The following is a 72089-nucleotide window of genomic DNA, read 5'->3' as shown; positions in this document are numbered from 1 at the left end:
TGGCAAAACACACATCTTTATAGCTGCGATTCGGCCTGACAAGGTAAGTTTCAATCTTGACCAAATATCCAAGTCTTTTTTAATTTCCAACCAACATTTTTCATAATTATCTTTAAAAAGGTTTAAATTTTTTGTGGACAAAGATACCCCCAGGTATTTCACTTTTTTAACCACACTTAGCTCTGTCTCTTTCTGGTACCCCTCTATCTCTGTAGGTGTCAGATTTTTGACCAAAACCTTAGTTTTTTGTTTGTTTAGCTTAAATCCCGCCACCCGACCAAACTCCAAGATAAGTTCCAGAACTCTTTTTGTACTAGATTCTGGCTCCTGTACAGTCAAGACTAAGTCATCTGCGAAAGCTTTCAATTTGTATTGTTTCGCTCCGACCACTATACCTTGCACCAACTGGTCCTCCCTGATCATATTCAGCAGTACCTCCAGAACAGAAATAAATAGCAGAGGGGATAGAGGGCACCCCTGTCGTGTCCCTTTTTCAATTTGGAGTTCCTCCGATACCACATTGTTCACTATCAGCTTAGCTTTTTGCTCTGAATAAATTGCTTCTAGTCCATTTTCAAACCCCCGTCCCACTCCCATCCCTTTCAAGTTTTTCTTCATAAACATCCAAGAAATGTTGTCAAATGCTTTCTCCGCATCAATGAAGATTAAGGCTGCCCTTGTGTTTCTAATTCGCAACAGCTCCAATATATCAATAATGTTCCTAGTGTTGTCAGACATGTGTCTACCAGGGAGAAAGCCTGCTTGGTCCTTGTGAATTACTTCATTTAATACCTTTTTAAGTCTATTCGCTAAAATGTCTGCAAATATTTTGTAATCCACATTCAGGAGTGAGATGGGACGGTAATTCTTAAGCTGGGTCTTTTCCCTTTCTGATTTGGGTATCAATGTGATGAATGCTTCTTTCCACGTTTCCGGTGCCCTCCTCCCCTCCATAATCTGGTTACAAACCTCCAACAACGGTTGTATCAAGAAGTCCTTCAAAGTCTTATAATATTTGGAGGTGAGTCCATCCGGGCCTGGAGATTTGCCAAGTTGCATATTTTGAATGGCACCTTCAATTTCCTGTTGAGTTATTTTGCTGTTGAGAATTGATCTTTTGTCTTGACTTATTTTGGATAGTCCGTTTGTCCTCAAAAATTGGTCTATTTCCGATTCTTTCTGAGGCCCCTGTGCATAAAGCTCTTTGAAATATCTGTGGAAGCACTTTCTTATTTCTTCTGGTTTCTGAACTATTTTTCCTTGAATCTCCAAGTTTGTAACCGTGTTTAACTTTTGTCTTTTTTTCAACTGCCAAGCTAACAACTTTCCACATTTGTTTGCTGATTCAAACGATCTCTGCTTCATTTGTTTAATTTTCCATTCAATCTCTTGATTGATCAATTTCGAATATTGTGCTTGATGGAATTTGATCTCTCTTAGCACCTCTTTTGACTTTGGTTTGGTTCTCAGCTTTTTCTCTCCTTCACTTATTTTCTCTAGAATTTTTTCCTTTTTTCCATTCCAAAATTTTCTCTTTATTGTATTCTGTTGTATCAGAAACCCTCTCATTACAGCTTTACTTGCGTCCCAGATTGTTCTTTTCTCCACCGTGGTGTTCAAATTTATTTCAAAATAGTCCTTTAGGGTTTTTTGGGCCTTCTTAACAATCTCTTGATCTCTCAACAAGGTGTCATTCATTCTCCATCTGAAGGATCCAGTTGGGATAAGTCTCAATTCCATTTTCAAGGCGTTATGGTCGGAGCAGGTTTTTGGGCAGATTTCCACTTTTCTTGTTTTCGGTGCCATCCCTCTAGATATCCAAATTTGGTCGATTCGTGTCCATGACAGATGGGCCTCAGAAAAGAAAGTTCCTTCTTTACCCAAGGGGTTCTTTGTCCTCCAAATGTCAATCAAGTCCATATTGTCTGTCATTTCAAAAAAGGTTTTAGGAAGTCTGCCGTCTGTTGTTAAGTTTTGATTTTGGGATTTGTCCATATTTGTTGACACCACCCCATTCATATCTCCCATCACAATAATGTTAGAATAGTCCAGATAGTCCATCATTGTCTCATGCAGCTTCTTGTAGAATTCTGATTTTCCATCATTTGGCGCATAAATTCCTAATATCAAAATCTTCTCTCCTTGTGTTTGAATTTCAATTGCGAGAGTTCTTCCATGATCATCTTTAAATAGAAATTTTGGTGACAGGTTCTCCTTTGCATAAATTACAACACCTCTTTTTTTAACTTTGTCAGATGAAATAAATTCTTGGCCAAGTCTTTTATTGATTAATACTTTCCTATGGAGCCTAGTCACATGTGTTTCTTGGAGACATATTACGTCCAATTGTTCTTTTTTTAGGATATGAAATATCCTCCTTCTTTTTTCCGGAGAATTCCCGCCATTTATATTCCAACTAAGTAGCTGCAGAGACATCCTGTTCTAATTAAGATGTTCTTAGGGTGAGGTGCCTTCCTTTTGCTCAGATCCCGAGGGTGCAGGCGTTAGCCCGCCTCTAGGCAGTATTGGTGTTGGTAAGGTTGGAAGCCAATCTGTTCCTTTTTGGAGATCTTCTCCGTGGTCGTGAAGGAACTTTTGGTTATCTTCAGGTGTTCTAATTTTGACCTTCCTTTCTTTGTAGGTGAAGGATAATCCTTGTGGAAACTCCCACCTATAGGGAATTGCGTTATGTCTCAGCAATTTTGCTAGTTCTGTATAGGTGGCTCTAAGGTCCAACAACTGTCTCGGAATATCTCTGTAAATTTCCACCCTTTTATCTTGAATTTCGATTGCTTTTTTGAAGTGAAGACCTAGGATCTTATCTCTCTCTTCCTTTGATCTTAAAATTATCAAGCAGTCCCTGGATCTGTCTTTCCTTACCAATCTTCCCAGTCTATATGCTGAGACAATCCTGAAATCTGTGTCCTCCTTTAAACCCCAGAACTTCGTGAATTCCTGCGTCAAGTATCCAATCAGGTCTCCTTGCTCGAGTTCCGGGATGCCTCTCAATTTGATGTTGCTCTCGCGATTTTTCAGTTCCACCATTGACAGATAAATTTGTTGTTCACCCACCTGTTTGTGCAGGGGCTTGACTTCTCCTTTAATTTCTTCAACTTCTTTTTGTAAAGCTCCCACTTTCTGAATTGCTTCTCCAGCTAATTCCCGATTTTCCGCTGTTGCTCCTTGCAAATTCTCTATAGCTTGCGTGTGCTGGGAAACTTGTTCAGTCAATTTTTGAATCGAAGAGGTCGCTTTATCTATTTTCAAAGACTGGTCGTCCACTTTCTGATTTAAGCTTGATAGTTGCTCCAATATTTGTTTTAATAATGTATCTGACCCACCTGCTGCCATATCTTCTTCAGTGGACTTCTCGGTTATTTCCCCTTCCCTCTGAGACACCAGTACAGCTGGAACCGACGATCGGCGTCCTTGGGTCAGTGTTGTTTGTACAAATTGTGTTGGTTTTCTTTCTTTTTCCTTTTCCTTAGCCTCTTTAGATTCCTTAGCTTTAGATGCTCTTGTTCTCCCTGCACCACTCATTACACATCTGTCAGTGTTCAAGGTCAGATTGTCTATTGTTCCATGGGAGAGACAAATTCAGAAGTAAACAACCAGTGAAGTGAAATTCAAAACAAGAGTCAGTTCCCAGGATTTTATAATCCGAAAGCCCTGTAGGGGGAGTGCCACCAGGTTTCAAAGACAAAGAAGGAAGCAATCCGCCATTAAAGTTCCAAATTATTTCAAATCAGTAAATCCAATAGTCCAACAGTCCCTTCAAAAACTCAAAGTTTCCCAAAGCACCTTTTATAGTTCAACAAAGTTTCACAAGAGGTGCTTGCAACAGTATCCCATCCAATCTTTTCTGCTCAAATGTAACAGTTACATTCCAGCAAAGTTTTTACAACTGTTTCCGCAGTTTGACACAGTCTCCCTCTCTGGCAGCCCGACGATCTGGCTCCTTAAAAATACAGCCCAAAGGAGAAAAAAGATAGGAGGAAAATCCCCATTTACTAGTTCTTTTAGTCAATGTCCATTTCCACCTTCAGTTTAAAAAAAACAAGCAGATCTGATAGCACGAAAAAGTTAAAGCTTCCCACCGTCCCGTTTCAAGCGCTTTCCGCTTTTTCAAGCTTTGCTTTGATCTTGTCAGCAATGTCGGAAGACGGACTTCCCTTTTCTCGTCTCCCGCTTTCAGCCGAATTTACGAAATTCTTTGCCAAATTTTAAACCCCTTTACTCACGGGTATGTTACTTGCAGTTTGGTGTTGATTTTAGGAAGAAGGATCAGCGCTCATCTGTAACAGCCGCGCGGCTTCACTTCCGCGGAAAGAGCGATGAACTCACAGCACCGCTACCCCTCCTTCACTCCGGGTCTCCTTACGGGGTCCCTTCTGTGTTTTCAGAGCAGCTTCTGGTGCCCGCCGAGTCCCACGGCCACGGGCTCACTCTACCCGTGGTTTATCTTGATGGGTCGTCGCTATGCCGCAGCGAACGACCCTTTTCCGCGGAGCCCCTCTTCAGAGAACGAAGAGGACCGCCATTACAGTTTCGCGCCGCCCCCGGAAGTCCCCAGAATTATCACACTTTGCACTAGGTAAACCATGCTGATGTTAGCTCTACTGACTGAAGAGAAACAGAGAGAGACAGAGAGAAATTGGCCAAAGGATATTATCACACTATTTGATCTTGACAACGTCAACTTTAGTGAACAGGAACCTAGCCTTATATTTTGTTTTTTGGGGGATACTCTCCACTGAAATAATTTTATTGTGTTTTCACTTCAAACTCATATATTCACAGAGTGATATATTTCTGCTCCCAAGTCAAGGTGCTGGTTTTGACCTATAAAGTTTTAAACACTTCAGGACCTCAGGACCTCAAAGACCACCTCTCTCTATATGAGAGCACTGTGCAGCACTGCGGATGGGTATGTGGTGATACAGTTGCTGTGGATGTGGAGATGTCTGCTTCTGTAGGGACAGTGCATCTTGTTTGTGTGTTCCTGTGCTCTCTACTTGGTGCTGAAAAGGCATAAGTGTAAAGCCAGCACATTTATGTATAGTACACACCACTTGCCACTGTAGCAGGGATCTAGAACTGCACAGTCCATTCGCCTCCTTTTGAAACCTAGGTAAAGGTAAAGGGACCCCTGACCATGAGGTCCAGTCGTGACCGACTCTGGGGTTGCGGCACTTATCTCACTTTATTGGCCAAGGGAGCCGGTGTACAGCTTCCGGGTCATGTGGCCAGCATGACTAAGCCGCTTCTGGCGAACCAGACCAGCGCATGGAAACACCATTTACTTTCCCGCTGGAGTGGTACCTATTTATCTACTTGCACTTTGACATGCTTTCGAACTGCTAGGTGGGCAGGTGCAGGGACCGAGCAACGGGAGCTCACCCAGTCGCGGGCATTCATACCGCCAACCTTCTGATCAGCAAGTCCTAGGCTCTGTGGTTTAACCCACAGCTCCACCTAGTAGACTTTAAATTTATTAAGTGTGGCTGGATAATACTTTTAGTTTTTCCTCTATTGACTTGGATTGTTGCTGTTTTTTATTGTAAATCTTCAAAAAGATACTACCAATTGGTAGATGAAGACTTTGTCTATGTTTCTGCACTTAGGCAGGAAAAACCAGATATACAAATATAAGGTGGGGGACACCTGGCTTACTTGCAGTACATATGAAAAGGATCTAGGGTCTTGCTGGACCACAAGTTTAACATGAGTCAACAGTGTGATGCTGCAGCAGCAAAATAAGCTAATGCTAGTCTGTGCTATATCAACAGAAGGACAGTGTCCAGATCAAGGGGTGTATTGTACCATTCTATTCTGCCTTGGTCAGACCATGCCTGGAGTACTGTGTCCAATTATGGATGCCACAATTTAGGAAGGATGATGACAAGCTGGAACATGTGCAGCGGAGGGCAATCAAGATGATCGAAGGTCTGGAAATCAAGCCCTTTGAAAGAACAATTGAAGGAGCTGTGTATGTTTAGCCTGGAAAAGAGGAGACTGAGAGGCCATCTTGAAATATCTCAAGGGCTGTCACATGGAAGATGGAGCAAGTTTGTTTTCCCCTGCTCTGGAGGTTAGGACTTGAACCAATGGCTTCAAGTTACAAGAAAAAAGATCAGGAAGAACTTTCTGACCGTAAGAGCTGTTCAACAGTGGAACAGACTCCAATGAGAGGTGGTGGACTCTCCTTCCTTGGAGGTCTATAAGCAGAGGATGGGTGGCCATCTTTCATGGATACTTTAGTTGAGTTTCCTGCATTACAGGGTTTGGACTAGATGACCCTTGGGTTCCCTTCCAACTCTAAAATTCTATGATTCTATGATTCTATTGTACCAGATTGAAAGGGGGTGTTAAAGAAAAACATGTCAAATAGATTAAAAATAGCATAGTAATTGGCACATTTACATTTTGTATATGATTTTATCTAGCCTCGAAATAAGTGTTGCTTAGGCATATTGTTCCTATTTATGATTGTAGGCTGAGGAAGCTGCAGCTTAGCATATTAATTTGGATGGGCTGTTTTGGACCCAGTTTATCCTTATTATTCGATCCCTGAAATGCATCTTCTCTGCTATCAACACCACTTCATTTCCCCCTCCCGACTTCTCCATATTTCATACATTTCCTAATGCGCTTGCATTTCCCTTCTTTGTACTCTCCTCACCTGCCTCCCACATGTCTGATCTTGTATGTCCCCCTGGGCTGCTGTTTCCCACCATGTTCAATTAACACTTTTCAAATAAGAGGCTTTTTGTGTGTGTGTGCAATAATTGATAGGAGGAATCTCAGCAGCCAAAACGAGAGCAAGTGTGAACACAGCAGCCTCCAAATGCTTTCCCTGGCAGAAACAAATTTGAAAGGCCAGAGAGAGAGAGACAGACAGAGAGAGAGAGAGAGAGAGAGAGAGAGAGAGAGAGAACAACCTCACATAACCATTCCTACTAGTATGTCTTTCATGACATCTTTAGCCATAATGCTGGTGATCTAGTTTGTTTCCCAGAATTTTCTGCAGCTTAGTCAACAAGTCCTCACTCTGCAGCAGGAATAGGTAATGCAACTTGCAACCCAGGAGGTCCAGACATCCTCTCCCGTCCCTCCCTAGCCCCTGTTGACTGCCTAGTCCCAAGGACACCCCTTTCCCATAGTATGCAAGTCAGTGATGGGCAAGAACTCTGATTCAGTTCACAGTTTTAAAGGGGAATTTACATAACGCACTTTCTCAAACAATATATGAACTGGAACTCAACCACACTGCCAAGTTCTTACTTTACTGAATGTTGCGATGAAGGTCTCTAAGCCAAATAAAGAATGCAAAGAGGCATGAACTGAGTGTGCAGACAAATGTATATCTTAGTGAAAAGAGCATACAGTATAAATATGGCTTTGAGTCACAAGAAAGGAGAATTTGACTAGACATCAGGAAGAACTTTCTGACAGTAAGAGCTGTGCGACAATGAAACAGACTCTCATGAGAGGTGGTGGACTTTCCTTCATGAAAGGTTTTTGAGCAGAGGTTGGGTGTCCATCTGTCATGGATGCTTTAGCTGAGATTCTTTCATTGCAGGGGGTTGGACTTTATGACTCTCAAGGTCCTTTCCAACTCAACAATTCTATCATCCTATTGGGAGAAATATAGTTTGCAAAACATGTATATCAGTGTAAATTGCATTCACATTTGTATATTAGGGGAAATTTGTTCTGATGAATTTTCATGTGAACATTCTTAAAAAAACGCACACAAACAGATGAGAAAATGGAAGAATGGAATAATGAGAAATGGAGATCAGTCACAAATGACAGATCTGCCAGGCTCAGTTGTGTTTTCCTGCACCAGCGTAGAAACAACAACAAAAAAGCTCTTTAATCATGTTGTCCCCAAGTTTGGGAGATCCTCTTCAAGTGAAGCACCTAAGGGCTAGAAAATCCAAAAGAGATTGAATAAGATTGTAGCGAAATCATATTTTTATATGGTAAAGTTTATTATAAGGATTTGATATCATTTCAAGCAAGTGATGTATTAACTGTGAACTAAACTGACTTGTGCTCCTGCAGGGAGTTAGAGGGATACATTGCAGACTAAGAAGCAGCAAAGTATCAGTTAAACTCTGTGATTGTAGCCTACTGCCAACATGGGATTGGCTAAGCTTGGGGAGGTTTATCGCTTTCTATTTAGAATCAAAAGGGTTGTTGCTTTTTAATTGGTCAGCTCATGGACCAATGAGCTGACTTAATAGCTCATAATTATAGACCAATAAGAGTGTGGAATTTCATTCAAATCATGGTGATTGGGCATAAATTAATGGCTGGGTCCAGTGCTGGTCAGAAGAGAGTAGCAGAAGAGAGCTCGAGTGGAACATTGAGAGACTAAGGAAGAAGCTCCAGAGATGTTTAGGAGCTGAAGAAAGCCAAGAGCACCGGAGGAGGTTGAAGGGAAGCTGAAGATCCATCTCAGGAGCTGATATCACCTGGGGCAAAGAGCTAAAGGGGTTCTGCTAAGCAGAGAGCAAGGTTGTGTTGCAATTTTCAAGGAAGAGCAAATGACAGGTAGCTGTTATGAACCTCAGCCAACAGTCATTGCTGGACCAAGCTGATGGATCCTAGAAGTTTGAAGGCCTCTAGAGTGAAGGAAGTTAGGCTCAAGGACAACTGATGCCTTATTTGATTTATCAGCTTTCAGAATTCTCCCAAGTATTTGATTTGCTTTATAATTTATAGTTTGAATTTCCCTCAGGGCTGATTCAGCCACACTGTAATAGCTGTGAAAGGGGCACTCAGAAGTTAGCACTGAACCTAAATGCCTCTCCCATGGAACATATATATATGGGATTTTGCACTTCTTCTAATATTGAAATGTGATTCTTGGGTAAAAACAACAGCAGCAGCAGCAACAACAAAATAAGATAAGAAGTGGCATGGAGTATCCATCCCTATCCCAGCAGCTGCAGTGTTGCTCTTACTCTGATTGACTTTATGATTCTGCTGTGTGATCTTGGAGAAGGAGAGCTGGGAGTGATGGTTGCTTCATCATCCCAGATTCTCCTCCAATCCTGCTCAAAATAGCTTGCATGAGGAATTCCAGCACAGCCCTGTCAATGATGAAAGTGTTGTTCCTTGGTGGTGATTCATGGGGATGAGGTGGCGGAAAAATGACAGGTGGCACTTGTTTTAATGGATGACTCATATGACGCATAGTGTTCCGTCCATCTCTTACAATAGGCCATCTCACCTTTTCTAAAGATATATCTTGTGTATAGATTTCTGTCGCTGCAACGGCTCTGCAATGCAGCCTATTGCTCCTTGCTGACCAGGACTGTGCCAAACTGATGCAGTCTGAAGTGGTGTGGTCAAGGTTAAAGGAAGGATTTGTCTTAGAGATAAATGTTGTCATTAAATATTCCCCTAAGCCTTTTCAGTCACCTTCACAATTCTTTGAACCTGTGAAATAGGTTTTTTTCTTAGGGGTGGGGTTGGATTTCACAGATACAAGCAATGATTGGCCCAGAGTACCAGGCATCTGCTTGTGGTGAGATCACAGGATGAGGTCAAAGGATGTTCCATGTCTTGGGATATTAGTGGAATTGAGTTCAGCATCCTGACACTTTTCTTACATTATCTCTCACCTTCCACTACTAGAGATAAATGTATGGCATTTAACAGCCATTTGAACTGAGTGATATAGCGACTTTTCTTTTTCGTGGGAAATGGTGTCACACCCTGGGAGAGAGAGAGAGAGAATATTTACAAAATAGATGCTAATCTCCAAGGGCAGAGAAAGTTTATGAGGGGCTACTGCAGAAGCTATCAAATACCCATTGTTTAAATATTGTAACTGGGCTATTCCTAACACAAATCAGTTGTATTTAAAACACTTTTGAAAAGTGTGTCTTCTACAGATATCACAGGGAGCGATCCAAACCCAAGTTCTTGCAGGATGAGTATGGTAGGATCTAGCAGATCTCTGCCTCAGCTGGCCAATTCCCAGTGCAGACAGACTATGGTGTGAGCCCTCTATCCTGCTTCAGCTGACTGAATACACACATCACTCTTAGCCACTTTGCAACCATGAGGAAAGCTGATGTTTTGGTGGATCCTGGGCATACTGCTGTTGGTGATCCTTGTGCAGGTGTCCTCAGTTGTGCATGAGGCCACAGTTTAAGAGACTGTAGGCAAGCTGGCTGCTGGCTGCCCACAGGTAAAAGGTAAAGGACCCCTGGATGGTTAAGTCCAGTCAAAGACGACTATGGGGTTGTGGCACTCATCTCTCTTTCAGGCCAAGGGAGCCGGCGTTTGTCCACAGACAGCTTCCTGGGTCATGCAGCCAGCATGACTAAACTGCTTCCGGCACAACGGAACACCATGACAGAAACCAAAGCACACAGAACTGCTGTTTACCTTCCTGCAGCAGTGGTACCTATTTATCTACTTGCACTGGCGTGCTTTCGAACTGCTAGGTTGGCAGGAGATGGGACAGAGCAATGGGAGCTCATTCCGTCATGGGGATTTCAACTGCCGACCTTTTTAATATGCCATGCTTACCCCCCAACAATTGGAGTCTATAACGAAATGACACTGCCAGAAAGTTCAGGTGCACAAGACAGTTAGTCTCACCAGTCTTGTAGTGTGGCTTACAATGCTGGGTCCACCCTGGTGTTGTAAGCATCCTGGGAGTGTTAGTGTTTCATACTTGGACCTGGGAAACAGGCTTCAAATCCCTTGTCAGCCATAAAGCTCACTAGGTGACTGGCCTGACCTACATCACAGGGTTTGTGTCAGGATAAAAGCAGGAAGAGGACAACCACATATCTGGGAGGCAAGGTGGTATATAAATGTAAGATTAATGGTACAACAGTGCTGTTGGTCTAGATAAAAAGGTAAAGGGACCCCTGACCATAAGGTCCAGTCGTGACCGACTCTGGGGTTGCGGCGCTCATCTCGCTTTATTGGCTGAGGGAGCCGGCGTACATCTTCCAGGTCATGTGGCCAGCATGACTAAGCCGCTTCTGGTGAACCAGAGCAGTGCACGGAAACACCGTTTACTTTCCCGCTGGAGCGGTACCTATTTATTTACTTGCACTTTGACGTGCTTTCGAACTGCTAGGTTGGCAGGAGCAGGGACCGAGCAATGGGAGCTCACCCTGTTGTGGGGATTTGAACCGCCGACCTTCTGATCAGTAAGTCCTAGGCTCTGTGGTTTAACCCACAGCGCCATCCATGTCCCGGTTGGTCTAGATACGCATTGCCAAAAAAAGAGAGGAAAGTGGATAACAATTTGCATCAAAGTTACATATGGCAATTTCGATATATAGACACAAACTTAGAAATCCAAACTTAAAAATGGAAAGCATAATGCTGGTGGTCAACAAAAGAGGTTTAAAGACTCTCTCAAGGAAAATCTAAAAGAAAAAGTAGTATAAACACTGACAACTGGGAAATACTGGCCTGCGAGTGCTCCAATTGGAGAATAGCCTTTACCAAAAGTGTCATGGGCTTTGAAGACACTCAAACACAGGACAAAATGGAGAAATGTGCTAAGAGGAAGGCACACTTGGCAAACCCTCACCGTGATCAACTCCCACCCGGAAACCTATGTCCCCACTAACCTATGTCCCCACTGTGGAAGTACATGTGGATCCAGAATTGGCCTCCACAGTCACTTACGGACTCATTGTTAAAACCGTGTTTATGGAAGACAATCTTACTCGGCTACAAGTGATTGTCAAATAAGAAGATGTTTTAAATGGAAATGCAACACACCTCACCATAATGAGGTAAGCAACTTGTAAAATCATTACTGGGCAGCTTCAAGGCCCCTGTTCTCCCCTTACATTTAAACCAGACTTGGACTGGAAAACTCACAAATAGAGGACACCTTCAAATAGAGGATGGTCCTCTGACAGCCCTTTGACACAGAAGATTGCTCTCTGCAAAGTAGGGCATGTGACCACCACCTACAGTGCTGGCAAGGTCAGGAGTGGGTGCAGAGCTCTGCTCAGTTGCATGCCAACACTGTGCCATTTTGCTTGCTCAATTCCTGCCAGTTTTCCCCATGGGCAGTAGGAAGAACTGAAGTGGCAGACATGTTCCTCTCAGAGGCAACAGCAATAGTGTTGGCTACAGGCTTGCACAGTTCAGTCTTTGGCTAAAAAGAGAGAAATTAATTCCTACATGTGCCTGTCCATAGTACATAAATTTATTCTCCAATCAATGCCAGGCAATGTCTCATTAATGCTACTGGAAGTTTCATGAATAAATCCTTCATTTATCAATGATGGAAGAGATTTTTCATTATTGAACAGGATGTATCCAAGTATCATACAACCACATTAAAAAAACAAAAAACGGGAGGAATTTTTGTTTATTTCTTGTTTCGCTTTCCGTGAATCATAATGAATGTTCAGGTACACTAAATCACTCAGAAAGGTCACCAAGATTGATGAACATGTTTGACAAATGTTGGCATATTCTCTGTCGTCTTTCTCAATGACAAAGCAAATCCTTTCCTCACATGCTCATGCTTGCAAATTCCCTGGCATTCCTTTCAAATTACTCTAAAACTGATAATCTTGGGGGTGAAAACTAAGAAAAATGTGGATTTAACACTGAAGTCTCCAAGGGTCATCTCCAGCAAAATGACAAGCACAAATTCATTAATATCGACAACAGCTTAGGTAATCTGTTATAGATGCTGAACAGATGCAAATCGGTCACTTCACTCACTTTTGAATCTTTCAGGAGGCGTGCTTGATTTCCAAAGGCGATGCTTTGCAAAGCACAAACAGAAAATTACAGTGCTGGGTACCACATAAGCAATTTCCTGCATTAAATGAAATTTGCCATGGTGTTATTCGTATGCTGAATACCAAGATATGTTTACTGTCACTAGTGAATATTTGGAACTGAATATTCAGGCTTACCTCCAAGATGTTGTGGACAGTTTGCATGGAACTAGCTGTCCAGGTTATCCTCACGTACACCCTGTGAGATGGTTAAGGCTGAGGCAGAATGGTGGCAAGGTCAGAGTTGTGTGGCTACAGTGGCAGGAGAGACAGATTAACATCAACCTCACCACTGCCATGCCACAACACTCTGCTAGTAAGTGGTTAGTAGTGTTAGGAGGGCATATTCAAGAACTACTCCGCCATGTTGACTGCTCCTGCCTCCAAGGTGCGAAATCCTGTATTCCTATCTAATTCTAGAATTTATTCCTAAATTTGTATCACTAAACATAGCATATGCAAATCTGTGCCCTCTTCTGTAGTCTCCCCCCCCCCCATGTGTGTGTGACATTTCCTTTTGGGGGGCAATGTCGTCACTTTATGTCACCCACAGTTGCAAATACAGCTCAACAGTTATGTACTGTGCTTTCCTTGTCACACCAAAAAACAAGAGATTTAGTGGGTCGCATGGTGTGTAGCCCTGACTTGTAGGGGCTAATCAAATAATATATGTTGCATTCAGGGCAACATACTGTATAACTTCACACTAATAATAATAATAATAATAATAATAATAATAATAATAATAAGAAGAAGAAGAAGAAGAAGAAGAAGAAGAAGAAGAAGAAGAAGAAGTTATACCCTGCCCATCTGGCTGGGTTTCCCCAGCCACTCTGGGCGGCTTCCAACAGAATATTAAAATACAAAAATCTATTAAACATTAAAAGCTTCCCGAAACAGGGCTGCCTTCAGATGTCTTCTAAAAGTCTGGTAGTTGTTGTTCTCTTTGACATCTGGTGGGAGGGTGTTCCACAGGGAGGGCGCCACTACCGAGAAGGCCCTCTGCCTGGTTCCCTGTAACTTGGCTTCTCGCAGTGAGAGAACCGCCAGAAGGCCCTCGGTGCTGGACCTCAGTGTCCGGGTAGAACGATGGAGGTGGAGACGCTCCTTCAGGTATACTGGACCGAGGCCATTTAGGGCTTTAAAGGTCAGCACCAACACTTTGAATTGTGCTCGGAAACGTACTGGGAGCCAATGTAGGTCTTTCAAGACCGGTGTTATATGGTCTCGGCGGCCGCTCCCAGTCACCAGTCTGGCTGCTGCATTCTGGATTAGTTGTAGTTTCCGGGTCACCTTCAAAGGTAGCCCCACGTAGAGCGCATTGCAGTAGTCCAAGCGGGAGATAACCAGAGCATGCACCACTCTGGGGAGGCAGTCCGCAGGCAGATAGGGTCTCAGCCTACGTACCAGATGGAGCTGGTACACAGCTGCCCTGGACACGGATTTAACCTGTGCCTCCATGGACAGCTGTGAGTCCAAAATGACTCCCAGACTGCGCACCTGGACCGAGGCCGTTTAGGGCTTTAAAGGTCAGCACCAACACTTTGAATTGTGCTCAGAAACGTACTGGGAGCCAGTGTAGGTCTTTCAAGACTGGTGTTATGTGGTCTCGGCAGCCGCTTTTCTGCAAGTACATAGTAGTAGTAGTAGTAGTAGTAGTAGTAGTAGTAGTAGTAGTAATACTGCTGCTGCTGCTACTTCTAATAATAATTTATTCCTTATATTTCTTATACCCACCAGCCAATACTAAGCAAAGTTCAAATCACTCTGGGTGCATTAATGCATGTTAGGAAAAATAAGGAGTTTGTCTAGCATGTCATGTTGGGACAATTCATTTCTCTCCCTTTCTATAAAACTGAGATGCCTACAGAAGTGAGCAACAAGGGGGGGGGGTAGGAAAACTTATGAATTTCTCTGTCTTATTTTCATATATCAGTACCTACGTTTCCACTAAAGCTGTGAAAAATAGGTTTCTATTTCAAATGAAGGAGATTGCATTGTAAAATGGAAGGCATGGTGCTTTGAGAGCTCACAGGACGTTGGCATTGTTATGAAAATTGAGGCCGCTGTGCCCAGCATCTGTGAAGTTTTCCCTGTAAGTGCTGCATGCAGAAGAGATATAAATCATTTTAAATAAAACTTAAATCTTTCGGAACCTACTCCATTTACAGTTTATCTGCATCTGTAGACCAACAGAGGAATTATATTCATGTTTGTTCAGCCCTACGATGTTCAGTGAGGTTTGTTCCCGAGGAAGTGCATACAGGATTGCAGCCTAAGTTAATGCATCTCATTTACCAGCTAGTTTATGATTTCAGGACTCAATGGTCATTTTGGGACAGCCTTGTGGAAGTGAAGTCACATGAGGGTGCAGACTGAGAGAATGCATGCCAGGACATTTCTTAACATATAAGGTCTGGAAACCATGAATTCTCCTCCAGTGAAGCCTCCCCCAAATGCTTTGAATTCTGCTTGGGTCCAGTTTAAATTTGGAATCATAGAATCATAGAATTGTAGAGTTGGAAGGGACCCCAAGGGTCATCTAGTCTAACCCCCTGCAATGCAGGAAACTCAGCTAAAGCATCCTTGACAGGTGGCCATCCAACCTCTGCTTAAAAGTCTCCAAGGAAGGAGAGTCCACCACCTTCCAGGGGAGACCGTTCCACTGTTGAACATCAGCTTTTCCTGATGTTCAGTCAGAATCTCCTTTCATGGAGCTTGAAGCCATTGGTTCGCGTCCTACCTTCCAGAGCAGGAGAAAATATCCTTACTCCATCAAGATATTTGAAGATGGCTATCATATCTCCTATCAGTCTCCTCTTTTCCAGGCTAAACATATGCAGCTCCTTCAACCATTCCTCATAAGACTTGGTTTCCAGACCCTTGATCATCTTGACCCTCCTCTGCACACATTCCAGCTTGTCAACAGCCTTCTTAAATTGTGGCGCCCAGAACTGGACACAGTATTCCAGGTATGGTCTGACCAAGGCAGAATAGAATGGTACAATTACTCCCCTTGATCGGGACCAGGCATCCCCAAACTCGGCCCTCCAGCTTTTTTGGGACTACAACTCCCACCATCCCTAGCTAACAGGTCAGGGATGATGGGAATTGTAGTCCCAAAACAGCTGGAGGGCCAAGTTTGGGGATGCCTGATCTGGACACTATACTTCTGTTGATTTAACAAATTGCAGATTTAGGTGCTCTATACTCTGTGATATAGGATGTGCCATCCGGTTTTAAGTGAAACCTGTCTCCATATGTAACCCATATGGCACCTCTCCAGACTGCAGTTTCTCCAGCACTACTGAAGATGCTGGGAATTAAACCGATAATGTTCTGCATGCAAAGTATGTTGCCGTTGAGCCATAGCCCTTTCCTAAGGGGGAAGGAGAAAGCTTGGGGCAAGGGGGATGATACTGAAACAGCAGCAGAGAGGAGATGCAAGAGGTATAAATAGCAGTGAAAAAATGATAGGGTTAGTTCTTCTTCAGCTCCGCCCTCCAGCAAATATTTAGAATATTTTGTATTGTGCACCTTGGATCCCAATATCTTTCCTGTCTTGGATATTTGAAAAAGCTCTAAATTATTCCTGTTTTATGCATCATCAAGTGACACATCAGCATTCCATGTATTACTCATGAGTGCTGAATTGGAGGGGGAGATGTGCAACACCTTTACTGACAAGTTAAAATGGGGTCGTTTCCTAATTATATACATATTATATAACAGAAATGTACAGAACGGTAAATGTGAATACGGAATATTCTTCCATTTTTCACAGAGCACTTAAAGGGAAATCAGAGGACATTTTTGTAACCCTACACTGGAAGAGCAAGTGAATGTACTGCATGAAAAATACTGTTGATATTTGCTTTTGACTTAACCACCCTTTTCTCTGTAATATCCTGCTGCCACATGGATATTGCCTTCTGTTATATGCAAAAGGGTACACAATCCCTTGTGATATTAAAATAAAGGATTTGAGATAGCAAAGGGTAGAGATCTCAGTGTTTAAAGTAGCGGACTAACAATGTGATCTTATGAATTGGCTTTAGCTACAATGGCAGCTTTGTCCTATGGTCTGAAATGCCTGTATCTAAATTCTGACACGGGTGGCGCTGTGGGTTAAACCACAGAGCCTAGGACTTGCTGATCAGAAGGTTGGTGGTTCGAATCCCCGCGACGGGGTGAGCTCCCGTTGCTCGGTCCCTGCTCCTGCCAACCTAGCAGTTTGATAGCACATCAATGTGCAAGTAGATAAACAGGTACCGCTCCAGCAGGAAGGTAAACCGCATTTCCGTGTGCTGCTCTGGTTCACCAGAAGCGGCTTAGTCATGCTGGGCACATGACCTGGAAGCTGTACGCCGGCTCCCTCGGCCAATAAAGCAAGATGAGCGCCGCAACCCCAGAGTTGGTCATGACTGGACCTAATGGTCAGGGGTCCCTTTACCCTTTACCTTTACAATGGCAGCTTTGTCCTATGGTCTGAAATGGCTGTATCTAAATTCTGAACCATTTCCTACCAACTGGACAACTTCAGCTGCCTCTGCCTCTCTCCCCATTCTTACCTTCACATTTGGCTGATGTACTTTGGTGCTAGACTCAATATCGTAAAAATTCCGTACAGTGCTAGACTTGGGGGTTAAAGAGGGAACCTGGACTCCACCCCCTGGCAGAAACTGCATCTGCTGCAGCAAGGGTAGGAGACAGTCAGTTCCTCTGAAGCAGGCATGAGGAATCTGTGGCTCTCCAGTCATTGTTGGACTCCCAGCTCCCATCAGCCCCAGAGTTTAACAACAACTGAAGGGGCACAAATTTCCTCTACTACAGCATCAATGACTGACCCACAATGCACTGCTTCCTAAGGCTTCCAAAGCACTTCCAACACTGACCAGGTGACCACGTAACTGTTACATGCTCTATGACACAGCATGTGGGAATGGAAGGATTTCACACATACACCTACACACACAGCCATGTGTGTGGATAGGTAGCCTTTTTATTTATTTAGCTATTAAATTTTTATACCACCCTTCATCCGTAGATCACAGGGCAGTTCACAGCATTAAAGCACAATATAAAAACACATACTACCTAATAAAAACAAGAACAAACCAAACCAATTAAAGCCAAGCCCACCCTACCCCCGTACATGGTCTAGCAAATGCAAGGATGAAGAGTGTCTAAAAAGAAGAGAAGAATGTGTGAGCTCATTACTGCACATGTTAACCCTCCCTACTGGCTGGATGATATTTGCATAGGTAGGAAACCAGTTACTACTGCAGATATTAATATTGTGCAGTTTGAAGCAATTGGATGCATAAAAACGAACTCCTTATGGAATAAAAGAACCCATAAATATTATTGAAAGCTTTACTAAGCAGAACTTCTTCAAAACAGGTGCAAAAACAATCAATGATATATCCAAATAGTTCCACCAGACATATACTTGTCAAAGCATAGGTTCATGTTCTTAGAAATATTATATAACTCCAAACAGATTTAGATTCAAAGATCTCTCTCTCCTGACAGCCTCCATCAGCCTGAGGCTGTTTCTCTCTCACTGCGCCTGGGAACAAAAGACCAAAGCAACTTCCTTCAAAATGGTGATTTGCAATTGAATACCTTAACCATGTGACCTAAGGTTAAAGACTTGAAAGAGCTGAGAACATCAACTGTTAATCATTAATCCATCTAGAAGCTTAAAGAGCTCTCTTCTAGATTTAGTATACCACACTGGCATTTTCCAATGTTAAACTCTTCAGCAGGATATATACATTATCAATTTCAGTGTGCAATTAAACAATTAACAGTTAATGGCCTCACAGAGATGGTTCCCTCATACACATCTTTGGGGGATGGCATAGGGAGAAGCCACCTCCTAACCTGCTCTCATAGATAAATTAGATTGTGCCTTGAAGAAGACCCGGAACTATGGTTTTCATACTTTCTGTCTTCAGGGAAACAAGTTCCTATTGACCTATGTCGCATGGTAACTCAGCACATTGGGAAAAGGTGATCCTAAGGCTGTCCTAAGGCTGACAATCAGTTCATGTGGGTCACTGTTGAACCTCATTGATGCCCTGGATGAACTAAGAGGGTGATGTAGAGCACACCCAACATTCTTCCATGGCTCACATTGCAGGGAACATACATTGCAGGGAACATACGAGAAGGTTTATCAACAGAAGCTTGTCTGCTTCTACTGACCACCTCATTGCAGTGTCCCTGAGAAAGCCCATGGTTGCCTGGAACAGAGTTTAAGACCTACTTCCCTAGAAGAATACGTTCTTAAAGTCTCCATGGATGACTGGTGCAATTGTGGGCCAGTCAGCCTAGAATCAATTCCTTACTAAGTAATGGAACAGTTAATTAAAACAAAATCAATAAATATTTAAAGCAAGAGTGCATAATTAACGGCAATCAATGTGGCTTAGATGGAAAATAGGTCAAGCCAAGCAAACGTGTGATATGACATTCATTGATGATATTGATCGACTCCACATTTGGAACAGGGTTTTTGCTGATTAATCCTGATAACCCCAATTAAATATGATCAAAGGATGTAATGTATCATAAAGAGCTTTATTGGGTGGCTGCTGTCTGATCAGGATATTGTTGAAGTGAGGACTTCAGCTTGATTCTAAGTAGAACAAAAGTACAATAGTTTGGCAGAAGGGAATGGAATGGCAATCAGGTTGCAGTTTTAAATACTTTATGCCAAGTGAACACGTGTGAATAGAATGGGGTCTTTATGATGACAGTCCAAAGAAATAATTGTCAGGTATGAGGGTCTTGATGATCTGAAGTCACCAATAAATATATCCATTAATCTTAGCATAGCAGTCTTTGATCAGATTAATCAGTAGATTAAAGGACCCCTGACCATTAGGTCCAGTCGTGACTGACTCTGGGGTTGCGGCACTCATCTCGCTTTATTGGCCGAGGGAGCCGGCATACAGCTTCCGGGTCATGTGGCCAGCATGACTAAGCCGCTTCTGGCGAACCAGAGCAGTGCACGGAAACGCCGTTTACCTTCCCACCGGAGTGGTACCTATTTATCTACTTGCACTTTGACATGCTTTTGAACTGCTAGGTTGGCAGGAGCAGGGACCAAGCAACAGGAGCTCACCCTGTCGCGGGGATTCGAACCACCGACCTTCTGATCGGCAAGTCCTAGGGTCTGCGGTTTAACCCACAGCACCAACCATGTCCCTAATCAGTAGATTAGTCAACGACAACTCTAGTTGATTACTTTTAAGGGATACTTTGCTTGTATACTGTTATTTTAAAGGCCATTTTGGCTCTGGATTGTTGTGTTCATGATCAGGGAGAAAAATACACCTGACGATGGCATTTCGTCTAAGAGGAAGGTTTTGTTTATTGAATGGTAAAATACCAGCTTCCCTCAATATGATAAAAAGCTACTTACACTGGGATTTGGGCACTATGCTGGTTTTTTTTTTTTTTACATTTTATTAATAGATTAATCTGTTAAGAATAAGGTGGTGATTAATAAACTGAGATTCTTTTTCATTGGTGGATGACCTTAATTAAGCTAATCCTTTCCAAAGCCATTTACACAAGTGGCCAGCATTGCATTTCTCCAAGAGGAAAAATTCTTATTACAGTGTAATTAAAACTTTGAAACTATAATTACTTTTTAGAGGTAATTCCTCGCGCCCAGTAGCGAAAGTTCACATGCAGCAACGAACAAAGTTATTATGTTCCTGCCATTGATTGTACTAGACTTCCATGCCGATGGAGAAGGGGTGACTGTCATAACCACGGACTTTTCTCGTTGTCACAACAGAACCCTTTGGTAATCAGCGCTGAACGTAAGTGTAATGTATTCTGAGTTGCTTTCTTCCCCTTCAGAGCCAAATCAAGCTAGAAAAACTGCTCGCTGCACTCTCAACAGCAGAGAAACAGAGGCACGGAAGACAATTTATCAAAAGTGACGTTAGGGCAATGGCCCGGAACCGGCCTAGCCCAACCAAATCATCAATCACTGTAGCGAAGGACTGTACGTCTCCTTGCCGTAAATGAACTGAAATGAGGAGTGTTGCCGGAGAAAGAGATCTCAGCCCTAGTCCTCTGTGAAGCAGTCCAGTCTAATGACAAGTGTGTGTTTTCATTTTCCAGAGACTCCTCTTTCACCCAGATCACGCAAAAGGGTGTTTTATCTTATTGTTGGCTTCTGCGGGTGTCATTATCAATTTGTGGTCATCTTTCACATTTTGCCATTTAATGCGAGCGAATGGTGAAAAGCAACAGAAAGATTGTCAGAGTCATTTGTTTCTTTTCCATTGTATGTTTACAAATCAAGTTAAGTTGCAATAATGAGGTGGGGAGGCAGGCGGATTTAAATAAAACTAGGTGGGGGTAGTGGTCTTTTACTGCCTTTCCTAAAGCATACCAGACCGAGAAAGCTATAACTTATTTAAACGACCCAAATAAAAGCCCACACAAAAATATGACGGTGCAATGTTCACCTACCACACTTCTGTCCCCTTTTTAAATTAGATGTCATGGAAGCTGCAAGAATGATAGATTGGAAGACATGAGGACCATAAACATTTGGGGAAACACCACCAGATGAGTGAAAGAGAAGAGCTTCAGGTATGAAACACCTGCTGTTCTAGCCAGACTTTTAAGTCACTGTAACTGTGTGTCTGTTACTCAGAAAAGCAATCATTGATTTCCACTTACATAGCCCGATCGTAGGCTTGTAAACCCCACTGCTTTCAATGGATCTACCCTTTGCTAAAAATGTGGAGGATTGCAGCCTTAATATTACACTTTTTATAACTTAAAAAAAAGAGGGGAGCCACATTAACTGATCCATAGGTGGACAGTTTAATTGTTTCATAACCATAAGCTTTTAAAATGTTTTTAGCTTTGTGTGTGTTACCTGCATTTGTTATGGATCTCTTAGTGAGGGGGCACTTACACTGTGGAACTCCCTGCCAATTGATATGAGGCATGCTCCTTCGCTATACTCATTCCAGTGCCTGCTAAAAACATATTTGTTTAGAGAAGCCTACATGAATATCTAGAATGCTGATTTTTATTTTCATTGCTGGTATGACTATCTGGACATTTCAATTGTTTTCAATAATTCCGCTTTTAGGCAGTTTACAATCAAGTGGTATATAAATTTTATAAAAATCAATCAATTGATTTTTTAAAAAAAACCTTTTTGTGAACCGCCTTGAGTGCTGGCACTGAGCAAAAGGCAGGAAACAAACAAACAAACAAACAAACAAACAAACAAACAAACGAATAGAGTGATGCATGTAACACAGACCTCCAGCATGCTTTTGGGCTCCTCTCAGACTTTCATCCATTGCTCAGGAAGATTTGACTGGGACTTTTATGTGTGCTCAGCTGTGTGAGGATCAATTGCACTTTCCATGTAAAAAACACTCTAAAAGTTTCCTACACTGCTTGGACAGGACAAATATAGAAAGCTGTTGTCACAGTTGCAATACAGTGGTACCTCAGGTTAAGTACTTAATTCGTTCCGGAGGTCCATTCTTAACCTGAAACTGTTCTTAACCTGAAGCACCTCTTTAGCTAATGGGGCCTCCTGCTGCTGCCGTGCCGCCAGAGCACGATTTCTGTTCTTATCCTGAAGCAAAGTTCTTAACCTGAAGCACTATTTCTGGGTTAGCGGAGTGTGTAACCTGAAGCATATGTAACCTGAAGTGTATGTAACCTGAAGTACCACTGTACATGCGGAACGTGTCCAGGCACAAAACACTGCGTATTCATTTGAGAGACTGTATATGTGCAACCTTCTTAAACACATCTACAGATAGATTCCTTCCTTCCTTCCTTCCTTCCTTCCTTCCTTCCTTCCTTCCTTCCTTCCTTCCTTCCTTCCTTCCTTCCTCCCTCCCTCTTGGTAACATCCTCATGAGAAACTGAAAAACAAGCCTCCTGCAGAACTGATGACTGGTTTGATTATGCCATTAGGCAAACATATGATATTTGAGGAGTGTTAGTTTATTCGTAGGTATTTCTCCAATTGCCTGTTTGAAGAAATCGAGGTGCATTTCACTTCTGATGCGTATTATCCCATGTGCTACATTATAACACTTCAACGGAAGACAAAATTGAATCCCAACAGGTTGCCTAGTAACTGAGTCGGTGACTGTCAGATTTAATTAAAAGAGAGAGTACTTTGTTTTAGGACAGTGTTAATTTTGACCCAGCTTTTCAGCAAATACTCTGGAAAAATTGTGCGAATGTGGCAGACAGTGCAGAGTGCTAAAATAAGTTGTCAAGATCTGTTTCGGAGGCCAAATTATTGTGTGTGTTTTGGGCAGTGGTGGAGAGTTTATACTGCAGAAAATAACCTTTCTGGACACATAAAGCCAGGGTTTCATTGCCCTCATTCTAGAGTAGCACCGAAAAAGCAAGCTTAAGATTCAGCTGCAGATAATTTGATGATTTCAGAATGTATGGAGCAAAGGAAATAACACCTTAAGCAAGCTACATACATAATTACTGAAGACAGTCTAAAGTAATAAATTTCTATTTTTTTTATTAAAAAGTTGCACTTTACATTTATATGATAGCATTTGCACAATAACATTTATACCAAGAGTGGGTAACGTTTTGGGGGCTGATCAACATGTCTGGGGCTGCAAACTGGGGATGAATAACTTGTAAAAGTGGGTGTGTCCAATTGTTTATACGATAACAGAGATTTACCTCGGGTTACAAACACTTTGGGTTACAAGCTCCGCTAACCCAGAAGTAGTACCTTGGGTTAAAAACTTTGCCACAGGATGAGAACGGAAATCGCGGGCTGGCAGTGCGGCAGCAACAGGAGGCCCCATTAACAGAAGCGCTCAGGTTAAGAACAGTTTCGGGTTAAGAATGGACCTCCGGAACGAATTAAGTTCGTAACCCAGGTACCACTGTATTTTAAATTATCATCAGTGCTTGAATTCTTGGTGCATGGGATTTCAGCTCATTAATGAAATGCAAAAGCCCCATTTGGATTCTCCCCAATTTTATATACATCTTGCTCCCACTGTAGATTCCTTGACTCTGCATAAACAGAGCCACAAATTAATTAGGGCAAAAAACATTTGGTGTTATGGTGTAAGGCTCTAAACAACTTAGGACCTAGCTAACTGAAGGAGAACCTCTCTCTGTGCCATCCAGACCATGGCTTCAAATCCACCAGGAGTTATTTTGATATTTGCCTGGACTCAACAATAGGCCTTCTTTGTGATGGCACCCTAGCTGTTGAATACAAAAACATTAGGTCAGTGCCAATGTTGTCCAGTGTTTGTTTGTTTTTCTGCATTCACCAACAATGTCCCTATTCTTCCAGGCTTTCTGAATAGCAGTGGGTCTGTCTACCCAAATAGGACTTGTTTGTTCAACGTTACATTACAATTTTTAATCTGGTTTGATTCTATAATGTGTTTTGATTCAGTTGTATACTATGATGTGACCTGCCTTGAGATTGTTTTATGATGAAAGGCAGGGTATAAGATCAGGAAACAAATAAGTACATTTTCAGGAGAAGTTAATATCCTGAACACAGAATCTATTGCCATTTGGTGGTTCCCCCTGCTTTGCAGTTCCATGTGCTGATGGAGTCTAATACATGATCACAGCTGTAGAGGCTCATTCTCTCTTTTTATCAGCTGGCTTGAGCTCTGAGAGTTTCCCTCCTTCAGATACTGGCCTCGGCCCAGTATACCTGAAGGAGCGTCTCCACCCCCATCATTCTGCCAGGACACTGAGGTCCAGTGCCGAGGGCCTTCTGGTGGTTCCCTCACTGCGAGAAGCAAAGTTACAGGGAACCAGGCAGAGGGCCTCCTCGATAGAGGTGCCCACCCTGTGGAACGCCCTCCCACCAGATGTCAAAGAAATAAACAACTATCTGACTTTTAGAAGACATCTGAAAGCAGCCCTGTTTAGGGAAGCTTTTAATATTTGATGAATCATTGTATTTTAATATTTCACTGGAAGCCACACAGAGTGGCTGGGGAAACCCAGCCAGGTGGGCGTGGTATAAATAATAAATTATTATTATGATTATTATTTTATTTATACATTTGATTACAGATGAATATTTCTTCAATATGCAATAGCAAGCCATGCAAATGCGGAGCAGAATAATTAAAAAAATATGAAATGTAAAATTTTAAAGTCAGGCTGGAGAAGTGTTGAGATGTTGTTGGTCCCTCAGCCCCATCATCCTTGTCTATTGGCCACATTAGCTGAGGTTGATAGGCGTTGGAGTGCAACAACATCCATTGGTCACAGGTTTTCCATCCCTGCTATAAAATGATCCCCAAAGTGTGAAAGTTTCCATTTCATTGAGACATGAGGACTTAGAGATGGGGCACTTGCTTGCTTGCTTATTTATTCATTTATGGGATGCAAGATCCATTTTCCTTCTGCAATCACGTAAATACACCTGTGAAATGAGCTTGTGTGGTGTAGTGGTTCAGAGCAGTAGACTCGTAATCTGGTGAACCGGGTTCATGTCTCTGCTCCTCCACATGCAGCTGCTGGATGACCTTGGGCTAGTCACACTTCTCTGAAGTCTCTCAGCCCCACTCACCTCACAGAGTGTTTGTTGTGGGGGAGGAAGGGAAAGGAGAATGTTAGCCACTTTGAGACTCCTTTGGGTAGTGATAAAGCAGGATATCAAAGCCAAACTCCTCCTCCTCCTCCTCCTCCTCCTCCTCTTCTTCTTCTTCTTCTTCTTCTTCTTCTTGTCGTATAATGTCAAAATGTACATCTAAGTGGATGGAAACATGGGGGTGGGGATGAACGGGGGAAATATTTCCCAGTGTCATTAGCCAAAATTCAGAAGAGAATTGTGCAAGCTTGGTTCTTCTCTGCTCCCATTACGTGTCACATGACATTGCACGTTTAAAGCTAAACCGGTATTGTGCCTCTAAGGAAATGGGAGATGCTTCAGCGAAAACATCAAAGCAGGGGTTACCTTGGCAGTTTCGCCTCTTGTGTGCATCTGATTTTTCCCCCCCTGGAATGCAGCCACTGTGTAAGCACTACTCTATTGATATCTCTAAGCCTTTACAGTAAAGGATGCTACAAGGCTGTGATGATTGGCTACAGGATGGTAGTGTGTGAATAATAAATAAGATCAGCATTGCCTTTAGATTCCTCATTGATGGAGAGGGTGACTCGAATCGTTACTATCCTGTGGGAGGTAATTATGCTGTCCTGAACTCAAGTGTGACCTTCTTGCCTCCCTTATTTATTAAATCCAGGCTTGATGTCTGGTTTCATTTCAAACTCCCTGCCTAAGATGGATATCCCGAGGCCAAATGCAGTAAGGCAGTCAACCCCCTTGCTTGCCAAGAGCCAATATTTTTTTTCAAAAGAATCTATGCTAGTAGATTATTGTGTCTGTTTCGTTTAGAATCAGCATTGCTTTTCTTGTTCACTTAAAATCAAATACAATCTAGTTCAGGGGAAATATACCTTAATTCACAAACAGGTTTCTGGCATGTCTTTTTAAGTCTGCCTTCACCAACGTGGTGCTCTCTAGGTCAGTGGTTCAAATCCCCAGGACAGAGTGAGCTCCCGTTGCTCTGTCCCAGCTCCTGCCAACCTAGCAGTTCGAAAGCATGCCAGTGCAAATAGATAAATAGGTACCACTGCAGCAGGAAGGTAAACGGCATTTCCATGCGCTCTGGCTTCCGTCACAGAGTCTTGTTGCACCAGAAGTGGTTATTCATGCTGGCCACATGACCTGGAATGCTGTCTGTGGACAAACGCCGGCTCCCTTGGCCTGAAAGAGAGATGAGCGCCGCAACCCCATAGTTGCATTTGACTGGACTGTCCTAGACTACAACTTGTTCTTCTTTCAAAAGAACAAGAAACAAGTGAAGTAGACCTCCAGGTTGAGATATTTTGTTTATTCATAGAAGTCACCGGATCAATGTCTATGTTCCATTCAATATAATGCAACTGAGAAAATGAAATATAGTCCTTGGTTGTCACTGAGGCCTCACCCTCATCTCGATAACGCAGTGACTTTCAGACTTTCTGCGTTCAGGCAGCACTGACTGGTGAATCTCTTTGCTCTGGAGAACATCACAGCAAGGGGGAGACCAACCTGGCCTCATCCATTGGCCAGAAAAAAGAGCAGCTGCAGAGAGCTGGCTTCCACCTCCGGGTTGGAACTCAAAACGCCAGTTGCCCTGGGACTTTGGCACTGAAGGGGAATATGCTTTGGTACCATCCACCAGCCAGATCTAAAGGCTGCTGGTGTATGTGTGTGCATGTGCATGTGACAGATAATTATTACCTGTTACTTGTAAGTCCCTTTGAAAATCATATTAAATAAAATAATAGGCAAGATCTCTAGCGGCTACAGCATGGGAACAAAGCAGGAGCAAGAACCTCAGGTCACCATTAGCATCTTCTGATCAGGATAAAAACATGGCCCACTTGGTTTGTCCAGGTTTTATCTGTGTTGTTATTGCTTAGTCGTTTAGTCGTGTCTGACTCTTCGTGACCCCATGGACCAGAGCACGCCAGGCACTCCTGTCTTCCACTGCCTCCCACAGTTTGGTCAGACTCATGTCTGTAGCTTCGAGAACACTGTCCAACCATCTCGTCATCTGTCGTCCCCTTCTCGTTGTGCCCTCAGTCTTTCCCAACATCAGTGTCTTTTCCAGGGAGTCTTCTCTTCTCATGAGGTGGCCAAAGTATTGGAGCCTCAGCTTCATGATCTGTCCTTCCAGTGAGCACTCAGGGCTGATTTCCTTAAGAATGGATAGGTTTGATCTTCTTGCAGTCCATGGGACTCTCAAGAGTCTCCTCCAGCACCATAGTTCAAAAGCGTCAATTCTTCGGTGATCAGCCTTCTTTATGGTCCAGCTCTCACTTCCATACATCACTACTGGGGAAACCATAGCTTTAACTATACGGACCTTTGTTGGCAAGGTGAGGTCTCTGCTTTTTAAGATGCTGTCTATAGGTACTTTATAGGTACTTTAGAGAAATCTGCTGCTTTTCTAAAATGAGAAATCTGAATTTTACTTATTCTATGTATATATCTTTCCCTTCAAGTGCTTATTGATCCCTCATGGTGACTAATTAATAAATTGTGAGCTTGATGGGGGACAGAGAAAGCTTGACAAGCTCTCTTCACCCTCCCTATGTCTCTCATCCCTGGCTTCTTGTCTGCATTGAATCTGCACCAACCACACTGGGAAAGGTAGTTGGAAGGTTGGAAGGCTCACAGGACAGGTGGGAGAATCTGGGAGAAAGAATGGACCCTGTTTCACCCACAGTGAACATCATCAGTGGCATAGCCTTGCCTTTGTTTGTGTTGCTCAAAACTCTTGATAATTATAGGCCAACCAATTAGACCCTCTTAAAATAAATATTTTGTTCTTCATCAACAATGGCGGAGCAATAAGATAGTAATTACAAACAACAAAAGCAACTTTGTAGTAGTAACTGAGAAGGATTAAGCTAAGGACACCACTCAGGAGAGAACTGATATTAAAAAATGCAGTCCGAAGCAAAAAAATATAATATAATATAATTGTGGAACAAATAAGGATCTCAGTTTCTTCTAATCTCCTCGGCTGTTTTGGGATCGCTGGAGGGAACCAGAGGAAAGCACATAAACTAAATAGCTTGTAAAGTGACCTGAGTGGGTGGTAAATCCAAAGTTAATTCTTTCCTCGTCTTTCTACCTGAGCTGAGAGTCCTTGTGCGTAAAAGAGAGAGCGAGAGGGAGAAAGTGAATTAACTAACAAAATTGATACACCAAATAAACGTTTAAGGTCTCCAGTCAAGGAAAATGCTTGTACCTGGTTACAGAGGTGACGTCCTCAAGCAGCAAAGGGGATGGAGTAAGAGCTGGAATCCAGTATTTAATTTACTTTGTGAATAGCCTCATTGCAAAAGTCAGCTGCTTCCATTTAAAATATACCAGTTAATATAAAAACTGGAGAGGGAAGCAGTGCAGAAAATGCCATGGGAATAAGGAATCTAATATTTCCCAGGGCATCTCAAGTACTCTTTTAAAACCCAGAGGTAAAAGATAGAAACTTTGCTAGCAAGTATATTGAGTCATCATTACAGAATTCTTCGTTTAGGAATAAGAATGGATGACTCTGTCCACTTTGGTTTCTCTCCATTTTTCATTTTCCCAATTTCAAACTGTTCTGTAATCATTATTTTTTAAAAAAAACATCATGCAATTTCAACAGCAATTTAGTGCAATTTTCTCCTAATAAACATATCATTGTATGCAGTTTTGATGAACTGCACTTTTTTTTTGGGGGGGGGCTATTTTCCTTAACACAATGCATTTTTTTGTAAGGCCGTACCTTGAAAGTTGAACAGCCTAGTTCTTGAATGTTTTGGCTCCCAAACGATTGAAACCTGGAAGTGACTGTTTTCAAACATTCTTTGGGAAGCCAAGCATCTGACAGGGTTTCTGCGGCTTCTGTTTGTTTTGGAATGTTTTGGAAATCAAATGGACTTCCAGAACGGATTCAACTTCCAAGGTATATTAATTTAACTAATATATGCTTAAAATTCTACAAGGTAGGCTTAAGCAGTATGTGGACCGAGAACTCCCAGAAGTGCGAGCTGGATTTAGAAGAGGCAGAGGAACCAGAAACCAAATCGCAAACATGCGCTGGATTATGGAGAAACTAGAGAGTTCCAGAAAAACATCTACTTCAGCTCCATTGACTATGCAAAAGCCCTTGACTGTGTCAACCACAGCAAACTGTGGCAAGTTCTTAAAGAAATGGGAGTGCCTGATCACCTCATCTGTCTCCTGAGAAATCTCTATGTGGGACAAGAAGCTACAGTTAGAGCTGAATATGGAACAACTGATTGGTTCAAAACTGGGAAAGGTATACGACAAGGATGTGTATTGTATCTCTGCTTATTTAAAATATATGCAGAATTCATCATGCGTAAGGCTGGACTGGATGAATCCCAAACCGGAATTAAGATTGTCGGAAAAAATATCAACAGATGACACAACTTTGATGGCAGAAAGTGAGGAGAAATTAATGAGGGTGAAAGAGGAGAGCGCAAAATATGGTCTGAAGCTCAACATCAAAAAAACGAAGATCATGGCCACTGGGCCCATCACCTCCTGCCAAATAGAAGGGGAAGAAATAGAGGCAGTGAGAGATTTTACTTTCTTGGGCTCCGTGATCACTGCAGATTGTGACAGCAGTCACGAAATTAAAAGACGCCTGTTTCTTGGGAGAAAAGCGATGACAAACCTAGACAGCATCTTAAAAAGCATCACCTTGCCGACAAAGGTCCTTATAGTTAAAGCTATGGTTTTCCCAGTAGTGATGTATGGAAGTGAGAGCTGGACCATAAAGAAGGCTGATCGCCGAAGAATTGATACTTTTGAACTATGGTGCTGGAGGAGATTCTTGAGAGTCCCATGGACTGCAAGAAGATCAAACCTATCCATTCTGAAGGAAATCAGCCCTGAGTGCTCACTGGAAGGACAGATCCTGAAGCTGAGGCTCCTACTAACATGAGTTTGACCAAACTGCAGGAGGCAGTGGAAGACAGGAGTGCCTGGTGTACTCTGGTCCATGGGGTCACAAAGAGTCGGACACAACTAAACAACAAAACAACAACAACAAAACAACATGCATTTTACTGCACATTTTCCATAACTTATGTATTTTTTGAATCTCTGGTTGGTTGGAGAACTGCATCAGTTCCCTGGAGAGCAAGGAAGTGTGAACTTCAAAAAAATAGCTGTGTTTTGTTCACACATTGATTTGAGATGTGTGAATTAGGTAGTTTCTAATTAAAAACCCTGTCTCCTCAACCCCCGTTTGGCCCATAGATTTGTGCTACAGACACTCTGCCATCCTGTGGACAATCAGTCCCAATCTGGATCCATAGCTAAAGCCATTGCGTGGACAGGCGGAGTCCCCAGATCCTGCACGGTCCCCCCCGTCATGTGAATAACGACTCAAGACAACGTGCTATGGGATTAAATTGGCCACAACTTTATTAAATTTCAAATGTGGGTAGACCTTGGCTCAGGCATTGGGCGTTCTCCCTCCCCGGTCCCCAGCCGGGGACCTAGGGAGCATCAGGGTTATCCAGTGTGTGTGGGGGGGGGATGGGCCGGCTCTGGAGAACATATGTTCAAGCAGAGATGGCCGCCCCCGTAACGCCGCCGCCGCAGGAGGGAGCAATGACGACCTTTCGGTGTACAGCCAAAGCCTCCCTCCAGAAAACCCCTTTAACGGGGAACCCTGGTATCGCCGCCGCAAGAGGAAGATGGACAAAAGGATTCCGCCCAAGGCCTGATACCGCCAAAGTTGTGATGTTTTGCTACGGGAAAGGCGAAACCTGCCAATGCAGGGAAATTCCTTTCCGGCCCTTTAACAGCGACCTTAACGTAGCAGCGCCCGCAAACCTGTGAAGAAAAGTTAACCTGCAAAACCTGTGAAGAAAAGTTAACCTGCAAAATAAGACCTTAACTGAGGGTGGGTAGGGTGGGAGAAGCTCTGGAGCCAAGTGTGGATTCCTAGGTAAGATCCTCCCTCTATTGTGTGGGCAGGTAATCCCTCCCCTACCTGGCCTGGTCTCCTTGGCAACGCTTCCCCCAGGTGGGATTGGACAACTGACTGAGGTAGGCGGAGACCTCCAGGTATCCTACCTGAGGGAAGGCAAAGCCAAGCCTATGCTGTTGGAGCCGCTCCAGATCTAGGGGCTGCACGCGTCCACGCAAAGGGCGCCCCCCATTTTAAGCGGGGAGTGGTCATTCAGAGCTAGGCATTTTTAAAGTGTTTAAAATACCCTATTAAAAACATGGTAGAAATGGGGTTTTTAAAGCAGTATGGTAGGGTGCACCAGCACCACACAGGATCAGATTCTTCCACTTGCCAGCTGGTGAATGGAAGGATCCAATCCTATACGGTCCTGCTCCTTCATGAGGAGCTTCTGTGCATGCAAGGGATGCCATTCGTGAAGAAGTAGTGACCAGCACCACCCAGAATAGATGGGAGTTTGTTATATGGGAGGAGCCAATCCTCTGTAGTGCTGCTTCAGGGGACAGTAAAGAGGAGAGGCCTGTCAGGAAAGAGGAGAAGTCAATCTTCTGCAAAATTGCAGCTGTCCCTCCTTGTCATAGTTTCTCCCAGGAATGGCCCAGCTGGGCAGAGCAAGCCAACTTGGCAAGCTCTCTTGAGGAGGTAATCCCAGATGGAGAACACAGCTCCCTCTTTAATCAAGACAGGAACTCAGAACAAGTTATGGACCACAGGTATGACGTTTACGGCATGTAATGCTTTAAGAGAGAATATTATGAAAATGATATACAGGTGGTACATGACCCCAGTCAAGCTTGCAAGAATCTATCATTTGCCCGATAATAAATGTTGGAAATGTAAAGAAACTGAAGGTACATTCTTTCACCTTTGGTGGACGTGCCCAAGGATTAAGGCTTTCTGGGAGATGATCTATAATGAATTGAAAAAGGTATTTAAATATACCTTCTTGAAGAAACCAGAGGCCTTTCTCCTGGGCATAGTCGGCCAATTGGTGCCAAAGAAGGATAGAACTTTTTTTATGTATGCCACAACAGCAGCAAGAATACTCATTGCAAAGTATTGGAAGACACAAGATCTACCCACTCTGGAAGAATGGCAGATGAAGGTGATGGACTATATGGAACTGGCGGAAATGACTGGCAGAATCCGAGACCAGGGAGAAGAGTCGGTGGAAGAAGATTGGAAGAAATTTAAAGACTATTTACAGAAATATTGTAAAATTAATGAATGTTAGAACGATGTTGGATAGAAACTAAGGGGTTTTTAGCTACAATACTATAAGGGAATATGAAAAATGGATTACTAATAGGTAAAGATTTAATGTTATAATATTTTAAGATTAAAGATTAGGATAAACAAAGAGGGGAAGGATTTGCTGAACCAACAAACTGAACTGGAATACAAAAAAGGGAGGTGTGAGGAGGTCCGGGAAACAAGCTAATGAAAAATAAGTAATGGAAAGATTGAGTTGTTTTTAACTGTTTTTATTTTGTATTTTTCTTTTTTTATTTTTATTTTGTAATATTTTGAAAATCTGAATAAATATCTTATTAAAAAAAAAGGAACTCAGAACAAGTTCTCTTAGGGTTTGGGATCTAATAAGAGGTAATGTGTTTCTTGGATTCAAATGATATTTTCCATCGGTCAATTTCAACGTGGGAAGCACACATTTCATAATTGATTTCACGAACTACCACATCATGAGTCATCATAGGCCATTGCCTTTATATTTGCTAGGAAATAAGAGAAGATTCATTGGCACGGTGCATAGTGGCTAGTATTTGTGTTTAAATCAATATATTTAGATGGCTCTAACAGCTTGACAGCAAGGGGGCTGGTGATGCTTATATATTCATCTCAGAGAAACACCCCCAAATTCTTCTCCGTGCTCACTAAAATCTGAGCCAGGGAAGACTTTTCCAACTATACCTCACAGTTGTGACTACCATTGTTTGAGAATCGTAACCCTTTTAAAGCCACTTTTAAGCTTCTAAAAGCCATGCTATGGTTAAACACACACACACACACAACATGTTGCAATATAGAGGAAACCTGCTCTGCATACCTCAGTATAATGAGGTTCTGGCCTCTGAGCTCTTCCTTCAAGAGTTACTTTCACAGTGTACCAGGTCAATATAACATTGTAGACTTCCGGGTTGACGGACTTCCGGGTTGACGCGATCTGGAAATGGCGGATTCCCTCCGAGCTGCGGAGGGAATCGGCTCTACCGAGGACGGGTCTTTGCCGCGCCGGCGACGCGGGGACCCTTAAAAACCGCAGGCGCGGATGCCTGCGGACTGAAGACTCGGCGGGTGCCTTAAGCGCCCCCCTGATCCACGAAGAGCCTTTTTAAAGGCTGCGGAGAGGATACGGGGGTGGCGTGGCACTGAGAGTCGATCGCTACCTCGGTGGAGCGAAGCCGCGAGCCATGACCAGAGAGCGCTGACTTCCTTCCTTGAAAATTTGGACTGAAAGAATCACCCGTGAGTAAGACGGATTGGGACTTTAAAAAAAAATTTTTACCCTGAATTGGAGACGACCAGGGGGTGTGCTAAAAGGAAGTCCGCACCCCCCCTGCAGACGATCTAAGCAACGACACAAGAGCTAAGCTGGAGAGCCTACCCTTGGTGGGGTGAGTTAAAAAGGACACTATCTTTCAAGATTTAGCTAAAGGAAATTTTGGGCTGGAGAGTGGAGTTTTGGAAGCTTTCTTTTTGTTTTAAATAACCCCCCCTCCCGGGCCCGGGAACGTCCTGCCTTTGTGCCTGTGTAAGAGCTGCGGAGTTTGACAGCTGTCAAAGCTGTCAAACGGGCGGTTTAAAGGAAAAATTGCTATCTAAGATCCCCTTGGACTAAGATGAGTTATAATTGAGCCAAAATCGTTGGAAATAAAGTAACAATAATAAGATAAAGGACTGTTGGAGAAAAGACTAATAAGTAACCAGATTCCCCCTAGGGGGAATTCTGTGAAACTACAATGGATACAATGGCTGTGGAAGGAAAGTTACTAGTGGAAATCGAAAGGATGTTTCAATTGGTGGGAATCTTACAAGAGCAGAGCTTGGCCATGAATAAACAACTTGTGACTATGACCTTGGGAACAGGCAACTCTGCTGTTTGTATTGAGGACCTGAATGAGAAAGAATCCACAGCTGAATGGGAAACAATATCTACAGAGGTGGAAGAGACTAAACAACAAGAAAAAGAGGAAGTAACCTTGGGAAGCAACAACCAAAAGCTGACATCTGTGGAACACAAGCAAGGAGACTTTGGGAACATATCTACCACAAGTCTGTGAAAGACACAGAAGAAGAAGGAGGAGGCCCCGGGACAATATGGAATACAGGAACTTAAAACAAAGAAATATGATTGGGGCCTCCGTCTAAACTTTGATTCTGAAGACACAGGCTTTGTGGAAATTTTTCAGCAGTTACTTTTAAATCTCCTTGTGGGAAGAGAATATATTTGGATGGTGAAAGAACTTTTTCCAGACTTGACGACTGACATAAAGGACTACCAACAAGACAGGCGGAGAGGGACTGAAAGAGACTTGAAAGCCTCGGACGTGAGGAACCCAGGCTGAGAATCTCGACTTTGGACTTTTATTGGGAAGGGACAAAAACCGGGGATGGGAGGGAGGGAAGAGGAGATTCTTAAAAACTCTTAAGACTTTTAGGTTTGGTTAATATGACTTTTAATTAAGATAAAATGAAAAATCATGGAAGAGAACTTAAGTCCAACTTAGGAAAATCAATTTTTTATTATAAAAGAGGCAACAAGATGAATAAGATGGTTAATAGGAGAAATAACAACTTGCTGATATAATCTTGGGAACTGGGATGCACGAGGGGGGGTGGGGGGAAGTCAGGGAACAAGGTTATGAAACGGGGATTTGCTGATTTTATACATGTTTTTGTCTTGTGTTTTTTCTTTGTGTGTGTTTTGTTTCCATAAAAGCAGAAAACCCAATAAAAATTTTGTTTAAATATAACATTGTAAATGATACTGTCTTTTCATCACCTGCAAATAGTGCTATGAGCAGGATCGCCTGGGCTTGCTATGTGATTGGTATTCACCTCTATCTCCATATGGGGACAGGGTGTTTTACCTGGCCATGTTACAAAGATTGTCAAAGATAAAACGAGCCATGTGACAGACCGTATAATGTATTCCCCGCTAAGTGTCAAAGATAAAACTAACAGCCAAATTCTATCCAGCGCTGCTGATATTCAGAGAAGCCTAAAATTCTGTGGAGGTTGGCCGATACATTCTTGATACAGAGAAATAAATATAAAGGATAAAAACAAACAATATAGCTACAGTATAGATAACTATTACCTCAAGTAGAAGAGCTCAACAAAACACAAACAAAACACAACGCAACTTGTTGATGTGCTCAAAACCCACTTCCCACCCACCCAGGATTTGATACCACCTGCTTATTAAGGCTACATGCCCTTTCTTCTTTGAACAGTTTTAAGAAATATTTCCCAGAAATTCTGCTGCCTGGTTAGGAAAAGGCACCTGATTTTAGCATTAAAAGAGCAGTTTAAAGAATGGGAGATGGGAGAAGAATAACACTGGGAATGATTAAGCAAATGATTTGAACACCAGCTGTTGAGCGTGTCGTTCACAAGAGAATAATATGTGGAAGGTGCTTGAACAGCCCATTAGTTTGATTTCAAATCCTGGACATAAAGGCAATTTTTCAATAAAAGGTGCTTTATTAATATTACCTACTATAAAATGGTAGTTTGTGGGTTTTTAATTACCCATTCATATCTACCTACTGTTTTTAGCATACTTACTTGCTCAATGTAAAATGACCCTCAGGAGGATAACTGTCATGTAGTCAAAATGGTACCTATTTCTTTCTTTTCTTTTAATAGCAGGATTTCCTTGTCACAGCTTTGGATTCACCTGTAACCATCCTTATCCCTTCGAGCATCTCAGAGATTGGCTCTTCTTACTAGGGCTGTGCACAGGGTTTAGCCGAAGCCCAAATCCTGGACTGAATCGCACCGATTCAGGAGGACTTTAGGTGAGTTGGATACAAGACAGCCGTGGATTGCCTCAGGTTGAACCACCTGGAATGATCCAGGATTGTCAAGGTGCAGAACATTGGGTGGGATAAAGGAGTGTGGAGCACCAAGGACTGAGAATGGGAAGAATGGATAAAACACTGGGTGATAGCCAATGAGTGGAACAGACTTCTGTGAGTGAAACAAGACTTCACCTTCCTTTCCTTCTCCCTGAGGCCTCTTGTACCCCTCTCAAACCCACTTGGACTCTTCCGTGCAAGTTTATGGGATATGTGGGAGGCTTCAGTGGGGAGGAAGGGACCCATTGCAGGGTTGGAAGCCTTCTCCAACGTTCCTGAATTTCACCTGCTGTTTGGAAAGCCTGCTTTTAGTGTTGATGAAGCCATTTCCTAAGGTATAGCCAGGCAGCTGGAAAAGCGAGGGATGCTAGTGGAGGACCATGTTATTTATCAGTTGCTCAACAAGTAACTGCCAGCTACTTTCCTATTGGCTACCTGCCATCTGAGCGGCAGAGCATTGGCCGCCTGATGTTTGTTTATTCTCTCAACAGAGGCGAGTCTGAAAGCTCACATACTTCTTTGCCTGCCAGCGCTCAAACACCAACTGCTGAAAAAGGCCAAGACTGACAGAGTTGCCGACTGGCTTTTCAGCTGTCAAGGAGCAAACAGGATGACCGCAGGCAAACTGCATTATTTATCAGGATGGCATTGCAACCCTAGCAAACCATTTCAAGGGTGGGCAGAGATGTAAATCTGTGGTCTTTACTGGTCTTGCATTTTGCAGATCCCTTCAGGTGAACATGGAAAATGTACAGTCTGCTGGCCGCATATTTTATTGAAATTACATTGTCAAAGAATAAATGGTCTATTTGCCCTGGTCTGAATTAAAGGAGAGAATGCTTGGTTGATAGAAGGGTTTTTATTTTTAATTTATTTTTTTGCTTTCCTAGTAAGCAATTAGCATGCACAGGTTCCTTCCATAGTGATCAATGGCGAGTGGACAATCACAGAGGCTATTTAATAGCTGTAGGTCTTTTAAATGGGTTGTGTTCACTGAAAGATGACCAACCAACTTTATTATTCTTGTTAATTGAGCTGCTGCCTGCCTGAAAATACATTTCATCAAGCAAAATGGCTATACTATTTAGCAAAACCCAGAAAAGATGTACATTCATTAAAGGAAACTCCATATTACTGGGGAGGGGAGAGCAGAGCTTCATTTTTAACAGATGTAATGCTGTCCTGAATAACCATTCAATTGGAAAGATATCAAGTGGTTCCATAATAGATAAACCTGTGCTCCCAACAGCTACAGAGACTGATAATACAAATACGAATATAACTATAATTTATTTTGCATATGCTGCCTATCTGAGTGGGTAGCACCAGCCATTCTGGGCAGCATCCAACAAATTATAAAACCACAGTAAAACATCAAACATTAAAAACTTCCCTATACAGGACTACCTGCAGATGTCTTCTAAAAGTCATATAATTGTTTATTTCCTTGGCATCTGATGGGAAGGCATTTAAGAAGATGGGCACGACTACCGAGAAGGCCCTCTGCCTGGTTCCCTGTAACTGCACTTTTCACAGTGAGGGAACCGTCAGAAGGCCCTCGGAGCTGGACCTCAGTGTCCAGGGTGAACAATGGTGATGGAGACGCTCTTTCAGGTATACAGGGCGGAAGTCATTTAGGGCTTTAATGGTCAGCACCAACAGTTTGAATTGTACTCGGAAACATACTGAGAGCCAATGTAGACCTTTTAAGACCAGTGTTGTACGACCCCGGTGACCGCTCCCAGTCACCAGTCTGACAGCTGCTGGATTAGTTTTACAGCGGTACCTTGGGTTACAAATGCTTTGGGTTACAAACGCTTCAGGTTACAGACTTCGCTAACCCAGCAGTAGTACCTCAGGTTAAGAACTTTACCTCAGGATGAGAACATAAATCACACGGTGGCAGCGGAAGGCCCCATTTGCTAAAGTGTACCTCAGATTAAGAACAGTTTCAGGTTAAGAATGGACCTCCAGAATGAATTAAGATCTTAACCAGAGGTACCACTGTAGTTTCTGAGTCACCTTCAAAGGTAGCCCTGCATAGAGCACATTGCTGTAGTCCAAGATCTGATTAAGATCAAATCTAGTGGTTGGTGCATACCTGTATTATCCACCAGACATTGCACTTCCCCAAACGTCTTGGTGCAATTCTCAGCAGTTCAAACTATTGTTGTTGTTGTTTAGTCATTTAGTGATGTCTGACTCTTCGTGACCCCATGGACCAGAGCACGCCAGGCACTCCTGTCTTCCACTGCCTCCCGCAGTTTGGTCAAACTCATGCTGGTAGCTTCGAGAACACTATCCAACCATCTTGTCCTCTGCTGTCCCCTTCTCCTTGTGCCCTCAATCTTTCCCAACATCAGGGTCTTTTCCAGGGAGTCTTCTCTTCTCATGCAGTGGCCAAAGTATTGGAGCCTCAGCTTCACGATCTGTCCTTCCAGTGAGCACTCAGGGCTGATTTTCTTAAGAATGGATAGGTTTGATCTTCTTGCAGTCCATGGGACTTTCAAGAGTCTCCTCCAGCACCATAATTCAAAAGCATCAATTCTTCAGTGATCAGCCTTCTTTATGGGTTCAAACTCTATCAAGGCTAATTAACACAATCTACGGCCTTTTAAACTGTGGGGCAGTATTGTTTTCGTTTGCTACTATGGTATGTTTTTATATTGTAAAGCTCCATATGATCCTTAGATGAAGGGCAGTACAGAAATTTAATAAAGAATCATCATCATCATTTTAAAAACAATATATATATTCTAAAATATGCTTGTGCAAATATGTTTGTCTTTTTGAAAAAGAAGAATCACAGATTCATGTGGAAATGGGACAGAAGAGAATTATGACTAAAATCATGCACAAGTAACACAGAACAGAAATAGATTTGTCCATCCCTGTTTAAAGACAATAAAAGACATGACCTTCGGCATCTGTGGGAATCTGATTGCACCGAGTACCTTTGAATTGATTAACCATGTTGATTAATGGATTAAAGCTTGCAGCCTGCTATATTTGGGACTGTGATGAAAGGTGGTTCCTTTATTCTGAAAGCACTGTGCTTAGAAATCTCCATCCAGTTCATTGCTATCAGAGCTTTAGTATTCATGTCTAGATGAGGGTAGCTAATGTTCCCTTTACACTGCCTAAAGAATCATTTTTCTGCCTAGTATCCATTTCCTCATTTCCTTTATATTTACAGCTACACACACACACACACGAAAAAGGACTGCTGTATTGAAAATGTGTTGGACGTTTGAGTCAGGCCTCCAGTGATCTGAAGGAGCCTGCAACAAAGAAACATGAGTTGCTTTTGCCCTAAGCAAAATGTCAAAAGGACAAATTTATCTAGACATGGCACTATTTTTTTTCTTTTCACTCAGATACACTGTATAAAAAAAGGTAAGGGAAACAAGTGACGCTGTGTGGAAATGATTTTTACAAGCCCCGTGTTCAGAAAATGACTTTGGGAGCCTTATATTTAATTGCATCTATTTTAAAAGAATGGAATTGATGAAGAGTGGTGACATTAAATAAAGGAAGATCAGCTGCAGAGAAGATTTTTCAGTTAACATGCAGTGCTGAACTTACACACCATACGAGAAAGAGGGCAGGCTGACTTAAAGCCAAATTACATTCCCAAACAGCTCTTGATTAGGAGCCAAACTTGAGGTCGCAAGGCAGCTTTGTGTAACGGTCTCCTGATGGGCGCTATTCTCTTTTATTTTTAGTGTAATGTAGCCTTGGCGGGTTGCAGATCTAAGAGAGGAACAGCAAAATTGTTGTTTAACCCTCCCCCCGTTGCTGTGCAAGTACTTTGCTCTGGTGGGGGACAAAGATGTGGAGAAAGAGTGAGGCAGCACCTCTTCCAACCAGATTATCATCTTCCTGAAAATGCTTTTCATATTAATTTTTTTTTTTTTTTGGAGACTTATACCATGCCTGTTATTAAAAGTTTAGTTTGGTCAAGGATGGTTCCAGTGGAGATACCGTGAATAAAACAGGGAAGTGGATATCAATGGAGTATTCCCCCCCCCCAATATTGTGTCTGTTTTCTTTTTCTTTTTTTCTTTTTTTTGCACCCATCACAAGCAATCTGCTGCAATGGTTGAAAGGTCTATCTACTGCAGCGTCCTGTTTTCCACATTGGCCAATGAGATGCCTCTGCATATGCAAAAAGCCAGGGCAATAGACTTCTCTCACCATTGTTGAGTAGCTGGTATCTAGAGGCATTTGGAGATAACACTACAGTATATTGCACACAATGTGGCAGAGCGCCAACATTTTCTCTGGATAAAGGTAAGAAAGCCCCTCTGCAATTCAGCTCTACCTCAAAGAGAAGGCTTTTATCAGCCTACATACAGCATGTTTGTAGACTGCAGGCAACTGGAAACAATATATTAATTTCATAAATAGGAATGGTATCAGCTATTTGAGGCCTACAATGTGTGTGCTTATTGTGTTTATTGTTATTATTATTAATTAAATTTGTATACTGCCTTTCATCCACAGATCCCAGGGTGTTTCACAGCATAAAAATACAAGATAAAACCACAAAATACACAAGGACAAAAACAATAACGAAACAATAACCTCTCATCTCCCCCATTTGTAATCATTTTTAAATCCAAGGAATCGTGTTTCTTTTGTAGAAGGAGTGGACTAGATTATGTTCTTCTTTGCAATATCATTTTGCAAATCTTCAAAGTCCCTGGAGCAGCTACTAAGAACTAGAGAGTGTCATCTCTGGAGATGTGAAGAACATGAGTAAGTGATGCTATCTCCGCTTTTGAATTTTAAGCTCTCCTGAGAGATTTTTAACATACTTTTAAAAAGAAGAAGATATACTCCAGAGCCTAGGTTTGCATTAGAACATCTAATGGAAATGTATCACTGCAAAACGATTAATACGTACTCAGCAAGGCCAAATTCCTAAATACATCTATCTAATATGCAGCCATGCTGGAGGCAGCTTCCAACTCTCTGTGAATGTGGCACCTTATTCTAAGGCAGCTCCTGTTGATTTGTAGCTGCCTCTGGCCCCACCTGCCCCACTTGGCTGCTCCAATACCTTTCTAGCCTGCACTGAGGCAATGTCATGAATAAGCCAGCTCCCAGGGATGGTTTGCAGCCAGATCTTAGGGAAGGTTGTCAATCAGCCAGGAACAGAAAGGGTTAACTGCCAGGCAGGATGAGCATTGGTGAGTGCCAACTCCCAGCTCCTTGGAATGTGGATTGATAAGGGAATGACTGAGAGTGAGCCAGAATCCTGCCAACGCTCTCAAGAAGTGCAAAATTCTGCAAGCAGAGAAGGAAGCAGTTTATCAGGTGGGAAAGAGCTAAGAGACAGCCCCTCAGAGAATGGGGAAGAGGTGGGAGCTGACCCTCTCAGTCCAAGGTCTCGGCGAATGGGAGGGCTCCAAGACAGGAAGCAAAACAAGAGACGCCAGGAGCGAAAGTTCAGTTGCTTCTGGTCTCGCAGGAAGCAGTCTTCAGAAGGGTCATCATGATTGATAAGGCTAGCGGCTTGTTAGAGCCGTCTGGTGAACTATGTTTTTGCAATAAATCTTCCTTTTTAATTAACTACGCTTGCTTTGTTATCAAGATGGAAACTGGGACACCTGACAGGCACTCTACTCTACTGGGGAGATCTGGCACACCTAATTCCCCAGCCCAAAATGGCTGAAGTCAGGATAGAAACTGATGTCCCCCCCTCCCCCATTTAGCTGCACTTCTCTATTTCTTCTTCCTCTTCCTCCTCTTTCAACAGGGGCTGCCAATTCATGCTCAGCCCTGACAGCATCGCAGGGCTCATGACACCACCAGCAGATCTTTATGGCAGGTTCTCACTGCATGCCACCCCACCAGTGGACCTCTCTCTCCACCAGGTGAGCGGTACTTATGCTTCTCCCTAATGGCCTTCCTAAGTGGGCAGGATCTGTAAGTGTAACTGAGAACCTGTTCTCTCACACCTCTCTTCCCCTTCCCCTCCTTTGTGTCTCTCATTAGTTTGTGAGCTCCTCAGTGTACGTGACATGCAAAACTCTCACAAAGGGGATGGGAGGGAGTTTGATTCTTTAATTATTATCATTCTTGCTTCTTTGGGTGTTGTTCACCACACAAAGAAAGAAAGAAAGAAAGAAAGAAAGAAAGAAAGAAAGAAAGAAAGAAAGTTGGAGGGAATCTTCGGAAAACTTTTATTAAAACCTTTTAAAATGGTGTGTGTGTGTGTGTTTCTGCGCTCTTTAAATAACATAAGGAATTATATTGAAAGCTGCCCCCCCAAAAAAAAACCCCACCTCCAAACAACAAGGGAATCCAGGAATCTATCATTACCGTAAGGATGGCACATCATTTATGCTGGCTGTTTCGGACGAGCTCCTGACCGAATCGTGTCGTGTGGGAAATGGCAGCAGGATTAATATGCTTGCAGATCCACCAAGAACCTTGCCTAGCCAACAAGTGATTGAATCAGAGCAAAAATAAACAGTGTAATGATAACATTACATGTTATAATGAGTCCCTGTTGAACAGCTGACATTTGAAGCAGTGTTTCTAATGAGTGGGCTCTTTGGTGGTCTATTGTTTTAAATGAAGAAAAGAAGACGAGATGACATCCTGTAATTGTTCTTGGTGGTATATGAAATGGTGTTCTGTATTATTGTCAAAGGGTATTGTTCCCAGTCCTGTTTTGTAATGTGATCCACTCACTTTTGCATTTATTTATTTTTTAATGTACTGTAACAGCAGTATTAACGCTTTCAGGCCATCTCTCTCCCACCCAGTACTTTCTGAATCTAATCTATTTTAAAACGCCTCCATCTTACCAACAAAGAAAGAAAAGAAAAAATGTATTGGGGAACTAGTTCTCCCTCTTTTTCCTCTAAATCTTGAGCTAGAATTGGTGTCAAGCATGTCAGGAGTTCAGCCTACACTTGAGTAGGACCCTGGCAGAGACACATGCCCGACTGGCATGTTCTCTCCCTCCTGGTCTTTTGTTCGGGAGCTTCAAAAGCTTTCTTCACCCCAAACATCACAGTGACCAATGCCAACAGACACCGGCACAGTTAGGGATCTGCAGAGTCTGCGCAGTTCGCATGACAGACCTCAGCAACTCAGCATGTTGGCTAATCTACTTTATTTACATATAAACACACACGGAGCACTGCAACATGGCTCCTTCTCTCTCTAGCATCAGACAGCAAAGAGAAAAGGAAATAAGGACAATAGTCCCACTTCACAGTAACACAAACATCCTGTCTCCATCACTTCCCACTCTGTGGAGTCAAAACATATACCATCATGCAAAGATAACAATCCCATGACTGCAGTCATAGAGCAGGAATTCTAACAAAGCATTCGTCTTTCCTGGCAGCTATGGTTAAACCACCTTTGCTAAGCACAGACTTGCTTTTGGAAGGAGGTAGTTGGTTATGAAAGGCTTTCGGTGGTGAATTCCAGTTGATTGGGTTAATGTCAGGGACACTCAGCATGACATCCACCCTTCCCAGTAGCTTTCTCAAGACCTTCCTCCAGCATTCACACCACTGCTTCATCACAGACCAACAGGCCTTATACACAGTCCTATAGCTCCCATCATTCACTTCCCTGTTTCTGGCAAGCTATGATCTCTTAAGGGGTTTTTTTTTTGGTACAGGAGATGCTGCCTTGTCAGGATCACATGATGCTCTGGTGCCTCCTAGGCACACAGCTCTATGGTTTTTCCAGTTAATTGTTACATGGTCTGAAGCACTGCTGTTCTCCCACACTACACACACACACACACACACAGAGAGAGAGAGAGAGAGAGAGAGAGAGAGAGAGAGAGAGAGAGAGATGGGGAGGTCTTTTCTTCTTCTGTGCTACTCTGAAGCCTACCCTCGATTTGTAGCCCTCAATTTTGTTTACAGATCAGATGATGTGGTTGGAACTGCATTTGACTTAATTAGTTTTCTTGCAGGCTGAGCAAATGAAACAAGTCCCTTTAATGGGATAGTGTGCAGGCCATGCCAGCAATATAACTTTTGCTTTTTAGTATGGCCCTTCAAGTAGAAGCGTGTGCTGATAAATACATATCAAAAACTGAGAAGTCATCAATTGCATCTTTAATTAGGCTCCTACCTCTACTCAGAAAATGACTTGCATTGCTGGATGTCAGCATTAAAAAGTGCCACAATTTATTTATTTTTGGCAAAGAAATTAGCTCCCCGCCGCCGTGTTGTGTGCGAGAAGTGACTCTGAACTGTTGCCCTATTCCCAACTCCTCATTCCTTCCCCAAAGCACCCCTTGACATCTACATGTTGAGTGCAGACAGCGGCAAAAGGGTAATACAGGGCTGGTCCATGCCATTTCACTATGTGAGGCAGAGACCTGCCCCCCCCCAATACACTGCACACCAAGTCTCGCGAGACTTAGCAAAATCTCACAAAAATGTCAACAAGCCATGGAAAAAGCTTGTGACGCTTACAACAAATAGTGACATCTCACAAGACTTGGCTGGGCATATCTTTGTGGAGGCCTGTCCCTTAAGGTCCACAAATGACAACATTTTGGAGGTCCCAAGTCACAAGGTGGTTAGATTGGTCTCAACTCCCAGAGGGCCCTAGTCTCTTGTGACAGAGCATTCCACCAAGTCGGGGCCAGTACTGAAAAGGCCCTGGCCCTGACTTGGTGGAATGCTTTTTCACAAGAGACTAGGGCCCTGCGGGACTTGACATCTTTCCGCAGGGCCTGCAAGACAGAGCTGTTCCGCCTGGCCTTTGGTTTGGACTAAGTCTGACCCTTATGTTTCCCTCCCCTTATGGTTTTGATCTATGGGCTACTTTAAAATGAGGCTGCATTTTAAATGGCATTTTAACCTGTATTTTAAGTTGGGTTTTTTTTCTATTATGTTTTTATTGTAATTTTACTGGTGTTAGTTGCCCTGAGCCCGGCTCTGGCTGGGCAGGGCAGGGTATAAATAATAATAATAATAATAATAATAATAATAATAATAATAATAATAATAATAATAATAATGTGACTCAGCCTCAGTTTTGGGGGCAGTGAGATGCTCCCAGTGTTGGCAAGCTCCTTTCTCTTCTCTTTGAAGTGTGGCAGGTGCTACACTTCATCCAGAAGTGAAAGTGATACACTCCAATGCTGCTCTGCAACTGTGCTGACAAGGGTGTCCATGGTGCTGGAGTGCTTTTTGCCTGGCTCAGCAGTGTGTTGGCCTAACCATGGAGAAGCTGGCTAGACAGCCAATGCCAATGGAAGGAGCTTGAGCAGTGCAGCATCTGCCATCAGAGGCCAAGTTTTTTCCAGAGGCTTGTTTGGCAAGTCCAACAGATGTTGGGACACTCATTCTGCCACACATCCCAATCAGGGCCCTTATTTTAAATGTTCCCTAAGACCGTCATGGAGCATTACCAGCACAGAATGCAGATGCTGATGAGAAAGTCTACTTACATCTCCATCCACTTTCTCTCTCACTCACTGAATGATCAAACCAAAGGAGATCGCTATGCCTCTAGAGCCCTAGTGACCAAGGAGCCAGCAGAGGGAGGTGTCACAATGAAGGGCGTGTCACAAGGACCTCCGCAACCTAGCAACCACCAGCACTCAACTGACACTACTCTCAACTGACACTACTAAGGTTGCTAAGTTTTAATCCACATTCAGCTTTTTACAAATATGTAAAATGAAATTTATTCTTTTATATTCAAGCTTCCGTTGTTCCTGCACCTACTGAGCATTAGCTATCTAATCTATTATCTGCCTCTTTGGTCCTATATTGCTGAACCAGAAATCACCTCTTGGGTATTTATTCATCTTATTACCCTCCTTCACCAGCAGATCCCAGGGCAGGTTACAACCATTTGAAATTATTATAGTTGTTGTTATTAGTTAAATTTGTATACCGCCCTATACCCACAGGTTTCAGGGCAGTTCACAGGATAAGATCACAAATACCCCCCCCCCCACACACAAAAGGGCATTCATTGGGTGTCAACAGGGCGAGTCTTGAAAATACAACTCTCTGGTGTCAAAGGCCAGGTAGCAGACCCCCCAAGTGCCCCCATTTCCCAGGGACAGTCCCAGATTTAGAGAAGCTGTCCCAGTTTCTGATGTGATCCTGGAATGTCCTGATTTTCCTTAGGACCTTCCTATTTTAAACGTTCCCTAGCACTGCCGTGGAACATTATCAGCACAGAATGCTGATGAGAAAGTCTACTTACATCTCCATCCACTCTCTCACTCGCTGAATGATCAAACCAAAGGAGATCACTATGCCTCTAGAGCCCTAGTGACCAAGGAGCCATCAGAGGGAGGTGTCACAATGAAGGGCATGTCACAAGGACCTCCGCAACCTAGCAACCACCAGCACTCAACTGACACTACTCTCAACTGACACTACTAAGGTTGCTTATCTGGCTTTTAATCCACGTTAAGCTTTTTACAAATATGTAAAATGAAATTTATCACTTTATATTCAAGCTTCCGTTGTTCCTGCACCTACAGAGGATTAGCTATCTAATCTACCCCTCTGCCTCTCTGGTGCAACTGCCACAAACCAAAAGGCTATGGAAAGGGCCCTGTGTCTTTGACAAATCACAGAGTTCATTGCAGATTCATTGCAGCTCCACAGCGGCCCTCTCCTTCTTTTCAGTGTCATCCTATATTGCTGAACAGTGGAAAACCAGAAATCACCCCATGTGTGTTTATTCATTTTATTACCCTCCTTCACCAGCAGGTCCCAGGGCAGGTTACAACCATATAAAATTGTTGTTGTTGTTGTTGTTAATTAAATTTGTATACTGCCCTATACCCACAGGTTTCAGGGCAGTTCACAGTATAAGATCAAAATATAAAAATCCAAAATATGTAATACATTGGTACCTCGGGTTACATACACTTCAGGTTACATACGCTTCAGGTTATAGACTCCGCTAACCCAGAAATAGTACCTCAGGTTAAGAACTTTGCTTCAGGATGAGAGCAGAAATTGTGCAGCGGTGGCGCAGCGGCGGCAGGAGGCCCCATTAGGTAAAGTGGTGCTTCAGGTTAAGAACAGTTTCAGGTTAAGAATGGACCTGCGGAACGAATTAAGTTCTTAACCCGAGGTACCACTGTAAAAAGAAAAACAACCCAATAACGCCCCCAACACATTTTAAAGGGGCATTGGATGTCAACAGGGCGAGTCTTGAAAATATAACTCTCTGGTGTCAAAGGCCAGGTAACAGACCCCCAAGTGCCCCCATTTCCCAGGGACAGTCCCAGATTTACAGAAGCTGTCCCTGTTTCTGATGTGATCCCAGAATGTCCTGCTTTTCCTTAGGACCTCCCTATTTTAAATGTTCCCTAAGACTGCCAGGGAGCATTACCAGCACAGAATGCAGATGCTGATGAAAAAGTCTTCTTACATCTCCATCCACTTTCTCTCTTGCTCGCTGAATGATCAAACCAAAGGAGATCGCTATGCCTCTACAGCTCTAGCGACTAAGGAGCCAGCAGAGGGAGGTGTCACAATGAAGGGCGTGTCACAAGGACCTCCGCAACCTAGCAACCACCAGCACTGAACTGACACTACTCTCAACTGAGTTTTATGATTGGCATTGTGCAGGTTACAGCTAAGTCATCTGTTCAAAGAAAAAAGTACAAAATCCACAGAGCATGTCAGAGCCCTTGGTGCCCCTGAAATAGCTCTTTGCAACCTGGTCATTAATATGAAATCTGACATAGACTCTCCACATACAGTGGTACCTCGGGTTAAATACTTAATTCGTTCCGGAGGTCCGTACTTAACCTGAAACTGTTCTTAACCTGAAGCACCACTTTAGCTAATGGGGCCTCCTGCTGCCGCCGCACCGCCAGAGCACGATTTCTGTTCTCATCCTGAAGCAAAGTTCTTAACCCGAAGTTATATTTCTGGGTTAGCGGAGTCTGTAACCTGAAGCGTTTGTAACTTGAAGCGTATGTAACCCAAGGTACCACTGTATAAAAAATACAATGTCAGTGTCCCTATTTTTCAGGGACAGCCCTGGATTTACAGAAGACGTCCCAGTTTCTGATTTGATCCTGGAATGTCTCACTTTTCCTTAGGACACTCCTATTTCATCAGAGAAATGTTGGAGGGTAGGGAGTTATGTGACCCCCGAGCCAAGGAGATAAGTAACTATACCACCTTAGAAGACATCTGAACAGGGAAGTTTTGTTGTTGTTTTTTAAAAAAGTGTAATGTTTTATTCTGTGTTTATATATGTTGGAAGCCGCCCAGTCAGATGGGTGGAGTATAAATAATAAAATTATTATTATTACTACTACTATTGAATAGGGCAGGCATAGGCAAACTTGGCCCTCCAGATGTTTTGGAACTACAACTCCCATGACCCCTAGCTAGCAGGACCAGTGGTCAGGGATGATGGGAATTGTAGTCCCAGAACATCTGGAGGGCTGAGTTTGCCTATACCTGGAATAGGGTGTCCTTATTTTCATTGGAGAAATGTTGGAGGGTATGCAGTGTTCATGTAGAGCTAGCAGCCAATCACTCTTACAAGGTTTGCATGTTTACGGGGTTTTTCACAAATATAAAGATAAATAGATTCCAATTTCTGGAAACGCTCTCACATCTGCATAACTACCCACCTGAGTGTTTTTGCTGCAGCATAATTATTTTTCTTCTTCTTCTTTTCCGTATGTGAAGAAATCACACAGGCACATCCTATTTGAATACAAGCAGTGAGCAAATATTTCCATTCTGAGAAAGCAACATATTCATTCTGTCTGCTGTGAGATGCGAATGCAAGGAATCAATGTCAATTAATAAAATTAAACTGCATTGTATTGTACTAGCTCATATGCTGGGACTACATTACAGGTTCCTCTCTTTTCTCTCTCTTAGCCAATAGGTCATTATTTACTACAAGAATTGGTTATTTGGAAACAGCACCATTTGTTCTGTCGCATGCACTTTCCTGGTTGAAGCAGCAGTCCTTTCTCCCAATTTCCAAATCTATAATTAGTCTTGGGGTTTTTTAAGAGTTCCTTTGCTCCATTTCAAAATGGCTATGCAGTTTACTTCTAAAGGAGTATGCAGTTCTTAGAATCAAAGTGGGCTACTTCGCTGTTTAATTTGTATGCAAATACCAAACATTTATTCTGCATTTGTATATAATTTTAATTTCCTTTGTTCTGCTTCAGAAACAAGGAGGGGAAAACAACCACTTCTGCTTATGGGTTCTTGAGCTAATTTTCCTATCCTGTACTTGATAATATTTATAGATGCTCAAGCCCCATAAATGATTGAGGGTAATTTTAAGCATTTTTTTTTTTTAAGTATGCATAAGAGATTCCGTAGTTGCTTAAAAATAAATAAATAAGCCCGATACCTCCAATGCTGTTCTCTGGCTCTTCTACCCCCCTCATTTTCTCTTTGGCAATGTAGGCCATCTTGAAACCCACAGAGGACACCCTTCCCTTGACTGAGGAATGCTTTCCCCAGAGAGGCTAGCCTAGTGCCACCCTTACATGCCTTTAGGCAAAAAAACATTCCTGTTTACCCAGGTCTTTACCCATTGCCTGTTAAATGTGTGTGTGTGTGTGTGTTGGTGAGAACTGTTATCATGATAATTTAATAGTATGCTGTCTATTTTTATGCTCTGTGTTATGTTTTTATTAGCATGCTCCATAAAATACATTCTTTTTATTGTTTTATGTCAATTCTTTGGTATTAAGTTTTACATTGCAAATTTAAATTTAAACATTAAACATCAACATCATCATTTAGGATTCCCTGAAACCTTTTGACTCCCCTCCGCCCTTCCATGGTTACCATTACAGTGGTGCCTCGCAAGACGAAATTAATTCGTTCCGCGAGTTTTGCCGTCTTGCGATTTTTTTCGTCTTGCGAAGCACGGTGTCGGGAAAGTTTTGGAAAAGCTTCGAAAATCACCAAAGTCTTTAAAAAACTCAAAAAAGGCTACCACACCGCGTTCTATGAGTTGCTCCTCGAAGTCAAGTCGCAACTGTATTAACGGTGTTAAGAAAAAGGAAACAAACTTGCAAGACGTTTCCGTCTTGCGAAGCAAGCCCATAGGGAAAATCGTCTTGCGAAGCAGCTCAAAAAACCCTTTCGTCTAGCGAGTTTTTTGTCTTGCGAGGCATTCGTCTTGCGAGGTACTACTGTATCAATCTTTTCCCAACTGCTTCTCTTATTTTCTCTATTTTTCTCAAATAATCCATTTTTTACCATAATTTTTAGTACATTCCAAGCATTACTCAAATCCTGCCAAGGTTTTTTGTTGTTTACAGTGTTCTCTTAAATACATTGTAAATTTTTCCCATTCCTTCTTAATGTTCTTCTCTTCCTGGTTTCTGATTTCCCCAGTCAGTTTTGCCATTTCAGCATAGTCTATCATCTTCATCAACCATTCGTCTCTGGTCAGGACTGTGGTGTTCGTACGGAGCCCCTGGTCGTCTCACAGACTATTGACCCTTACACCACTAATCCACTGCCACCAACCAGGTCCTCCCCGGTAAAATCACTTCAGTCTCAGTCTGGTTCTCAAGGTAATAAAGAAGAGTGTGTTTTATTTCAGACACAAACAAACTTTTATGGCATTCCAAATGTTACTCTTCACTTTCTTAGTCTTATTTTCCTCTCTCTATCTCTTCTACCTCCCCTCACTCAAGAACCCACTGACCTAACTGTCTCTCTATTTCCAACTGCCTGCCAACTGCTTCTCCAACTGCCTTTCCCAACCAGCCAACCCACTAAAACCAACCAACTACCCACCAACAACTCTAACAAACCTCGGGCTAAGCCCTTTTATACACATGTAGGCTCCGCCTCCAGCTTTCCTATTGGTCTACATTTTTAATCCTTTCTTTCCCCTCTGTACAGACTGGCTGTAAACGAATGGGCAAACACCACAGGGACTTTCTCTTCTTTCCATCTCTGGCCCACCATAAAATATGTTCTTAATGTTGTACACCATCCTGGGATCTTTTGATAAAGCGTGTTCTCACTAATAGAGAGCACATGTTGCGGATGGGGCCAGTCAAAGCACCCTGCAGGGACTAGGCAGGTTGGAATTAAGGGGCCTAGCGTTGGTGGTGTTCTGTTGCTGGGGCAGATTTGATGTTGCAAATTTAGGGGTGGGATCAGAGGATATTTAAGCAGGGTCCACAGCAGGCTACTTTCTCTTTCGCTGTGGACATTGGATCACCCGCCCGCCCTCCCTTGATTGGGCTTGCGCCTTGACCTTGCTATGCCTGTCATGGGGTCGTCTGCATTGGTGCGGGGGCCTGGTAGGAATTTTTCCAATTGGCTGATTAGTGTGTGCCTTTGGGGTTTTGCCTACTGCGTAGCAAATCGTCACAACTTGTAAGGTTGGCGGTTAGGCATTGGTTTAAATTGGTTGGTGGAGGGGTATGGATTGGCTGTGCCTGCCCCTCCAATGAGGTTGCTGCACGGGAATTCCGTTAAAGGAATTCAGGGGCTTACCATCCTTTTGTCCAAACCCCTGGAATCGGGTTTGGGCTGTGTAAGCCCCTAGGAGCATGCGGGGAGAAGCTGAGGGTCTGTGTCGCAGCTCCTCTTATCCCTGAACTTGTTCCTCCACACTGGCTTCCGCTGGAATCCGGGAGCCAGTGCTGTCCCCAAGGCGGGGGGGGGGGACAGATAGTCATAACCAATGCCTAAGCAACCACTCACAATTTGTATGCTAATAAAGTTGTGGCCAAAATTATGCCAAAAACCTTAAACAAAAATTATGTGTGATGTATGAGTTACAGGGGAAGGGTGTTTTGGGGGACCTCAGCACGCAAACAGTAGTATATAAATTGAACAACAGCAGCAGCAACAACAGTGGGAGGGCAAGCTCCTTGTCAGGAGAGAGGCTTGCCCCTTTTTTTTATCACTGACCACTCACAATCACATCCATTTCAAATCATTATGTTCCTATTTTTAAAAGGAAGCAATAGAAGCAAGGAGGCTATAAATGCAGGATACTAACATTCTCACAAGTTGTGAATCTGCTCATTGATTATTTTCCCTCATAAGAGTACTCTTGATTGCCACAAATCATTAAAAAACATAAGGGATAAAACAGAGTTAACTACAAGTAGTTCCACTTTGATTGAAACCCCTACACACCGCATAAGCTCACTGCTGCCGCTAACTGCATTGCTTTCCTATAATTATTGTGGAAATCAAAATATTTTCGCCCTGCATGGAAACACAATTATGATCCGTTATAAAATGGTTAATTATATCTTAATATAACTTTACCTTGAGGTGAACTTTAATGCCTCTGCTGTCTCAATGTATATTTCAATAAAGAGATTTGGCTGGAAACCACAGAAGACATCTTATAAAATCTCAATAAGCTACCCACTTGTTAGCAAGAGGCACAGCAAGAAGAAGAAGAAGAAGAAGAAGAAGAAGAAGAAGAAGAAGAAGAGAAGAAGAAGTCGTCATTCATATTGGAGTTTATCTGCAAATAATCATGGCTTGCAACTTGAGATAAGTAAAGAAGGTTCATGGAAGAAAAGTTTACTATCTCTTCCCCCCAGCACAAATCTAGATAACCCCACCTCCAGTAGGGATGAAGTAAATTCAATTCAGTATGCATTCAAAGCCAAATCTATCAAATTCACATTTTCTGAAGCAATATGTAAACTGAAACACAGCTTTCCTTTGAAAATTGCACTTATCCTATTTTTTTTTGAATTTTGCAATTTCCATGAGGATTTTAAAAAACCCAGAAGTTGCTGCAGAATATGGAGAAGTAAATTTAATATTGGCAAAATGAGAAACTGAAAGATCCTTCCATCCCTACCCCTGACAGGTCTCTTCAAATGTTTCAGGAGACCCTCCTAAACAATGTGGGGGAAAGCATGGGGCAAAGGCTGCTGGAGGAATGAGAAACTTTCCTTTGATGTAGTTCCTTAAGTTAACTTATCTTAGGATTCAAGTCCATGGTCTTGCAACCAGAAGTAGACCTTACATTACTTGCTATGTGGGTTCTTAAGACTATTAATGGGTATGTGCTTATATACATAACTAGAAAGGGCTGTGTTCAATTAACTCAGACTCAGACCTGACTCATTGAAACCAATGGACCTGATTTCAGTAGGTCTACTATGAGTATGGAAAAGTTAGATAAACCCATCGCATCCACCAGCTGACCACAGATGAGCAGCAGCCTCCCTGATTAAGGTATTTCTAATAAAATGCTCTTTTGCTAGCATCCTTCATCACCTGGTTCATCCATTAGCCTAGTTTGCATATGCTTTATGTGACAGCTCGGCGCTTCGTTGCTGTACCTTGTTGACTGGGATGTGAATCCATTGTTGACTCCACCAAAAGCATCTCAGCTGGTTAGCCCCTAAGACAATCCACAACTCACAAGCATCCCCCCATAAGTCCCCTTTCTTCCCCCCCTTTTTTGCTCTAGGAGTGGTAATATCTGCACTCTCTTTTTCTTTTTCTGTTCCCTTCTTCCCTCTTGCTCCCAGCAAGAATTATTATCCTTGTTGCTATTGCCTTCTGTCAGGGACTGGCAAGATTCCCAAGAGTGTGTGGTGGAGGCAGGAGACCCAGAGAGTGACCCAGGAGAGGGGACCAGTGATTTTTGAGGTTTGATGCCACCAGCAAGGCAACAGACAGGGCAGTCTGAGATGGAGAAAGGTGCATGCAGTGTGATGGAAGAAAAAGGGACTGTTCAGCTGACAGGTGGGTCAGTAGACTCCCCACCTTCCCATGCCCCACTGTCTCCAAGAACCAGAAGGGGCTAGAAGCAGGAAGAGAAGAACTGACTTCTGTGCAGGAGAAATTTCAGGCACAACATGTCAGGGGAGGGTATATAAGCTAACAGGGGGTGGGGTCTCCCTCTTGGTGCAACTGCTGTGTGCAGGGCTTAGACCAGTGGGCAGCTGCCTACAGGCTAGAGGTGTGTGTGTGTGCGCATGTGTATCTGGAGCACTGTGGAAGCTGCTGTGATTTTCTTGTCAGTAAAGAGTTAACTGGGACGCGGGTGGAGCTGTGGGTTAAACCACAGAGCCTAGGACTTGCCAATCAAAAGGTCGGTGGTTCGAATCCCTGCAACAGGGTGAACTCCCGTTGCTCGGTCCCTGCTCCTGCCAACCTAGCAGTTCGGAAGCACGTCAAAGTACAAGTAGATAAATAGGTACCACTCCGGTGGGAAGGTAAACGGTGTTTCCGTGTGCTGCTCTGGTTCGCCAGAAGTGACTTAGTCATGCTGGCCACATGACCCAGAAGCTGTACGCTGACTCCCTCAGCCCATAAAGCAAGATGAGCACCGCAACCCCAGAGTCAGCCACGACTGGACCTAATGGTCAGGGATCCCTTTACCTTTACCTAAAGATTTAACTATCAGACATATGCCTTCCTTGGCTGGGGGAAGACCACACCTTTTCATCTGAGATCACATATCTCCTACATCTTCTGCCATTGACATTAACTTAACCTCTAAGTTAACAGCCCTGTTTCAATACTCTCTGTATAGCCAGCCTCTCTTTTTAATAACTGTTTGAACGCTAATGAACATTTTCCTATTTGGCAATTTAAAAACAAACACAAATTCTTTTTCTGAGCTCTAGCTAATTGTCTGGTTCCTAATTCCTTCTGGTATAGGTAGCAAATGCCTCATTGGGGTACAATGGCTTTAATCTCAACATCCCCCCCAAATATATGTGTCAGAGGGCACCTGTGCTTTTGTGCATACATGTACATGCATAGGCAAGAACACACAATAACAGACAGGAAACCTGCTCTTTGCCCCAAGGCAGTCTGGGGAAATAAACATGTTTTATATATTTCCTTTTTCTCCCCTGCCCCAACAAGGTTTAATTGAAAAGGAGACATACCAAGAGCAGGAGAAAACATGTTTTATGTATTTTCATTGTATTTATGTATTTGCTAACTATCACAAATGCCATTGTTAGCTAGCAGGCATCATATGCAGTTTAGAATAAACAAACAAATGTTTTCAGTAGAACTGTGGCTTAACTAGATTTTTTTTGGCAGAAGTTGATTCCTGAGACCAGGTTAAGAAACAGAGGAAACCCTGCCCCCCAAATAAATATACATTCATGCACCAAGCTAGATGCTCTTCAAAGTCTTATTTTCTTAAGTAAGAGTGATGTGCAGTGGCAAGATTACAACATCATATTGTTCTACACTGCTGATGCAAATTATTAACTCTTGCTTTGTTTTGTTTTCTCTCGACAACCAATGCGTGGCAGTTTCCAAAAGGCTTAAAGACATTTTATTGACATTAAATTAGAAAAGAACAGACCTTCTCACCATCTTTATTTTTCAAATGGAAGGAAGAATAGACGACTTTCCAATTTGCAACAAATTCAGCCCTTCAAAACTGCAGAAAACAATTCGTTCAGAGCTGGAGCTGTCATACTCTATTACCATTTATTTTAAAAATGAACTACAGCTTCTGACTTTGGATCATCACTTTGTATGAGAACTCCCCCACCCACCCCCATTTCTCTTGACAGTTGTGGGTATTGAAATAATACAAAGCATAACCCAATCAACAGAGTGTGAAGAATCTGAAAGCGAAAGACAGATGTTCAAAAGCAATCATCACCTTTCAGATTTAATTATTTCAACATGGGACAAACAAACAATACATCACAGCTTTATGATGCAATGGTGCTTTAAAAAAAATATGTTGTCTAAAATTACTTTTGGGGAAATATATATTTAATTTGGACATAAGCAGTGGTTGCAGAAAATGGACCAAGATCCAAAAATCCCCTTCGGCTGCAATCTTACATGCATTTAGCTGGGATTAAGCTCCACTAAACTCTGAGTAGATTTTAGCTGAGCAGAAAATGGATGGGAAGGAAAGAAACCCTTTGTCATAATATTAGAACTTCATTGGGGCCATCCAGTCAGGTGAATACTAGAAGATTCAGGACAGACAACAGCAAGTACTTTTTCACATAGTAAAACTGTGGAATTGACATCTGCAATGGCCACCAACTTGAATGACATTGAATGGCTATTGATGAGTATTAGCAATGATGGTTATGTCATGCTTCCACTGAGGGAGGTTGCATGCTTCTGAATACCAGTTGCTGGGAATCAAAAGAGGGTGCTGTTGCACTCAGTTCCTGCTCGTTCACTTCCACTAGGCATCTGCTTGGATGTTCTGACGACAGCAGCAGACAGCATGGCGGACTGCATCCATCAGCGGACCTCCATCCGGCTGAGTCACTGCAGCATACTGTGATGGAGAGGGATGGAAGTGTGGTGGCAAAGAGGTTGACACAGTGCTAATAATTAATAATAATAATAATAATAATAATAATAATAATAATAATAATAATATATTTTGTACCACACCCATCTGGCTGGGTTTCCCCAGCCACTCTGGGCGGCTTCCAACAAAGATTAAAAATACATTAAAATGTCATACATTAAAAACTTCCCTGAACAGAGCTGCCTTCAGATGTCTTCTAAATGTCAGGTAGTTGTTTACCTCTTTGACATCTGATGGGAGGGCATTCCACAGGGTGGGCGCCACTACCGAGAAGGCCCTCTGCCTGGTTCCCTGTAGCTTTGCTTCTCACAGTGAGGGAACCACCAGAAGGCCCTCAGCCCTAGACCTCAGAGTCCGGGCAGAACGATGGGGGTGGAGACGCTCCTTCAGGTATACTGGGCCGAGGCCGTTTAGGGCTTTAAAGGTCAACACCAACACTTTGAATTGTGCTCGGAAACATACTGGGGGCCAATGTAGGTCTTTCAAGACCAGTATTATGTGGTCTTGGCAACCGCTCCCAGTCACCAGGCTAGCTGTCGCATTCTGAATTAGCTTTCCTAGGCAGCTCTGGGCAGCTTCCAACTGATATAAAAACATAATGTAACATCAAACATTAAAAGTTTCCTGATACAGGGCTGTCTTCAGATGTCTTCTAAAAGTTGTGCAGCTCTTTATCTGCTGGGAGAGCGTTCCACAGGGAGGGCGTCGCAGCCGTGAAGGCCATCTGTCTGGTTCCCTGTAACCTCGCTTTTTGCGGTGAAGGAACTATCAGAAGGCCCGGAGAGGCGGACCTCTTCTCAAATGGTGTGTGAAAGGAATTTGGCTTTTCTTGGAGTGGCAGGGGCAGAGTTTAAAGTCTTCATGGGCTCACACAGTTTCTCATATATATATATATATATATATATATATATATATATATATATATATATATATATATATGCTTTCGTAGATTTTCACGGGTACAGGAATGTAGGTTTTGGTGTCTTCGGGTGTCTTCCCGTGTAAGAGTTGGGGTGTCTAGGCGACGTTTCGACGAGGTCTCACTCGTCATCTTCAGGCTGGTGCTTTCGGCTTCTTGTTACTAGAACAGAGCAGGATCTCAGTGTTTGAGTTCCTATAAATACTGTTGAGGGGGTGTGGTGTATAGCCTCCAACGTTCTGGGCAGAGAGGAAGTTCCTAGGTTAATGTGCCTTTTCTTCTTTTGTTCATTAATTACTTGAGGGATATCTTGAGTGATTACTTGAGTGATATTCTGAGTACCACTTAGGAGGGTCATTAGGTGTGGATTAGTTGCTAAAGCTTTCGTGTCTTGACCTCTTGACCTTGTAAAGAGTTTTTCTGAGAAGATGGCTGTACTGCACTTAGTTGTGCTCTGGCTTGGCTTCGTGTATAGGGGCGAGCTGTGGTTTTGTGCCCTGTGCCAGCCAGATCTGTGTAGGGATTGCAGGGGGGTGCAGCATCCGGAGGTGCCACTATGGTTTGGCTACTGGATGGTGTCTGTAATTTATCTGTGGAGAGGGTCTGGGTTTGGGTCTGGTGTGGTTGATTGGAGATGGCGTTCTGTGTGCCTCTGGTTCTGGTGTCGGTTTTTGTGGGGAGGGCTAATTTCCAGATGTCTGGCAGGCGGGACGTGTCGTCACGCTTGTTCATGTTGTGAGGGTGTTTCTCTATCTCGATGGCTTCCATGATTATTCTCTTGTGGTGATGTTCCATGTTAAAGAGCAATTTGGAATCTGCAAAATTAATTTCGTGTCCTGTTTCTTTCATGTGTTGGTAAAGAGAGGAAGTTTTTTCTTCTTTTTTGACGGCATTCTTGTGTTCTGCGATACGTGCATTTATTCGTCTGTTTGTTTGTCCAATGTACGTGGCTGGGCAGACTTTGCAGGGTATTTCATAGACCCCTTGGTTTTCTAACTGGATTTTATCTTTTGGGTTTCTGAGGATATTGGCTATTATTGGCCATCCAGCTATTATTGGCTATTATTGGCTATTATTGGCTATTATTGGCTATTATTGGCTATTATTATTCTGAGGATATTGGCTATTATTGGCCATCCAGTAGCCAAACCATAGTGGCACCTCCGGATGCTGCACCCCCCTGCAATCCCTACACAGATCTGGCTGGCACAGGGCACAAAACCACAGCTCGCCCCTATACACGAAGCCAAGCCAGAGCACAACTAAGTGCAGTACAGCCATCTTCTCAGAAAAACTCTTTACAAGGTCAAGAGGTCAAGACACGAAAGCTTTAGCAACTAATCCACACCTAATGACCCTCCTAAGTGGTACTCAGAATATCACTCAAGTAATCACTCAAGATATCCCTCAAGTAATTAATGAACAAAAGAAGAAAAGGCACATTAACCTAGGAACTTCCTCTCTGCCCAGAACGTTGGAGGCTATACACCACACCCCCTCAACAGTATTTATAGGAACTCAAACACTGAGATCCTGCTCTGTTCTAGTAACAAGAAGCCGAAAGCACCAGCCTGAAGATGACGAGTGAGACCTCGTCGAAACGTCGCCTAGACACCCCAACTCTTACACGGGAAGACACCCGAAGACACCAAAACCTACTGTCAGAGCTGCTTCAAGATCCTAGCTCACAGAGGATCACGCTAGCCAGCGGTCATTAAGTAAAAGTCTTTATTGAATTACAGTTTCCATTCTCACGCTGCTGTCTGCAACTCTACGTCTACTAGCTAGATCGGCGAGGCTCCGTCTGAGTCTCCGCCCCGTGCGCACCAACTTAATATCCTAGCCTTGCTCCACCTTTTCCTCCTGACTGTCCTCCTCTGGGTCCCTCTACCCCCCGGGGCTTCTTCCTTCCGGGATTCTTCTGACGCTGACCCAGACCCTTCTGCCTCCTTGCGCCGGGCTTTAGGACCCGGTTCCCTTTCGGGGCTGCTCACTGCGCCGCCTTCCTCTGCATTTGAACTTGGCGCGCGCGCCCAACCTTCCACTTTCCTCTTAACCGTTTCTTCGCTCCCCGATGGAGGTGTGGCCACTCCTGACTCCTGCCCTCCCTCCTGTGGTGAGCTGCCAGCGCTTCCCTCCTGGCTCCTTTCCTCTTCCCTGCTTCCTGGCGGTGACGCTGGTCCCGATTTCCAGCTGCTCCCCCCTGAGTCTCCTCTGGCTCTATCTTCCTGGGGTGCCTCCCTAGACGCCCCCCTTGCCCTGGCCACTGGTGCTCCTTTCTGTGAATCCTCTGATTCACTGGAAAGACTGGGAGATCTCGGGTCGTCGTCATCACTCATCCTTTCCTCTGTCTCCTCCCCTTCGCTCTCTGTTTCCTCCCTTGCCCGTGCCTCTGCACCTAAACCCCTGACATCCATCCCCCCCTCGAAGCCCCCCAGTCCCCCCTCCCCTCCTTCCGGTGCTGGAGCTGGGGGCTGCTGTTGCAAAGGGACGAACGTCGGATATCGGTCGCTTCCCGTGGCAGGCCTCCAGCGGAACTCTTCCAGGTCTTCCTCTCTGCTCTCGTTGACGACAGTCACCTCCTCTTCCATCTCTGTGCCGCCGTGCTCGAAACCAGGGTCGTCCCCGAAAATGTCCATGTCCGTCTCTCCCGCACTTCCTCCAGGCGGCGTTGCTCGGCCGGAACAGTCCAGCCACTTCCTGCGGAACTGCTCCTCCGGCCTATCGTCCCACCAATACGAGGGTTCTGAGACAGATCCCGAGGGTGACCCCTCCGGGGAACGGACGTCTCGTGTTGGTTCCTCGTCCGAGTCGAACCCCCTGAACGTGCTGTCCGAAAGCGTGGGCGTGAAAAGCCAGTCGTCGAAAAAGTCTGCTGGCATAGGTCTATGTGGGAAGAGGGCATGAAACTCGTCTTTGAGCAGAGGTTCGTCTAAAGCGTAGCCCGGCACCCAGCTGTTCGCACTGGCCGGGGTGCCCTCCCTGGCGAGAAAGTATTCTACTCCCTCTTCCCCCCATCTGGAGTCCAAAATCTCCGTGACTTCGTTGATGCGCTCCTCCTGTGCCACTCCCGCGTGCCCCGTTCCTTCTCTGAGCGGACTCGGCGCCGTTCCGGGTTCCTGGAACCTGTGCGGTGCCTTGTAGGGAGTGAGCACCGATCTGTGGAACACCGGATGCATTCTGGAACCCTCCGGAAGCGCCAGCCTGAAAGCCACCGGGTTGACCTGCTCTTCGACTTGGTAGGGCCCCAGTTGTTTATGCCCTAGTTTCTTCTTGGCCAACGACCTGGCCGGCACTGCGTGGGCTGCTAACCAGACCCAGTCTCCCACGTGGAGCTCTTCGCCAACCCTTCTGTGTTTGTCCGCTTGTACCTTGTATGCGTGTTTAGCCAGCTCCAGGTGGCGCCGCAGCTGATCGTGGACTTCCTGCAGCTCCGACGCGAACGCATCTGCTGACTGCGGCTCCCCTTCTCCCCTGCATTCCAGTCCCGGAAAGGTTCTAGGGTGCCGCCCGTTGTTGGCGAAGAACGGCGTGACGCCCGTGGATACGTGCTTCGTGTTGTTGTAGGCAAACTCTGCAAGCGGCAGGTAATCCACCCACGTCGCAGGCTGTTGGTTTGCATAACATCTCAGGTACTGCTGCATGATGGCATTGGCTCGCTCCGCTTGCCCGTTGGTCTGCGGGTGTCTCGCCGACGCCAGATTGATCTTGACGTTTAGGAAGCCCATCAGTTTCTGCCAGAAGTTCGAGATGAACTGCCGCCCGCGGTCGGACAGAATAGACCGTGGCAGACCGTGAACCTTGAACACGTGGTCTATGAACAGTTTGGCGGTTTGCTCCGCCGTGGCCACCTTAGCACACGGAATGAAATGCGCCATCTTGGAGAACAGGTCCACCACCACCAACACTGCCGTCTTGCCCCTTGAGCTGGGCAGATCCGTGACAAAGTCCAGAGCCACCCTTTCCCAAGGTTCGACCGGAGTTTGCAGCGGCTCCAACAGTCCAGCCGGCGGTTTGTGCACCGGCTTTGCCCTCTGGCAGGTGTCACACCTCGCTACGTAGTCTGCGACCTCCCCTCTCATTCCAGGCCACCAGAAATCCCTGGCTACTAATTCCACCGTCTTCTCCTTGCCAAAGTGCCCGGCCGTGGGTGCGTCGTGCAGCTGCTGTAGCACCTTGGCTCGAAGTTCGTCACCCGGCACGTAGATGGCCCCTTTACGGATGAGCAAGCCATCTCGTAGCTGGAAACCGTCGGCCGCTGCCTTGCCCCCTCGCACCTCTGCCATCTTCGTTTGTGCGAAGGAGTCCCCCTGCAACGCTCGCCGCACCGCCTCTAGGTCCACGGTCGCCGCGGCGCACGCCCACACTGTCGGTGCAAAGATGTGCATGGCGGCCGCTGGTGTTGCGTCCTCCAGATACTGTGGCTTGCGGGAGAGAGCGTCTGCCATGATGTTGGTGTCCCCCGGGACATACTCTATTCGGAAGTCGAAGTCCGCAAAGAACTCAGCCCAACGTATCTGCCTCTGGTTCAGGAACTGTGCCGTGCGCCAGTGTTCCAGATTCTTGTGGTCCGTGCAAACCTGCACCGTGTGCTTGGCGCCGATCAGAAAGTGCCTCCACGCCTTGAACGCTGCATGAATGGCCAGCAACTCCCTGTCCCATATGGTGTAGTTCTGCTCGGACTTGCTGAGCTTCCTGGAGTAAAACGCTCCCGGCCGCCACACGCCCTGCGGGTCCTTCTGCAGCAGGACCGCCCCCACTGCTCTGTCCGAAGCGTCTGTCTCCACCCTCATCGGCATGCTGGGGTTGACATGAAGCAGCTGCTCTTCCGACGCGAAGAGACGCTTGAGGGCCTGAAAGGACTGCTCCGCCTGCTCTGTCCAGATGAACTTCTTCTTCTTGGAGCTAAGGGTGTCAGTGATGGCCGCCGTCTGCATCGCGAAGCCCTTGATAAACTTGCGATAGAAGTTCGCAAAGCCGACAAACCGTTGGACCTCCTTCCGGTTGCGTGGGCTCTTCCAATCCAACACCGCTCGAACCTTGGCGCTGTCCATGGCGAGCCCCTTGGCAGACAGCTTGTAGCCCAGAAAATCCACCTCCGGCACGTCAAATTGGCACTTCTCCAGCTTGGCGTAGAGCCTGTGTTGCTTTAGCCTGCCCAGCACTTCCTTGACGTGCTTGTCATGTTCTTGCTGCGACTCCGAAAAGATCAGGATGTCATCCAAGAAACAGACGCACGTCTTGTAGAGAAGTCCCGCCAACACGTGATGCATAAATGCTTGAAAAACGTGAGCGCCATTTTGTAGTCCAAAAGGCATAACTCTGTATTCGTAGGTACCCAGTGGCGTGAACATGGCTGTCTTCCACTCATCACCTTCCCGCATGCGAATGAGGTTGTACGCCCCCCGCAGGTCCAACTTGGTGAACACCTTTCCTTTCCGTACCTTCGCCAGGAGGTCGTCGATGCGGGGCATGGGGAAGTCCGACGGCTTGGTCACACTGTTCAAAATCCTGTAATCCACTACGAGTCTTTTTTGGGGCGTGTCTCGCTTCTTAACAAAGAATACAGGACTGCCCCCCACTGCCTTAGACTCCCGGATGAAACCGCGCTCCAAATTATGATCGATGAAGTCTTTGAGTTCCTGCAGTTCGTCCTCAGACATGGAATACAGCTTCCCTTTAGGCAGCGCCGCCCCCGGCAGCAGGTCAATTTTGCAGTCATATGGTCTGTGAGGGGGTAGCCTGTCCGCCTCCTTCTCGCAGAAAACTTCCAGAAATTCTGCGTACTTGTGGGGAATCGCTTGCAGCGTGCCTAGCAGCAGCTGTGACTCCTCTTCCTCTCCTTCCTGCCTGGGTACGATGCAGTGTTCAGCACAAAAGGAAGAGCCGAAGACCAGCTGCCTCTGGAACCAAGCCATCGTTGGGCTGTGCTTGTCCAGCCAACTCATACCCAATACAATGGGCGTGTCAGACAGTTGAGTGACGTTGAAGCTGATGACTTCCCTGTGATTCCCAAGTCGCATCACCATTGGTGGCGTCTGCTTCACCACTTGCCCCCCTAGCAGCTCCCTGCCATCCACCGTGACAACCTGCAGGGGCAGTGTGGCCGGCAGCAACTGCACAGCGTGCCTGTCGACAAATTCCTGCCCTATAAAGTCCGCGTTGCTGCCGGAGTCGATGGTGATTGGCACGTCCATGGTGATTCCATTGGGCAGCTGGAGAGATGCTGTGAGCCTCACTACTGGTTTGGGCGGGAGGGGGTTCACTGGCTGTAAAATTTCTGGGGACTGCGTCACTAACACGTCTGGCTGGGCCCCAGTGCCTCTTCCTCCAGCCAGACATTGTCGTTTCCCTGCTGTGGTCCTCCCTGCTGCGTTGCTGCAGTCACCATTGCTGAGGCTGCAGTAAGCTTGTGGGGCCTCTGGGGACACTCTTTCGCCATATGCCCTGGCTGCTCACAGACGTAACACTTCCTGGTCCCTCTAGGAGGCTTCGCCTTCACTGCTGCCGGTGCTAGGGCTCTGGTTGCTGACTGAGCCCTTGCACCTCCAACCTCCATAGGTTCGGCTCCTCCTCCTGGCGGAGGCGTGGATTGCGTTCGCGCTGCTTCTCTGGGAAAGAAGGAGGGGCCCCCGGCTGGTTCGCGCCCTCCACGTCCTTCGTCCTTGCTCCACGGACGTCCTTCCAGCCTCACCCCCACGGCCAGTGCCCTCTGAACGACCTCCTGGGTGGTTCGGGGTCTCTCCCCCCTCGCTATCTCATCTTTAATCGAGTTGTGCAGTCCCTCCCAAAAGAGGTCTCTTACAGGAGCCGAATCTCTGTCCCATTCCAGGGCGCTGACCAAGGCGAAAAAGCGTGCATGATACTGTCTGACGCTGGCCCTCCCTTGTCTCAGCCCATGCACCTCCTTCCGTGCAAGATCAATGTCAATACTTGATAAGAAACACCCATCCATCGCTTTAATAAAGGCATCCACATTCTGGAGCGCCGGATCGTTATCTCTCCATAAATTGCGCAACCATGCTTTCGCCTCCCCATGCAGATGGGACATGATGAACCCCACTCTCTCCTGTTCATCTCTAAAGTCTTTATGCAACAGTTGCAGTGCGCACAGTACGTCGGCTCTAAAGTTGGGATACTGTTGCAGGTTCCCATCGAAGTGAGAGAGCAGCCCGCCTGTCCGTCTCGCCAACCCAATTCCCTCCTGCCGGGGTGGTTGCTTTGCCAGTACGTCTAACCTGACCTGGAGATCCCTGCAGGCGGCAGCTGCCTCGTCCTCTCTCTTCCTGGATGCGAGAACCTCGGCGTTCAGTTGTGCCACTGCTTTTCTGAGGTCCTCTATCTGCTGCTCAGCCGTCATGTCTCCTGCCGTTCGTGAGCTCGCTAGTGGGCGCCTGTTTCTCTCCTCTCCTCGAGGCTGCAGATGCCCACAATGTAGAGACGGAGCCTACTGTCAGAGCTGCTTCAAGATCCTAGCTCACAGAGGATCACGCTAGCCAGCGGTCATTAAGTAAAAGTCTTTATTGAATTACAGTTTCCATTCTCACGCTGCTGTCTGCAACTCTACGTCTACTAGCTAGATCGGCGAGGCTCCGTCTGAGTCTCCGCCCCGTGCGCACCAACTTAATATCCTAGCCTTGCTCCACCTTTTCCTCCTGACTGTCCTCCTCTGGGTCCCTCTACCCCCCGGGGCTTCTTCCTTCCGGGATTCTTCTGACGCTGACCCAGACCCTTCTGCCTCCTTGCGCCGGGCTTTAGGACCCGGTTCCCTTTCGGGGCTGCTCACTGCGCCGCCTTCCTCTGCATTTGAACTTGGCGCGCGCGCCCAACCTTCCACTTTCCTCTTAACCGTTTCTTCGCTCCCCGATGGAGGTGTGGCCACTCCTGACTCCTGCCCTCCCTCCTGTGGTGAGCTGCCAGCGCTTCCCTCCTGGCTCCTTTCCTCTTCCCTGCTTCCTGGCGGTGACGCTGGTCCCGATTTCCAGCTGCTCCCCCCTGAGTCTCCTCTGGCTCTATCTTCCTGGGGTGCCTCCCTAGACGCCCCCCTTGCCCTGGCCACTGGTGCTCCTTTCTGTGAATCCTCTGATTCACTGGAAAGACTGGGAGATCTCGGGTCGTCGTCATCACTCATCCTTTCCTCTGTCTCCTCCCCTTCGCTCTCTGTTTCCTCCCTTGCCCGTGCCTCTGCACCTAAACCCCTGACACCTACATATATATATATATATACACACACACACACACACACACACACACACACACACACACACACACACACTATTTAAACATATATAGTCACATCATTATTATCCACTTTACCTCTTTGGCTCTTTAGAGCCTATAGACTTCCTTCCTTCCCACCTCTTGGCTTTCAAAAGTAACCTTTATATCACAGCATTTTATATATTTTCCAATTCTAATATAACTCATTACAAAATACTTCAAAATTTAAATAAACATAGAAAGGTAAAAAATTTCTCATTACAAGTCTTCAGATAACCCTACTAATGTTGTCCCTTGCTTACAACGATCTTTCAAATACTGTCTTACTCCAGTCTTTTTGGAATACTTGATTGTGCTGGTTTCAGATTTTCCCCGTCAGCTTCGCCAGTTCTGCAAAGTCTATCATTTTCATCTGTCACTCTTCTTTCGTTGGTACTTATTGTTTCAATTTTTGGACTAAAAGGGTTCTTGCCACTGTTGCATACATGGTATCTCTTCACCTGCTATACCCAGTAAAAAGGCTTCTAGTTTTTTTAACATAGGTGTTTTTGAACTTTTGAACATTTTCTTTAACTCATTATATATCACTTCCCAGAAAGACTTTACCTCTTTATAAGTCCACCACATATGGTAAAAGATGCCTTCCTTTTCTTTGCATTTCCAACACTCGTTAGATCTTGTCTTATACATTTTAGCAAGTTTTGATGGTGTTAAATACCATCTATACATCATTTTCATCACATTTTCTTTAAGTGCACTGCATGCAGTAAAATTAATACCTTCATTCCACAGCCTTTCCCAAGATTCTAACTGAATATTATATCCAAAATCTTTAGCCCATTGTATCATCACCCCTTTAACCTCCTCATCTTTAGTATGCCAATCCAAAAGCAATTTGTACAATTTCGATAATATTTTCCTCGTATCATCCAATAAATCCATCTCCAGCCTAGATCTTACTGTATCAAAACCATTTTTCTTTTTATCTTCCTTAAATACATCATTTACCTGGTGGTATTGCAACCAATCCGACAATAACTCTTTTGTTTCTTCAAATGTTTTTAATTTTAACTGACTTCCTACCTCCGTCAATAAATCTCTATACGTGGCCTGCCACAGTTTCAAGATTCCTTGGATCCTGGTTGTTGCAGAGAGTGAAATGTTGTTTTTGCGCACGAGGCATTTCTATGTGGTTATTTCTCCTTCTGCTTTCTTCTGCTGTCACTTGAGCTTATAGCCACGTTAAACTGTTGCCAGTAAGGTTCACAGATGATAGGGCCAGTTCTCTCTTGCCAGTGACCACCATGCTGTGAGCCTCAAAGGTTTGCAAAGAAAGGGCTATTTATGTGAACCAGCATCTCCCCATGGGGGAATATTTGTAGTGCTTCTAGAATTTATGTGATTAGGATGCCTATTTTCAAACTGCTGTAACAGTGCTAATTGCAGACAAAAATGACTGATTACCACTCTTATAGGCCGAGACTGTCAGCTGAGGAAATCTAAAGCAATTCCTTTGATATAGCAACTCTTTCTAATTTTGTTGGTGATTGAATCCAGGCTGCAATCATTTCACTTGAAACCGACATTCATAATACTTATTATACTTATTCATAATACTTATTACATGTATTCATAATACTTATTATAGCTACTATAGCCTGTTTCTCAGATTTGTTCTATACTATAGAGAGGTGGGGCAGAAATGGCAATTACTGACTGAACAGGTATTCTTAAAGGTGACTCAACATTTTTTCTTCATTACCCTTTTTAAAAGCCCTTTTATTTTTTTAATAATAAAGATTTGTCCTCTAAAATGGACCCAACAATTTTATGATAACAGGGCCAGCTGCAAACTAGGCCCCTCAGAACTAGCAAGGTTCCTTATGTCAGTTCCCCAACTACTCTTGCTTGATTACCTGGCTGAGGGTTTCCTTGGAGGGAGTAGATATGGATCTGGGAATCCCGCCATTCTGGGACAATCTGTAAAGAAGGAGAGTAGAATACCTTAGGCAACTATTATCAACTCTAAACTATTGTACAAATTGTCAGAATCTCCGCTCGGCCAAGCAGATAAGGCCTCATCTTCCTCCGAGCTGATCCTTTGAAATCGCCTCCGACGTGTTTAATGACCTGAGCCTTTGATAAGGCCTCAAGCACATTCTATCTAGCAGGGTTACCAGCACAGGGAAGAGACGAGAGGTTTGGGCTACATTGTAAAGAGTTTTATTTCTAAACTACGCAGAACAGAAAAGACATCCTCTCTCTATGAAAGCAGAGAGCAACTGAACAAAGGAACAAGGAAACCACTAATGTCACATCCCGTCTCCTCTCCCGTGAGACTGCAAGGTCTCTGGAATGTAAACAGAGTCCTGTGACTCCATGCAGCTGCACAGTGATAACAGAAACTAACATAAATCTGCTTAATCTTTGATTGTATTTGGGTAGGCATGGGATGTTTCTGTGGATGTAATCCATTGGCGCAGTCAAATACAACATTCCTTGTTTCCCTAGAGTGGACACAGGCAGGGGGATGTTACTTCAGCCAGTATAACTTCCTGTTCCACTGGTCTGGAGTGTCCTCCCCCTGCATGTGACCAGGGAGATGGGTGTGATCCTGGCCGACTCCATAAAAGAGCCGAGTCACGCAATCATCTCTCTCGCTTGATGCCATGCTGCCTTCCTGAAGCCATTTTGTTCTCTTGAGGATGTTCTCTTAATGTGTTTTGCTGTCTGCTGGCTCTCAGCCAGAAGCACATGAGCTCAGTCCCCATAAGGGATAAACTCACACTATGTTCTGTAACTACAAGCTAAAGTCTGCCTTCAGGGATGATACTGGGAGATGAATGTGAGTAAACTTCTTGTTACTTTTAAGGAAAGACTCTTGTGTCTTTATTCTTTTCAGAGGCATCAAAGGGGACACCAGGAATAATCCAGTCTGGTCAAGCCAGACTGGATTGCTTAACTAAAGAGATTCAAATGAATCTGCAAACTAGCTGTATTGAGAGGAATCTCCTCTGCTACATGACTCACTAGACTGAATGAAGGAAGAATAATATTTAATTAATATATCCTCTCCTACTATCCTTAACATTTTCACAGTTTCTTGGTGAGGGTGGGGGTTATGGGGAGTATTTGTTATATGTTTTTTTTGAAACTGAAAAATAGAAAAATAGAATTGTGGAGCTGGAAGGCACCAACCCCTTGCAATTCAGGAATATGTAGCTGTCCCATATGAGAAGAGAAGACTCCCTGGAAACGACCCTGATGTTGGGAAAGATGGAGGGCACAAGGAGAAGGGGATGACAGAGGACGAGATGGTTGGACAGTGTTGTCGAAGCTACAAACATGAGTCTGACCAAACTGCGTGAGGCAGTGGAAGACAGAAGTGCCTGGCTTGCTCTGGTCCATGGGGTCATGAAGAGTCGGACACGACTAAACAAAAAACAAAAAAATGGGCATCAAATCTGCAACCTTGGTGTTATCAGCACCATGCTGTAACCAACTGAGCTATCCAGGAGATTTTCCCAGGGAGAGAAAGACCCGTGCCAAGCTGACCAGAAGCTGGGCAAATGTGGAAGGCTGGGGGTAGGATGGCTTCTCATCCTCCTTGCTTGCATGCCACAAAAGCAGCTCCTCAACCCCACAGATCTCCACAAAAGGTGGTGAGCAGAACTTAGACAGAGACAGAGCCGTGAGAGAGAGACAGACACAGGCAGGAAAAAGGGCTGGAATGTATATGCCGCTTCACCCCAAACTGAATCATAGCGCTTATGTGCACCAAGGATTCTATTTAACAGACAATGTGAAGGTTGCTTTTGCCTTCTTGTTAAAAGGCAAAGAAGAAACAATTTCTGTTTCATCCACTGCTGCTGGATCAAAAGAAAAAGAAAAAGAATACTACTTTGTTGGGGGCAGGGAGTATTTTCAAGACTACGGAAATGTATTCCCTAAAATCCTCTTCGAGGCTATATTCCTGGCATAATTCTAAGAAGAAAAATAAGAAATGCAATTAAACAGGACGTAAATTTCAAAATGACGCACAAATGCAATAACCAAGCTACAGAGCCTGGTAAAGTAATAAAAGCAAGCCCAAAATACAGTACAGCTTGTTTCAACACAGCCAGCCCCAAGGAGTACAAAAATCAATAAAGGGAACAGAGAATCCAGAGGGCAGTCTGTAAAAATATACTCGAATTTCATGGAAGAAGTTATGGAGGATTGGTTGCCAATAGCACAACTATATATTTGAAATATTAAGCTTTAAAAGTTAGCAGGAACTTTTCTTAAATGAAGATATATGTGTATTTTAAGCCTGAGTATAGAAGTTAATATATTTTTTTCAGAGTGCAAATAGAAGTATTATCACTCAGTCTTGTCAGTGTTTGACTACTCTTCTCATGTACTGGCATTGCAAGGTAAAATGCAGGTATAATGTATCTGTATCTGCATACATTCCTAATCTCAAAGTTTCAAAGAATCAAATATATTAAGGTGTGAAATAGCTGCCTCTAGCTACCTGTGTATATGTGTAGATAAATATAGATACAATAGAAAATGGAATTGTTTACTGAACTAGCAGTAGTTTTGAAAGCTATTCTAGTGCCATATGAAATAACACAGGCCACGGACCACTTCCTTGGGGTAGGGGAGTAATTTGATGCAGTTTACCTTTAAAGGTGACTCTGCCTAATCTGTACTTTTCGAAACAATACATGAGCTGAACCGCAACCATTCTTTGAATTTTGTACTTTTCTGAATTTTCAATGCAAGTAATGTGTACAGCAATGCATATCTTAGGGTGCATAGAATTGTGTGCATTGGTCAAATTAGCATACAAAATACATCCTATTAGGGGAAACCACTATGTAAAAATGTGTTTATTAGGCAAAATGAAAGGCAACCATGTGTTAGGAGACATTCGTACTAAAATGCTGGTGAATTTTCATGATTTTTTGTGTGTGATTTTAAAAAAAATGCAAGCAGATGAGGAAATGTAGAGAACTGAATGTAAGACTGGAAAAATGGAGAACTGAGAGAACCCCACCCCTACCACTTCCCAATTATATTCTTTCTCTCCCTTTCCTACCCATGCACTGTAGATATGAGCATCATAGGCTAGATAGCCGCTCCTTTGTAAGCAGCTGTCCTTTCATTAGGATTGGGAGTGCTTAGAGCAGCGATTCTCAACCTGTGGGTCCCCCAATGTTGTTGGACTACAACTCCCATCATCCTTGAGCTCTGGCCTTGCTAGCTAGGGTGATGGGAGTTGCAGTTCAACAACATCTGGGGACCCACAGGTTGAGAAACACTGGCTTAGAGGAACACATGAGGGCAACACTGGATTCGTGAAATCATTTTCACCCTCATTACTTTGCAAATTATATGAAACAGTGTGTGCTTCAAATAACACCAGAGATATTCACCTCCTTCAATAAAAGAAACAATGACTATCTTCTTTTAGTCCTAGTTTCCCAACTGTAAGGTTCCATAATCTACTTGTTGAAAACACAGGAGCAATTTCCAAGCAATATATCAGTGTCCGATCATGATGCAAATAGTCACTGAAAACAGTGAGACCTCTTCCCCACAAAGGCTGCATTCCTTTATGTACTTACATAGAACACCCATCAAAATCAGTGGGATTTACTTTTTATTTAGCATTGCAGAGTGCTTAGACTTGAGGTCTCGCGGTCAGCTAGAACACTGTTTTTTGTCCTTGCTATCCCATGAATTATTACCCACCAAAGTTTGTATGTTTGCTTTGCAAACATCGGTAGTGTGATTGATACATCTCTTTCACAATTTGTCATTCTTGGAGGCAAAAAAAAAAAAGTTTAAATGAAATTGTGTTTTTAACATATGCAATAAAAATATATATTTCTTCTACTGACAATGTTTTTATTAAAACCAGCTGGAGATCAAAATAGAGGCAGAAGAAAACACAGGCAGATGGGTATTAGTAAAATAGATGTACATTGCAGACTAATTAAAATGATGCAAACCAATACAAAACAAAAACAAAATAAGGTAGGGAGTGGGGGTCCCCCCCCCCGTTTTTTGAAAGATTTATCAACCCACTCCTTTATTTTGATCCAGAAATATAGGAGTGCAAAATAAGGTTGCACAAACCACTGCTGTAAGCAATCCCATGGAAGGGAAAAGTCCTGTTAAGTTACAGCAGAGATGG

This window comes from Podarcis bocagei, assembly GCF_964188305.1.
Source record: "Podarcis bocagei genome assembly, chromosome: 3".
Taxonomy (NCBI): Eukaryota; Metazoa; Chordata; class Lepidosauria; order Squamata; family Lacertidae; genus Podarcis; species Podarcis bocagei.
This window is presented reverse-complemented; position numbering follows the sequence as displayed.